Below are 72,089 nucleotides of genomic sequence, written 5' to 3' on the forward strand. Positions count from 1 at the left end.
CTCCTTGCGTCCGCTCACAACAACCACAGTCCCTACACATGACTATGTTTACCCTTCTCTATACGGTGACAAATTCCCAAGATAATCTTCTGATGAGCTACTCTGATAATCAAGAAACACTCACTGAAATACGAGACGCGAAAACTACGCTAGGTTTTCCCAGAAAAACTATTTAAAAGCTAAGCGCATCAAATAAGTACAAAAACGCTTTATACAAACAGTACTCGCTGCTGCTGGTGCTCTCGCTCTGGCTGTCACAAGACAACTCTAATAACACACGAGAATGCAGCTGGATAAATTTGTCAAAAGTCTGATATTTCTACATGTAAGACCCCGTCATTTTCAATGCACGAACTGGATAAGGTCCTAAAATGACAGTAACTGGTCGAGATATCGGTGGTTTTCGATGTTATCGGTCATCATTACCTGGAGTTATTCGCAGATGATGGTTAATTGTTTGCTTGTTCATTGGATTATAAATGCTCTCTCTCACTGTAATATCGAGCGAGTTAGTTTACACTCATAATGCCCGTTAACAGCCGAAATTATGACAACTTACTGACCATTTTTACGATAGTCTTTTCATTAGTCTTTTCTACCACTAATTCCTTTTTACGCAGAGTGATTACACTTAACTAAGTCAAACACATCAACACACATACCTTACACACATTTTTAAAAATTCTATTGAGCAGAAGCAGTTGTCAAGCAAATATAGATTTCGGTTTGTGCTTTAAGTTAATTTTGTTGTGTGTTAAATTTTTACTCATAACACAGTTCAAATCGAAATTAATGATAATTATTGCAAGCAGTTTCAATGATCTTGTCGTTAGACAATTGTCATATTGAGATCAAGTTCACGACTGTGTCAGCTGTTCTCACCGCCCCACGTCACGCAGAATCTGTGGACCAGTGGACGCAACATCGTCAAGACGTGAATTAATATTTCTCTCATGACGACTGATTGAAATTGGTTGTAATATTTACTATCCCCTCATAGATCTGAACGTATAATACGGTGTACCGTAGGCAAATGAGACTGACTGTTGTCTGGAGCAAAGCAATTCGGCAACGTGAACTTTCTTTGGCCGCTCTCTGCTGCCAGGCATGCGTAGTTCTCATCCCTCCACGTATCCGCCTCTAAGCGCGGAAGCACCGTCTTACACGACGCGAGCTATAGACGGGAGAGAAATAAACAAAATAATCGTTCCTACAAGAACAAGGCCAGAGAGTTTAGAAGAGCAGTTATTAATGTTTCATGGTGTTAGGTCCTTAACATCCCTCGATTTAAAGTCTTCATACTGGCAAATTTTATTACATGAAGAGAGTAGAAAATATACAGCTTTCATAAATGGCAGAAGGAGCTACCAGTTTAGGGTGCTACCTTTTGGATTAAACGTGGCCTCTCGTGTATTTATTGAAGCATTAGACAGAGTTCTTGGAACGGAAATGCTTAGCCAGATTACACTCTATGTTGACGACCTATTAATTGCGACCCAAACATGGAATGAACATGTAAGTGTTTTGGAAAAGGTTTTTCAAAAATTTGATGAATACGATGTCACAGTTAACTTAAAAAAGTCCGAATGCGGAAAAGACAAAGTAAAATTCTTAGAGCATATCATTTCACCAGTAGGAATTGTACCTGACCCCAGTAAACTGGATGCCATACGCAGTTTCCCAGCGCCCTACACAAAGAAACAATTAAGAGGTTTTCTGGGACTGGCCTCGTATTTTAGGAAATTTCTGCCACAACTATTGTTGAACGGTAGTTCACTATTAAACTTACTGCATAAAAACCATACTTGGTTGTGGACTAAAGAATGCGAAAATGATTTTCAGCAGATTAAGCAAGCGCTGATTAACGTACCTATTCTTAAACACCCAGATATGCAGTTGGAATTCTGTTTAAGCATCGATGCTTGTTATCAGGGGCTCGGAGCGTGTCTGTTTCAAATAATAACAAAGGATGGTAAAGAAGTAGTCAATATAATCAATGTTGCTAGCAGAACCCTCACAGAATGTGAAAGATCTTATTCTGTAACTGAGTTAGAAAATTAGCGGTAGTATGGGTGTCCAGCAAATTTAAATATTACCTTTGGGGAAACATACTAACGTTTACTGTGATCATCAAGCTTTGTCCTTTCTTCTTACGTGCAAGTTCTTTCATAACAGAACAGCGAGGCGGTGCATGTATGTTCAAGAGTTTGATTTTGAAATAGTGTACATAAAAGGGAAACAGAATGCTTTGGCAGATGCACTATCACGGCTACCACAAGGCCGCACCGATTTTCACAAGTTAGAAGAACAAACGTCTGATTTCAGGATACTTTCAATGAATAATGGAACTTTTAAATCATATTATATCAAAATGTGCGAAGACATGTAACGCTTGCAAGAAGAAGACCTGGGATGGAGCGAGGAAAAAATTTACAGTCTAGAACACACGAACATTTAGAGCAGTATTACATTATACACAATGCCGTAATTTTTCATAGCAGAGATCGACGAATGGATAAGTGATGTGTGTGCATACCTCAGTAATATGTGAACAACTTAATTCAACACACGCACTGCACATGGGGGCACTATGGCGCGGTAAAGTGTGCTGCCAAAATTTCTACGTATTGTTATTTTCCTAATACGAGGCGACGCATAGAGCAAGTTATCAGACCCTGTGCGGTTTGTCAAGAGGTCAAACTTCAGAATAGGACATGTCTTAACGACTACACCTAACAAAACCAATGCAACGAAGAGATCTTGTGCCTATTGTCGCCGCAGCACCTTACCCTCAAGCCCGCTGTGGGGTCAAAGACGAGTACATCGTAACCCTGTATGACGCTTTTAGTAACTATCTTCAGCTATACGCAGTCAAAACAGTTAGGCGTATTCTAAAAGACTACATACCACGCATTAGGAAACCCCGTGCAGTACTAACTGATAATACATCAAATTTTACAAGTGACCAACTGAAATCATTTTTGAAATCACAACACATACGTCATAATTTAGCATCCAAATTCCATATGGAAGCAAGTCCAGTGGCCCGACGCTTTCGTGAATTTAATAGATTTATCCCGACATATGTATCACAGAACTAAAAGAAATTGTTAGACTACCTGGGTTCGTTTCAGCATATAGTAAATCACCTACCACACCCATCAACAGGGTACACACCGGCCGAACTTATGTTTGAGAAAGTGGAACTAAATAAATGGGCAAACCCGAAACCAAAATTATGGCACAAAGTAAAGCCTTAGATGAGAAAGTACGACAAGTGCCAATAACATTGGAAAAGCAAGCTCAAATAAGGAAAGGAATTTACGAGAAGAAATTAAAAAACGTCACAGAATTCCAGACTGGACAGGAAGTGCTACTAAGAACTCACCCAAAATCACTGAATTATGAGCATTGAATAAAAACTGGCAATTGTTATACGCTGGTCCATATATCATTGTTGACAAGCCAAATCCATGGTGCTACTTCAGAGGAAATATAAAAAATGGTAAAATAAAAGGCATGTATCCACAGGAAGATTTGCGGAAATTTGTTAAATGAAAATTCAAGTCTCTTTCTTTGCCGGCCGGAGTGGCCGTGCGGTTCTAGGCGCTACGGTCTGGAGCCTAGCGACCGTTACGGTCGCAGGTTCGAATCCTGCCTCGGGCACGGATGTGTGTGATGTCCTTAGGTTAGTTAGGTTTAATTGGTTCTAACTTCTAGGCGACTGATGACCTCAAAAGTTAAGTCGCATAGTGCTCAGAGCCATTTGAACCATTTTTTCTCTTTATTTCCCTGTCTGTTTTATCAATAAAACACATGAAGGTAGGATATTTGTCGCCCTTTGACGAATAAACTGACCGGCGCTCGGTTCCTCTCTAGCTGTGGGGTACAATACTTATATTTCCGGTACCCTCTCCCTCTTCTACTGTTCCGTTTAGCCAATAAAGAATGTTCAATTTTCATCTACTATCTAACATGCAAAGAATGACATGCAACCTAGTGAACAAAAATTTTCCTTGCGTTTCGATATTGTACTTTTTAAGACTGAAATATCTATAGAAGCAAAGGAAACCTCGTGATATTTCTTAAGAAAACACAGAGTATACAAGAAGAAGTAAAACAAGTATACATAATACTGAGCAAGTGAAAAGCATACGATGACTTAGTCATACTACATCGTACACAAAAACTTGAATAAAGAGTGATGGAAAAGTAAGGAATTCACAGCGCACGAGATTTAAGCGAGAGCCAAGAGCGGTGAAACGTATTTAGACGTGCAGCTACACTTAAAGCTGAGCGTACAGTAGCAACTACATGCGAAGCGGCTAACAGTTGATTGTAGGGGTAGAGCACGAAGAACACAAAGTCAAGGTCAGTGTCTCCTTTAAGGACATCCGGTTACAGCCGAGATGTGCAAAGACACACCGCGCACCAAGATGAAAACCATTTTGGAATTTAAGCGAATCGGCATCCACGGTGCACAGCCAACTGGACAAAACGGAAGAGAAACAAAATGGAGTACCTATCAGCTGTTTACTATAACGTAAATCAGCCACACAAACAAAACGAATAGAGACATTTGAGTGTACCATCAGGTTAAGCAAACGTAGTTTTACGAAAAGAAGCGCATCGAAGCAAGTAAACTATGAGGAGTGTAGAATACACTAAATTTGTGAACTTAACATGGGCTATTGAATGTATATTGATAGAAATACGTATAAGGATTCAAAGTAGAAGGAAATTAGGGAAATGAGCTATCCGACTATATACAACATTATCAAGACAAGTTTGAAAGAGAAATAATAACATGTACACTTAAAAGAATGCGATTAGCACTGAACGTAAGAAGATACAGAACGCGAGTAAGTGACGATGAGAAAGGTAGAATGAAATATACACATAAAAAATGTGTGTTACTGCGACGTAAACTATAAAATATCATACAATATTTAGCGAGAAGAGCAATTGTGTACTTATAGAACTACAGTTCTTTACAGGCAACATCAGAAGTACTGAGCTTAAAGTACAGGGAGAATGTATACCAACAAATATGCTATTACAGCAAAATGAAACTGTAAACATGAATCGTACAACCCGCAGGAGATAAGCTAAGTAAATACGAAAACAAATCAATACGCACACAATCTAATTACATGAACTTCAACAAAATAATTTAGGTAAGTACTGTATATTTGAAAAGCAATATGGAGAAGTAAATAATATTTCACTGTTGGATAATACTTGGAAGTAGGTATTAACTAGTAGGTATTAATTAGTATTAGTTAGTTAATCTACTTTTGTGGTGACATATCAGAAATGGAGTGAAACTAGGAAGAGAATGAAAGTGTATTAGAGTAATTTGAGTTTATTTATATTTGTGGGAAGAAATAAATAGGGCGGTGGTGTCACTGTGAGGACCCCACAGGTAATATATGGATATAAATGGAGATTTATGTGCATGATTTTTAATGAATAATTATATGGGTACATGGTGATAAATATGAAGATGAGTATTACAATGGTACCTAGGAAATGGCCTCGAAAGCGATGTAAGAAAGAACAGTTTATATACAGTTTTAAGTCTTAGAATGAATGATTGTATGAGTGTGGAAGCGAAGTATGATGATACGTGTACAGTAAATAATTGTGAAAACGAATATCTTGAAGAAGTAGTGAAGAGTAAAGAAGAGACAGTGAAGTCAGTAGTACAAAGGTACATCGTACATTTAACGTACACAACAGCACAGTAATTTGCTACACATACATCAGAATGAAAAACGACTTAATGTGAAAAATATTTCCTTAGCGACTAATTGTTACAGCTTGAGCAACCGTAAGGTGAATATAAATAAAAATATGATATACAATTAGCACTAGGGATGAATACAAAATGCAGTGAAACAATATTTTCTACACTGAGTTCTTGACACACGCAGAAGCGAAAGTAGTACATTTAGCATAAGCATAAGCATTTAGCATAAGCATAAGCTTAGCGGGAATGAATTATGAATGGAATTACACATGACAAAAATACAGTGAAGTTACCGGTCACACGTTACGAAGGTATACATGTATATGTCATCGCACCAATAAGGCAGATATACAGCTTGTAATATGTGTCCATGAATGTAAAATATTACGACGATTAAGAAGCAGTGATGAAGTCAGGTTTGTCAAGGGATAAAATATTCCCAATACTCACTAACAAAGGAGCACTTACAAATATTGTACGCAGTATGAAGATTTATCAAACGCAAAGGACAGAATAAGTACACTAACGACGCACTGCAAGTAGCAATCCTAGAAACAGCTTGATCTCTGAAGCAGACCCTAGCAAATCGTCTTTTTACCATGTAGTGACTAGTTCTGGAACGTATTTTCCATATGTAGTTGTGAAGGTAAAAATGCGCAAGAGGTCGGTCCTGCAAGACAAGAAAGGATATGCAAATATTCAAAACAAATGCTAGATTCCTTCTAATTTACATATTAGTGTGTAAGATGGTGCATTTCATGGAGTCCATGCATGAAATGTGAATTGTACATTTATTTGTCAACTTTGTTATTGTCACTGTCTATGTCTATCTAAAATGTGTGTATTATTGTCAATTTTATGTGGTATTTTATTCTTGAAAGAGAACCATTTATGTACGTATGTGAAACGCAACGCGACGGACGAGTAAAATACTCGCACGTGGGAAGTGATACAAAAATAGTAAGGCCTGATAATAGTGAAAATAACGGCTGAGCTGTGATAAGAGTAAACGCTACCTCCTAGCGAAGTGATTACACTGAATGTGACGCGTGTGCGACAGAGAAATCAGAGGAAATCCATATAACCACTAATTGATGTTTGAGAACCGCCGAACTACAATGCACAACGGAAGACGATGCCAAATCCTGTAATGCGGCCCTACCTTGAATTTCACTGGCAGAAAACTTCTTCCAGGTGCTAGATGAGGTACTGGTGTTCTTCGGGTTGAGCTTTGGAGCTGAATCCGTCGTATCCAGTCGCCGGACTGGAGAGCATGAACAATACTGCCTTCATATACCTGGACAGACATTACAACAGATTCGGGGGCAGTGCAACTGCTCACGTGGCACCTTTAGTCACTGCGCTAGCGATAAGTCCAGCGAACAATGAGATAGTGTGTGACGAAAGGACGCCTTCTCAGAATTGCTAATGAAGCGAAAGAAAATGAGAAAAAACTATTTTTAGAACAGGGTGGAAGGATAATTTAAGAAATTTAAAATTTTGTCCCATGTTTCACACCACACAGGTTAACAAATTTAAGGATAAATAACAAACTAAGACAGTAGCACAACATTGGCAGCCAATTATCTAATATAAATGTATGTGAATGTATTTATGTTTATGAATTTCCAATGGACAAAGAAATGAAGCTTTGTAAATATACTTTTAGTAGCATTAGGGTATTAAAACTCCATTGACTAGCACCAAGTGAGTAAACTATGAGCCCCAATGTAAATAAGGCTACTGTATACCGTCTCTCTAAATAAAGACTTATTTCCGACATTATACAGTAGGAGGGCCTTTGTGATGTACCTATTGCATGTCTTACTTTTATGTTTTCGTTTTCTTCAAAAGCAAAGAGAAAAGGTGTAGCGAGAGTCCAGCGTAGAGCCTGTGGCTACCGTCATGTATTTTTTATTTTCAAATGTTAGAAAACCGAAGATGTTCTTCCTGTTCCTCAGTAAGGGGAAGGACTCGCTCTCTGTTACTGAATAAAGGTAGCCATTTTGGTTGTGAGAAAAAGTAAAAAGTCTGTATTTGTGATGTGCATCGAAAAATGAATATAGTATTATTTTACTAATTGAAAGATTGTATGAGTCATTATTCCAAGCGGTACTGTAATACGTAAGAAGCCCACCTGTGTACTTCGGAGTTATTATGAAGATCCGATTGAAGCAGTAATGAGGGATGCGGTAAGATTTTGTAGATGGAAACAGCAATCGGACGTAGGACAATTAATTGGCATAGCTCAGTTTATTGTGATTGGCCAACACGCCCGAAAATTAATCTTATTATTTCCATATATTTAAACTTTATTTGTTTATTATACAACAATGTGTATGTTAAATACAAATGCCTTGTGTACTTTGTTTGCTTTTTTGAAATCAATACGCAGTTTAATTACATTTGATGTTTCTCATTTCCATTTTTCCAAATAATTTATTGAACATTTATATATATTTTGATACAAGTACGCCGTTTGTCTACCTAATGTGGCATATGATAAACATGACAAAGTTATTAAATTTTTCCCTGTTTCTAATAATGTAATCCCGTTCTCTGCAAACAAATTTCTCAGCTGTAGATGTAAGTCTTAACGTTGACGGCTGAGTGATTAATTGATGCGAAAGACTCTATACCAAAACATGTGTGTTCATGTTCCACAGAACTTCCAGAGAGTATTTTATTGGTGGATTCAGCGCAACATATTAGTTCATGCATATTCAGTTCTTTCGAGTTGCATCATCATTCAGACAACTTGTAGAAAAATGTAATATGTATCAGCTACTTTCAGTGTAAAACAAGTATTGACGTAAAATTAGTCTCATTGAATAGTTTTCTTTTAATCGATCCTTTACGAGTTTCCTATGCAATTTTCCTATCATGGCTTGCTCTGTTTAGAAGAAACAAAATATTTTTCTCAACAATGGTTATTGATCTTCAGTCCCGAGTGTGTAACCGATGGAGTGATCATCATGACACTTTCTCAATTTCCAGGCCACATGCCATGTGGATACACTGTGTGTGTCTTCAGTGCAGTAGTTTCCATTGCCCTCTATATCATGCATTGGTGGTTCTTCCCCCTTTTATGGGCGATTTCCCACTCCAAGGCAAGAGAGTGCCCTGGAACTCCGTCCGCTCATCCACCATGTTTGACAACGCCATTGGCAGAATGATGGTCAACTCTTATGCTGTAAGTCTATGATGTTTTTTTTTTTTTTCACTTGGCGGAGTTCAGACACGGGACTGTGGACGTGGTGATTACTAGCCAAAGATGCCACCCATTTTCTTGTATTGTTACAAACTGATACCCTTAGCAGCGAATCACAGTGACGTTTTAAAAAAATGAAGGGGTGAATGGACTCTAACTAGCGGCTTTGCGTCTACACTGTGCCTACTTTGCTTCGTTTTTCATCGGCCTTTTTTTATTTATTATTTTTATTTAACTGCTACATCAAGGATACCTAGCAAAAGAAACAAAAAAAAGCAGTACTAACCCCACGAGGCACCGCCAGTTGTGAGCCTACCAAACAAAAAAAAACTCCTGGCTCTTCAGGCGTTGCCAACCTAACTACACTAAACCTTCCTCCCGCCGAAGGAGACTAACTAAATAAGGGCAATCGTTGGAGCGCCAATCGTTAAGGCGGTAGGAGAAAATGATAGACAAGAAATCCCAATATCCATGAAACAAGGTTTTCCTTTCTTTCTTTTTGTGCGTTCGTTCATTTATATTATATCCGTTCCTTTGTCCTGTGCGTGTCGGTGCACCGTACTGTGGTTACGGATACGTCATAAAATGGAGACATGGAGCACACTCCAACTGCGGGATGGGAGTCAAGAAAGATACTGTGTAGAAATTCTGCGAAGCTTCGTCAGTAATGGGACGACAGGGTGAGCGTACTGTGTGACTCCTAGACCACAGCTGAACTCTCACATTCCTTACCCAGTCCGTTTCCTACCCGAACTTTTCGTTGATGAGTTGTTAAGCATAACTTTTACCTTTCCTTTCCTCTGACAGTATTGATAGGACAATACTAAAATAGGAGGAAGAACGTACAAATTCTTTCCAAGTAACGAATGACGTTGGGCCACCTCAGCACTTCAAGAAGGTAGATTCTTTTTCTGACGGGCAACCAATCCCTGTATCACGCACCGGTATGTTATACGAATTTTTAAGAGGACAAACAACTGTACACACGAAACTTCCTGGCAGATTAAAACTGTGTGCCGGACTGAGACTCGAACTCGGGACCTTTGCCTTTCGCGGGCAAGTGCTCTCAATTTTGCCTACCTTCCAAACTTGTCCGCGAAAGGCAAAGGTCCCGAGTTCGACTCTCGGTCTGGCACACAGTTTTAATCTGCCAGGAATTTTCACATCAGCGTACACTCCACTGCAGAATGAAAATCTCATTCTGGAACCGTACATATATCTGAAGAGGCTGGTGCGCCAAATTACTTCATATAGCAATGCCCCCTGTCTGCAAATATAGTTTTTCTGCTCGACGACAGTATGAACATAAAAGATCCTATATGAAAGACGTTCTGACACACGAGATAATCGGGGGTGATTTAGACGATTTACAAACACTATGTAAGAAAATAGTTAGGAGGCACATTATCTTTCGAATTATGGGAGGAATTCAGTGCATAAAGGGAGATGAAAGTCTAATAATCATGGGGGATTGGAATGCGTTTCTAGGGGAAGGCGTAGAAGAAAGCGTTACGGCAGATACTTGGAATCAGAGAGGAGAAGGACTAATTGAGTTCTGCAATAAATATCAGCTAGTAACACCGATTACGCTGTTCAAAATTCACAAGAGCAGGTGGTATACTTGGAAAAGGCCGGGAGGTACGGGAAGATTTCAGTTACATTACATAATGATCAGGCAAAGATTTCGAAAACAGATTTGAATTGTAAGGCGTACGCAGGAGCAGATCTAGACTCAGATCACAATTTATTATCGATGAATGGTGGGCTAAACTTTAAGAGGCTACTCAGGTAGAATCAATGTTCAAAGAAGTGAGACACGGAAATACAAAGGAATGAAGAGGTACGCTTGAAGTTCTCTGAAGCTATAAATACTACGATAATGAATAGCTCAATTGACGGTTCAATTGAAGAGGAAAGGACATCTCTAAAAAGGGCAATCACGGAAGCTGGAAAGATAAACATTGGTGCAAGGAAGTTTACTGCGAAGCAACCACAGGTGACAGAAGAAATACTTCAGTTGGAAGTAAAAAATGTTAAGGAAATTCAGCAATACAGAATTACAGTTCACTTAGGAAAGAAATGAAAAGTAAGCGCAGGTAAGCTAAGGTGAAATTGTTGCATGAAAAACGTAGAGAAATCAAAAAAGAGGCGATTGTCGGAAGAACTGACTCAGAGCATAGAAATTAAAAGCAAGGGGGGTGACATGAAGAGTGCATTAAGAATGCAACGGTAATTCCAATGTTAAATGCGGAGGAGAGAGCGAAAAGGCCAAAAGAGTACAATGAAGGCCTGTATGAGGAGTGAACTTGTCTGATGACGTGATGCAAGAAGAAACAGGAGTTGATAGGGGAGAGATAGGGATCCAGTATTACAGTCAGAAACTTTAAGAGCTTTTTGTGACTTAATATCAAATAAGGCAGAAGAGGTAGATAACATTCCGTTAAAATTTGTAAAATTATTGGGGGAAGTGGCAACAAAACGAGTATTCATGTTGGTGTACAGAATGTATGAGTCTAGCGATATACCGTAAGACTTTCGGAAAAAAAAATCATCCACACAATTTCGAAGAGAGCAAGACCCGACAAGTACGAGAATTATCGCACAGTTAGCTTTGCAGTTCAGGTATACAAGGTGCTGATAAGAACAATATGTGAGAAGAATGGAAAAGAAAATTGTGGACTTGTTAGATGACGACGAGTTTGGTGTAGGCAAAGGCCCCAGAGAGGTTGTTAGATTGTTACAGTTGACAATGTAAGCAAGACTTAAGAAAAATCAAGACACGTTCATAAGATTTGTCGACCTGGAAAAATCGTTCGACAGTGGCAAATAATGCGAGATATTCGAAATTCTGAGGGAGATTGGGCAAGCTACAGCGAAAGACGGATAATATACAACATCTACAAGAGCCAAGAGCGAACAAGAAGAGTGGATGCCCAAGAACGAAGTACTCGGATTAAAAAGGGGAATGAACAGTCTAATGAATGCAGAACGTCGATTGAGAGTAAATTGAAGAAAGATGAAAGTAATGAGAAGTAGCAGAAATTAGAATACCAGGAAACTCAAAATCACAAATAGATGAAGTTAAACAACTGATGACGGATGGGGCAAAGAGAACATAAAAAACAGACTAGCATTGGAAAGAGGTCATTCCTGGTCAAGAGAAGTCCACTGGTATCAAATGTAGGCCTTAATTTGAGGAAGAAATTTCTGAGGATGTACGTTTGGAGCACACCATTGTACGGTAGTGAAACGTAGACTGTGGGAAAACCAGAACAGAAGAGAATCTAAGCATGTGAAATGTGATGTTATGAAGGATTTCGAAAATTCGGTGGATCGATAAGGTAACCAATGCCAGTATCAAAGCCTTCCTTCAAAACACGGATTTCACTTTAATTGATTTAGGAATATCACATTAAACGTAAATTTGGATGACCGAATGGTGATTTCAACTCCGTTATTCCCGAATACGAACCAAGTGGCTAATCCAGGGCGCCACTTCACCCGGCGTTGCCAAATGAAGAGCGTCTGCTTACGTAATTGTTACCTGTTCTCTTTCTTTTATTCAGATAAGGTTCACTCTTTTCTCCCAGGACATTTCTACTTTGCCGGCGGGGGTGGCAGAACGGTTCTAGGCGCTACAGTCTGGAACCGCGCGACCGCTCCGGTCGCAGGTTCGAATCCTGCCTCGGGCATGAGTGAGTGTGATGTCCTTAGGTTAGCTAGGTTTAAGTAGTTCTAAGTTCTATGGGGACTGATGACCTCAGAAGTTAAGTCCCATAGTGCTCAGAGCCATTTGAACCATTTCTATTTTCTTACGTGTTTGAACTTGTAGGTATAACTCATCAGTTTCAATGCTAACCTTTAACTTTTGTTGCTATTGCTAGTAGATCCCTACAGCAACACAATATACTACTATGGCAGTTACGATAGCTTTCGATTTATTATTGTAGCTTGGAGCTGGAATGTCTTCGCTGCGCTAAGTCTTGTAGTTGCTGCGAGACTGCGCAGAAGGAAAAAGTTGGACTTGCGTAAAACAAGAGAACGCTGGATTAAGTTCGAGTGGACATACGAAACGCAAGCTGAAAGGAAATTCAAATGGGATACCGAATTTGGATTATTGTACACTGATGGAAGTGGAAGGTGTTACTCTGTGAAAACCTTGACCGAACGCCGCGAAACTGATGGTCCAGTGAAACTTCCTGGCAGATTAATACTGTGTGCCGGACCGAGGCTCGAACTCAAGACCTTTGCCTTTTGTGGAAAAGTGCTCTGCCACCTGAGCTACCCAAGCACGACTCTCGACCCGTCCTCACAGCTTGAATTCCGCCAGGACCTCGCCTCCTACTTCCACCTTTCACAGAAGATCTCCTGCGTACCTTGCAGAACTAGCACTCCTGGAAGAAAGGATACTGCGGAGACATGATATAGCCACAGCATGGGGGATGTTTCCAGAACGAAATTTTCACTCTGAAGCGGAGTGTCCAGTATTTCCATATCTGTTGCGTACACTGATTAAAATTTCATCGTTATGCCAGCCTATTTTCAGTACATAAGAAACAATTCCCACAGATGTAAAATGGTGTGCGTACATGATGGCTACTGCGTGTGTCTAACGTTACTGTAAGTTTTCGGATGGAGATTACAAAAGAGCATGCCCAGTTTATTGCCGTCTTTAGGGCTGTAAGAGAGATCAAATCATTGGCGTGAGGGGCACGGGATCATCATACTGACTGATCGCACAGACAGTTAGCTGCGGTGCAATGACTGCAGAAAGAGCGGTGACGAGATGGTCTCGTGAATACAATGTAACAAGTCAAGAAGGCACCAACACTGTGCTATGAATAGGTCGAAGGAATCTTCGACTTGTTCTGACGAATGAAAACTGTTGAAATCTGGGCAGAGGTTACAGTCTTGAGTGACAGTCCCAGTACGTTTCCACTCTCCAACGAGCTCTACCGCTTCATTAGCGATAGATCGGATTTGTTGAGCGATATTTGCATTTCACGATGGTATTAGCTCTTCTGCCCTGAGGTGAAAAACATTCGTCTATATCAAAATGATACGTACCTTCCTACAGTGGTGTGCTACATAATCGTTCAACTGACGCTGTTTTCACTACTTATAATAATCTTTAATAAATGGAACTGTATACTTCAATCAGTTGCATGAATAATCTAATGCAAATGAGTTCCCTTACTCCATACACATTAAGAAAAGTTCCGCATTTTCTACACGATAACTGGTTGCATTTGTAACCTTTATTGGCGTTGCTGCAATATCAGCTGCTAGGCCATTTTCAAAGATGTTCAGTCCAGAAGTACACCACAGAAATAAGTCACCGGGCATGACAGTTCAGTCTTTCGCTTCTTGTACTCGTTGTGCCAGGCAACCTCCGAATATCATCTCGAGAAATTTGATGTCGTGTCTGACACTGATGATGTGTCAGCTCAAGAAGGCTTCTCGCTGGAGGTTGTTATGGAAGTGCATATCTTCTCATCGACTTCCAGACACCAGGTGTATTACATCGTGTACACCTGAAATGTAAAACACCAAAGGAAGCAAACACTTAATTTCAGAGGTTACAGAAAAGCAAACGGCGGCAATAGCCGACCAAATATAGACGGAATCAACTAAGCCCGATGGGCAGAAACGGCAGACAAACAAATCATAAGCAAATTATTACACAGGCGGCTAGTTCAGATACAGCTGTTCGAGGAATTTACAAAATGATTTGGTGAACGGCACAAGACCAACCAAAACGTATAAAGAGACCCGTTTCAAAGCTTGCCTCTACTAAATGCGTTAAATAATAGCTAATCTGTCCTGTAACACACATGTATAAGCAGAACTAAACACTATTCTATTAAAGTATAAAACAGCAACGTATAAAACAAGTCTGACACGCACTGAAAGCACTAAACAGTATTCTAATTAAATACAGAATTCCAAAAAATTATACCAATTTGGTAAGCACTGTAACCATTAAGCAATATTCTTATAAAATACCAAAAGCGCCAATGAATTAAAAAAGGTTGCTGAGCTTTGAATAAGTAATATGACGCACAGGTAACTTAGAGAATGATCTGGCAAAAGGTGCGACCTGTTTACACAAATAACCAAACCGCATTAGTCAGTAATATGGCGAGTAGCAAACAAAATACAAATATAATCCACGTTCGCCACAAATCGCGAATGGATGTCCGGAAAATAGGCTAAGCACAGCCTAGTACCAAAATACAAATGAGCACGTTTGGCTCACAACAGTGAATAAGAGGAATGGCCACAAATAGAAGCTGGACGCAAAAGGAACCAGAATTTAGTGGCTCACACATTAGTTAAGAACAAAATTACTGCCCTTTACAAAATGCCTCACCATAGAGTCCACAATACGAGCACGCAAAGGTTCCCCGAGCAGGCTCGCTTCCTCCGACGATCGGAGAACTGACATTTCAATTCTAACCGGCGTGATGGCACCAGTAACATTCCGCAGGCAAAGCCGACGCCTTCTAGCTATGCTCTGCCCTACAGGGCTCTCAAACGTCCTCAGTCAATCTAGACCTCCAACTGCACATTCCGCTGCCACCAAGTCATTTTCCAATACGTTGCCGAGCACGCACCCATATCGACGATCGCCGCTGCTTATGCGCCCTTTTCCAGGTAGGCGTCCTTTGGCATCCCAGAAATGGGTCTGAGTAAAACACAGGACAGATACAATCGAATTTTTTTTAAAGAAATGGGTTCCATCATATGGATGACAGGACGTATCCAGTACTACTGCTGTGTCAAAGATCCCCAGAGAAAAGTCATCTTGAAGAAATATAGTGATTTTGGTTGAACATAAGAGCAATTTTAGGAGATTCCCTCGATAAAGAAATCGGAACATCCTGTTCAAAGTTCTGTTATGGACTTCAGTGTTCAAATAATTGTCATGTGCGGCTACGTGCCATGTTTACCGTACATTTAATTATGATACATACAAATTATTGCTACAGTAGAGTAAAAGTTGTTCAGCTTTTGGGAGCAACAAGATTACTTGCTCCCATTAGAGGCGTCCTGTTCCCGTTTCAGACGAAGATTACTTTTAATTTCACAGAATAAAATGACCTAATCCCGTTAAACAGATTTCGGATCTCATTACCATTCTGCAATAAAAATGTATGACATTTCTCGTCTTAGAACGTCTGATCTTGTTTTTGGAAAAACCTTTATGTTACATTTCATTAAGATTTTCACATTGATTACAGATAAATCAGTACGATACTTACATTGAAAATCTAGATGGCTGTAGTATCATGTCATTAAAATTAAATGTAATACATCTGTATGTGAAAAATTCAAGATGTTCGGCAGGTCAGTAAGAAAAATAACTGATGAAAGCTGTTTCGTACTGAAATAATATTATGAGTAGACTACTACGTGGTCTAATGACGAATGGTTACATCTAAAGAAAATGAGATGCCCTCACTCTATATTTTGTTTGCAAGATCTATCTATGACATGGCGAAGAGTTCATAACATTTGAAAATCAGTCAAACTAAAACGTCGTAAGAATTGTCGAGGCTATTCCTCGGCTACTTGTCCGTTGATAGCAAACTATAAATACTAATACAGAGGAGTGATTAAGGGACTATTAGGATATTGTTGTGCCTATACTGTACCTAAGAAAGTGAAGAGAAGCTATCTTAACTGCGCATTCTAAGGATGATTCTGACAACAAGGTTTAGTTTTAGCACATGTAGGTTTGATTTATATGTGAGCATAAACTTCAAAGTTTTGTTTATGCCCTAGTTATAATACACTATCCGTTTATAATGAAGGAGAACCAGACCTTTTGCTAAGAAGAGATTGCAGTGCGGTTGTGTGTTTATATACAGGAGGAAGGGCATAAGGTGAAAACTGTGGGTGACTTTCAAACGAATATAACACCAGTCTGAAGCATCATTTCACAATTCCAGGTTCAGTCTAGGATAACGAATGTGGGAATTTTAGTGATACTGGACTTTTTGCGCCCAAAACAAACTGCTGTTCCATTCCTTTACGTAAGTTCCGTGACGTAGCAGTGCGCGTGTAGGAGCGAAGTTTAAAGCCTGACATTTCGTCATTCTGCTTCTGCGTCTTACACATCGATCTGAGGTTTAGTGACTGGAGAATATTGAATACTGGCATAATTTCGTACCTGTAGAGAGATCTCATAAATCTAGCGCTGGAGAAGATAGACGATGGGAAGAGTTATAAGGAAGACTAACCCATCCACGAAGAAGATCGCCTACCTGTCGCTCGTTCTTGTAATTCGTCAATGTTATTCAGGGATCTGAGACTCAAATCAAGTAGGATTAACGGTCGAACGAAGATTCGAAGAAGAGCTGCGCGCTACGTTACGAGTCTTCTTCGTAAGTGCTAGATCGAAGAAGAATTGTCCAACAAGCTTCATTGGGAGGCGGTACTAGAACGACTCTGTATTCCCAGAGCCCACGAACCAAAACGAGTGAAGGCACGCATTACACCTTTCACCTCGTGCTTCAGAAACTGGGAACAAAGGTTTCTTTTATGTTTGAATGTGGACTCTCGAAATGTTGAGAATGAGAGTACTTGCGATATTTCTTCTCACGTATCATCTGTAAACGGAATAGGTAGGATAAAATATAATATTGGTACATCATGTGGAGTTCAGATGTGGATGTGCGACATGACAGAAGACACGCAAATCTTTCTGTAAAACGTGTTGGTTACTGTATTCAAATGTGACGAATCGTTAGTAACGTCGTTTGATTTCTCTGTCAGACATCTACAGAAAACGTCTACTGTACACAGATGTAAGCCTTTTAGTATTTGCGAGGGACGCGCATCTCTTTATCTCGTGAGTAGTCACGTGGAGATATGACTCGCGAAACTGTGACCTTCAGCCGCATATATAAGCAGCGTGCAGAATATATCGTACAGAGTTCCGCGGCAGCAACTGGGTCAGCAGCAGGCAAGTATTGCTCTGTCCTATTGCCATAGTTTGCAGTTTTCATTCTGTGACCGATCTCATTCCGTACACGCAAACTTCCTCTCGCTTGCAGTAAATAAACGACAGCACATAAATACCAATCAACTTAGAACAGGTGCGTAGTTTAAACATTAATTCACATTGTCAACTAACGAGTAACATGCGAAACTACACTGCTCTATCATACAGATATTATGGTTTGTCATCAAACGTCCCATTTTATCTGGTTCAGTTGTGATTACAGAGTAAAAATGCTTTTCTTAGCTGTTAGCGAGAATTAACGCACTCATGTTCACCGCTGAGGCATTGTAAGTAGCCGAATACCAGTACGCAGGATCAATATACTCGTAGTTCTTTTCGTACGGCGATATTTGCGGCACATATTCTGAAAAGCATTTTATTTTTATTAAAAGTCTGGAACTGTAGATCTAGCAAAACGTCATTTTTCTCTTCCGCCTTAAAAATATTTCTGAAAACAGACAAACTGACAGGGTGGTAGAAAGTCTGTTTGTCATGCGTCCTTGTGTTCATTATATCTAATGGGTACAATATTCTACTGAAACTGGCTACAAGAAATGATTAAGTTTGTGGTACAATGGCTCCGCCACACTCACCGATTCCATCCGTTTTCATTTGTAGCATATAAGTTGCTGCGTACTCGCAGAATAATTTCAGAAAGTTTCCTTCAGTGCAAAGCAGTTCGCCGTCGTAGAGATCGACTTTAAAGTTTGTCCAGCCCTCTTCTTGTTATTGTGCCTCGGGGGGGGGGGGGGGGTTTATATGCAAACTCACAATAGCTTACACTGTCGGTGTATATTTTCAGACGTGATTCCTGCACTGCTAGAATTAGCACATTGTTACCGTAAATAATTTGGAATATTAGTCGTGTGACTGCGTTTATGTAAGAACAGCTTGTTATGTTAGCCATTACGAACTGTTGATTCACAGTATTATTCTTTTACAAGTTTAATTGCTTATTTCAGTTTGTGGTGCATTAAAGCTATGCGTTCGTTATGCAATATTGTTCAAATATTTTCCTTCATCAGCTTAATAAAAACGCGAAAGAACTGTGAACTGTGAGGCGCATATGGTTTGTTCAGTCAACTATCTGAAAAGGTGTGAGAAATTATACGCTCGCCTGACTTAGATTCTGTCGGACCCGGACAACAAAATGGTATACTTCCTACCAATAGATCTAAATTCAGCTGAAAAAATGCTGGAGTTGTATTATCAAAGAGTCACATTCACACTGAGAGACCAATAGCGCAGTCGATGACCTCCCTCGAGATATGTTTGTGACTGTTTAGTGAAACCGATATTAAATCAGTACGTGTAGTTCAGAAATGGCGTAGCGCCACGTTCTCGAGATTGTCTTTGTTCTTTTTCCGATTAATTGAGAAATTGTAGTTAAACGATCGTGGTGAATGATGTTGTTGACGGTTATCACCTGTCTTGGCTGGTTCAAATGGCTCTGAGCACTATGGGACTTAACATCTGTGGTCATTAGTCCCCTAGAACTTAGAACTACTTAAACCTAACTAACCTAAGGTCATCACACACATCCATGCCCGAGGCAGGATGCGAACCTGCGACCGTAGCGGTCACGTGGTTCCAGACTGAAGCGCCTAGAACCGCATGGCCACACTGGCCGGCCTATCACCTGTCTTACTTGTAGAAACACACTACGGGCTAGTCAAAATTTAACAGGAATGTTGGATGTAGCGACAGTGGCTTAGAAAAATTAGTCATAGAATTTCTTATGAAATGTCGTCTATGCCCTTCTCGGGCTCTTAAACTTGTCGTTTCTGTACAATGGAAATTCTGTACGTGGTAAAATAACTTCGTCATCACACTGCCGTTCACGTAAAAAGCAACATTATAAAACTGCAGGCCAACATGCGCGTAGTTTATTGTCTAATTAGTCAAATAATTTGTTTTAAGAGATATAGTTTTTCTTTTTCTAATAGTTTTGTTAGTTTCTTAGATTGATTCTTGATTTCGAGGCACAGTGTATGTAAACTATGATTTTTGCCCTAAGTTATTCTGTCCTTTCTCAAAATTTCAGTAGTGAAATTTTTTATCGATTAAATATAGTAAAATTTAGTCCCAAGCTGATACTCTCTACTGAAATATCTCTCCCACACGTAGCTACGAACTTCGATCAGTTGATATATATACAATATTTCGAGTGAAGCAGATGTAATGTCGTTGTGTTTTTGCCTTACTTAGTTTTATCTGTAGCTGTCATTGTTACTTCTGTGACTGTACAACATTTGTTAGTTAGAAAATAAACCACCTTCAGTCACAAATCCTAGTTTTTATTTGACTACACGTTGCATCGCAAGCCTTGGGGACATATGTGATGGCATCCTATCTTTATGTGGCTCACAAGGATTTGCGCACGGTAAAAGACAGCGGTTTTATCTTGTACATTGTTGTCATGTGTGGTTTTGTTATCACAGCAGCACGTTCTCTATTTCTCTTTGTGACGAATCACACTATCTTGAGCTATATCGTGTCTCGTAAAAGACCAGTAAGGCCGTGAAAACTGTGTGATATCTTGCGCTAAACTTCTGCCCAAAGTTTGGACTAAAGTACGACGGTATTCACACGCAGAGATTTTACCCCCGCCCCGTTTCATGAGAAACTTTTAAATGAATGGAAGGCAGCAGACCTTGATCACACAGAAGGCTAGACACAAATAGGAAGAAAAACACACTTCCGTCAGCTTTGTCTAGCACTGCATCTCTTACTAGTTAGTGGCTTGTATAGAAATATTTTTTGAACTTAAAAAAAACAATTATGGATTTTTCTACCGTCAAATCGCTGTTTTTATACATTTTTATGATAAACATTATAAATATAGCGTAGAGGTCAATGTTAATGTAGCTACAAACTTTGATCAGTTGATAAAAAAATCCTCATGAAGTACACAGAGTATGTGTAACATCTTCTGTATTCTCACTGAAAATTTAACTGAACAAGTGTTATGGGAAAGCTTGCGTACATTCATACTATTAATGTTGGTGACAGATACAAGCATATACGCGAGAGAAGCAGCGTGCTGTGTGTGAAAGGAATGCGGCTAGTCCCTCTGCACATCCGTTTGCCTTGTTGCATAGAGTTAGAGCAGTTTTCCTTGGCACTGACTCAGCGCTTTGTCAGTCAAACATAGAAAAAAGCTTCTCTGGTAAACATGCATCCTATGCGAAGACCTGAGAACATTTCATCTGTGCTCTGAGGGGTGAAGAGAGAGTATGCAGTAAAAGGGATGCCAACAGTAACAAAGGAATTTAGTGGGAGTTTCTTCCCTGAAGAACTGATACATAGGTTACTTTCAACAGTGTGGCTTGCTTTGTTTGTGAACTACGAGGGTTGTTTTTTAAGTAAGGGCCGTTCGCGCGTATAGTCTCGTAGTTCGCGCGGACGCCGCAACAAGCCACCGCGCCACTTTCCGGCATCCTTCCCGTTCACACTGATGCAAGTTGCAGCTCTGTAGCTGACGTGTACGCATCGCTGTGCTACTTTATAATGTTTACGATTATTGAATCGCCCGCCGCGTGTGAGATACGGTCAGTGATACGTTTTTTGACCGCGAGAAGCCTATCAGCTGCAGAAATTCAACGTCAGTTAACAGAAGTTTATGGCTTGAATGCAATGAGTGAAGGTAAAGTGCGTCAATGGGTTAGAGAGTTTAAAAATGGCCGTCAAAACGTCCATGACGAAGAACGCCCAGGCTGGCCATCTGTGGTCACTGATGATTTGGTGGCTGCAGTCGAAACAAAGATTCGTGAGGACAGAAGATTCACAATTTCCACTCTTTCTTTGGAATTTCCACATGTTTCAAGATCGGTTTTGTACAAAATTGTGTCTGAAACCTAAACTTTAAGAAACTGTATTCTCGGTGGGTACCCAGACTCCTCACAGAGGACCACAAAGGGAAGAGATTTACCACTTCATTGGACATTTGATTCGTTACGAGGAAGAAGGGGATGACATATTGAGTCAAATTGTCACTGGAGATGAAACATGGGTATCCCATATCACTCCCGAAAGCAAGCGACAATCGATGGAATGGCGACACACAGCCTCACCCGTCAAGATCAAAGCCAAACAGACGCTGTCAAAGCGCAAGATTATGGCAACTGTGTTCTGGGACCGGCGCGGTGTTTTGCCAGTGGACTTTATGCCACGAGGAACGACAATCAACTCAGATGCCTACTGTGCAACTCTAAACAAGCTCCGCAGAGCAATTCAAAACAAAAGGCGTGGCATGCTGACAAAAGGAGTTTTGCTCCTGCACGATAACGCTAGGCCTCACACCTCTCAAAAGACCCGGGATTTGATTGATTCTTTTGGCTGGCAAGTTTTGGACCATGTACCATACAGCACCGACCTTGCTCCTAGCGATTTTCACCTTTTCCAGTACCTGAAACACCATCTTGGCGGGCAGCGCTTCAGTGACGACGATGAAGTGAAAGCGGCCGTGAACTCTTGGCTGTCGGAGCAGGCGGTCGAATTCTTTGAAGAGGGAATTAAAAACTTAGTTGTACGGTATGACAAGTGCTTAAATAAACAAGGCAACTATGTAGAAAAATAGTTAAAAGTGTGTAGAATCAGAAAATAAAAGTTTTTTTACAAAAGTATTTGTATCTTTTTAAAAAAATAAAAACGGCCCTTACTTAAAAAAATGAAAAATTAACCAAATGCTGACACAAAATTTAATCTACCTCATGATAAAGCCTTGTCATTATTTGGCGCAGCCTTTCACATGAACTAGTCAGAAAGGACTTTAAACAGCCATGCAGAAAACCATGGATGACAATGGCTCAATACGTCATGTGGAAAGAGAAGGAAAATGTTTTCATTTGCAAGAACAAGTAAAGATCCTACACTTGTAGCACATTACAAAACTTACTCAAAATTACTAAGAAAAGTCCTTAAAAATTAAGAAACTCACATATTATATCAGAAATAAGTTATTCTCATTATACGCTTAGAGCTATGTGGAATGTAATGAAATATGAGCCAGGCAACAGGCCCTGGAACAGAGCACCATCACTATTGAATTAAATGGAATGGCTATAAATGATGAGGCAGAGGTGGCAGATATGTTTAACAATCATTTCTTAAATGTAGTAGAAAATATAGGGATAAACAGCACAAGAGAAAACTTACAGCTGTTTAAAGAGAATGCAACTTTCGTAACATTCAATCATATGAATATCTCACTAACCTCACCTTCTGAAGTTATGAAAATAGCCACTCAAAAATAAAAGCTCATCTGTATTTGATGGAACCTTCATCAGGTTATTACAGATTTCTTCCCATATAATAAGTATTGTATTATCTTAAATATGCAATGCTTCACTAACCCAACACATTTTTTTTAGAGAGATTGAAATACGCCATTGTCAAACACCTCCATAACAAAAGTGATAGGAGAGATGTCAGTAACTACTGACCTATTACACTACTGAGATCCTTTTCCAAACGTTTTAAGGAGGTGGCGTATTCTAGAATAGTATTCCACCTAAGCAACAAAAATGTCTTCCGTAAATCACAGTTCGGATTTCACAAGAGTTGCTCCAACGAGAATGGCATTTACACAATCACTTACCAAATTTTGCTAGAATAGCACTGGTTGAAATGTTCTACGACCTATGTAGGGCATTTGGCTATGTGAATCAGAATATTCTACATAAATTGGGATTTTATAGGACTGATAGTATAGACAACCACTGGATAATGCCATAGCTAATGAAAAGAATACAGATAGCTGTACTTGGCAATTTAGTAAATGTAATCAGTAAACATTCTTCTAACAGTGGAGGAATCACATGTAGGGCTCCCCAAGCCTTAATCTGAGGTCCACTGAAGTCCCTAACATATGAAAATAGTCTTTTGTTTACTACAAAACAAACAGAACTAGTCCTTTTTGGGAATGACAGTAGTATTGTAATCGTAAGGAATGATAAACAGTGTCCTTAAAAGTACCATTCAATAGTTTTCTGTGAATGGTCTCACTCTCAATTTCGAAAGGATGCAACAAATTCAGTTTTGTACACCTAAAGGTACTACACCTATGATAAGTGTAACACATGGTGACGAAATAATAAATAAATCGAAACTTTCAAAATTTTGGCTGATTATATCAGTGAGAATTTGAACTGGAAAAAGCACTTCCTGGAACTCCTATAAGAACTTTGTTCAGCCGCATTTGCACTGAGATTCATTGGAAACCCTGGGAAGAGACAAATCTGTAAGTTGATGTACTTTGTGTATTTTCTTTCAGTGGTGTTATATGCAGTAACGTTCTGGGGTAACTTGTCTTTAAGAAAGAAAGTCTTCATCGCTCAAAAACATGCTGTGTGAATATTATGTGGTGCTTGCTCACGATCATTCTGTAGACATCTGTTTAAGGATTCAGGGTACTTATAAATGGTGGAAAAACCGAAATTTTTTATGACTTTATTTAATTCTATAGTCTTTCCTGATTACATTGATATTCATTATAGGGTTTCAAAGGAAAATTACTTATATAAACCAAATTTTAATGTTATGGTCGTGTATGCCACCACGCCCCCTTTATTTCTGTTACAAAAACCAGCATTATTTCGAAAAGAACTGTAAACCTTCTGTTTCCAGTGAATATACGTATGATACATTGTATATGTTGGTAACTTGCTCACGAAAGGCAAAGGACCCGAGTTCGAGTCACGACCCGGCACACAGTTTTCATCTGCCAGGAAGTTTCCATCAGATGAAATTCCACACTCGTAGAATTAAGGCAGGTTATTTAAACCAGTACCTCAGCGAAAGTCCTTTAGTATAATATTGTGGTGCTGATACCATTATCTATCTGTTCTCTATTTCATGGGCCACTAAATAACTGTGCAATAGTAACTTGTGAAAATACAAATTAGGTTCGTGGCAAGCTGGTGATGTTGGGGCAGCTGTGAAAGGAATAAGAAAAATAAGTAAAAGTCAAACATTTATTTAAGACTTACTGGCAAATATAAAACTGCCACAAGTGAACATTTAGACAAATGTACTGCTGTCCAACGTGTTTCGAAGGGCTGACTGGTAATTTACAAAACTGAATTTGGTTTCCATGGCGAAGAATATATAAATCTTCTGTCTGGATAGAAAAAATGGTCATCACATTAACATGTGACGTAAAGCAGATATTTTATCATACAGAATTTATGGACTATGGCTAAAAATTCATACTACTGAAACATGAATTAGTGATAAATGAAAGACACACATCTAAGCCTAGAGAAGCAGTTTTGCCGAAAAAATCAGAGTGTTCCTTATCCTGTGTTACATCCCATATGGCAGGTGTAACTATGTTGGAATACCTCACATTTTTCTACAATTCTGTTGTGGCAATGGAGATTCAATATACTACATTTTATCTGCGTCTGTTTCTACACAGTAACATGTGCTTAATTTCTCCACACTTTTTTCCACACATCTAACATTTTATGAGTGTTAGAACAGTTTAGTTTCTTTTTCTGAAGATATCAACTGCAAAAAGAAAGAATTTCCTAGGATCCAGTTTCAAATTTCTTCGTGATGTTTGTACCATATTATTTATGGTCAAACTTCAAATATTCAATAGGTCTAAAATAGAGAGGTGCCTGGGAGAGAGACACCCAACATTTTTCATTCATTCTGTTAGTTTTTCGTTTTTCATATTCTGCTATTGCATAAAATATAGAAGGCAATGTCAAGAGTAAAACTGTAAGGCTCATTGTTTTATCTTAGAAGTATAATAACTCTCATAGTGTATCAAGGGAAAAACACACTAATGTGGTCACATGTAAAATACATTTTAAGGATGCCGAATGCAAGCTAACAGAGTTCAAATGTTCAAATCTGTGTGAATTCCTAAGGGACCAAACTGCTTAGGTCATCGGCCCTAGACTTACACACTACTTAACCTAAAAAATTATCTTATGCTAAGAACAACACACACACACACACACACACACACATTCCCGAGGGAGGACTCGAACCTCCAGCGGAGGGACCGCACAGTCCGTGACATGGCGCCTCAAACCGCGCGGCCACTGCGCATGGCCAACTTGTAATGCAGTCACTGGAATACAGTTAACAGCCTATTTTACTGTTACTTTTACATTGTAGCAGTCGACTGCATGAACAACACAGCCAGGAAATAAATATTAACGTGTTATGATGAATATAATCCTGTTATACTAATGTTCTGTTTCCCCTTTTTATGTCTCTAGGAACCAAAATGGCTATTATCTTCGACTCATGGGTGACTGAGGCGTTGGCCCTTCTGTCAACGTTTTTTGCGATACTATATGTTACATTTAAAATCAATTACACTTACTGGAAGAAAAAAGGTCTGCCATATTTGGAGCCGTTTTTCCCGCTGGGAAATGGCTGGAACACAGCACTTATGAAAAAAAGCCCTGGTGAGGATCTGAGGGACATTTATTTCGAAGCAGAAGGCAAGGATGTCGTCGGTATTTACTCATTAAACAACCCTCTTCTCATTGTGAGGGATCCGGAGCTGATCAAAACGATCATAGTGAAGGATTTCAACTACTTTCCCGACCGGGGCATCTATGTAGACGAGGAGACAGATCACCTGACGGCGCACCTCTTCTTCCTCGGAGGAACCAAGTGGAAGGGTCTGCGACAGAAGCTGACGCCCACGTTCACATCGGGAAAAATGCGCGCCATGTTCGGCATAGTGCGCGACTGTGCGCAGATTCTGGCTGACGTCACACCTGCGGGCAGTGTTGTGGAAGTCCGTGAGCTGATTGCCCGCTACTCCACCGACGTCATTGCTTCCTGCGCCTTCGGCATCGACGTTGACAGCCAGCACAACCCCGAGGCGGAGTTCCGGCAATGGGGCAGGCGCTTCTTCAAGCCATCCCTGCGTACATACCTGACTCAGGCTCTGGGATTCTCGAATCCAAAACTACGCACACTTTTGCCTGTAGCCTTCACGCCAAAGGACATCACAGACTACTTCACAAAGGTCGTCAGGGACGCAGTCAAACACCGAGAGGAGACAGGGGTCATAAGAAAGGACTTCCTGCAGTTGATGATTCAGTTGAAGAACAATGGATACGTGGATGACAGCTTCTCAATCACTGGGCGGAAAAATTCTGAACGTAAGTCCTACTTCTTAGTGCACATGGTTTTTAAAAAAGTACTGAAACTTTAATTTAGGGAATTATCAAGTCTGTTGAAGAATACTATACATAACAAGTATTTATTAGTGTATACATTTTTTTTAAAAAATATTGAAATGTTAATTTAAGGAATTATCTAGGCTGTTAATCTTATATGTCTTTGTATTAAGATATTATTGTTCTGCTCTCATTTCCATCATACATCGCAAAGATCCCATTCAATGACATGAGATTTAATGCCCTTGATATTTTAACACATCATAACATACTGCAGTTCGATAATAAAATTGTAATGATTATCTCTCATAGTTTAGAACTTGGCAGTCAAATGAATTTAATCATATGTGTCTCTCTAACGTGTGTAATACTTTTGGATAACATCTGTTTCCGAAATCTATTAACCCACGACTAATTCCTACTGTAAGAGCGATGTTAATACCAATAGACAACCTTCATGTTATCAGCTACATCTTCACTGACACATCCATATGCTCTTCATTACGAATGTGTAGATTAACAAATAAATTACGTTGGCGATCTCCATAGAGAATCTTCAATGGTAGCAACTCTGTGGAACGTCTAGTCTTATCATGCACTGTATTGAGTCATCAGTGGCTGGCATCTTATTTTCCCTAGAGTGCTATTTTGGGAATGTTTAGGATGTGGGCATGGTCTGGTGGAGTATGGTAAGATGGGCTGACAGAGGCCACTCTTAGGTAGCAGAACCCTTTTACTAATTTATTTTAAGCTCGAGCCCTCATCTGTAAGTGGCTCGAAGATGGGCCTAGACACTTGGACTCTGCAGCAGTGAAGCACTGCAGTAGAATGCCAGTTGCTGCTAGGCTCGGTGCAGTCCCAACATGACACAACCTCAAACAGTGGCTGAGCAGCATCAGGGCTGATACCGCAGTCTCGTGTTGTTATGACGTTAGTGTCGTTGCTGAGCCATTCTCAGCTGAGGCTAGAGACAGGCACAGACATTTGGGGTGCAAACACAGACTGCCAGCTGACCTGTACCTCAGTGGTTAGGAGGGTCTCATGTGCGGCCCAGCAAGTGGCACTTTAGGCAGGCGGTCTTGTCAGTATGATGGTAGAGTGGCGGCAGAAAGCGGAGGCCAACAGTATGACAAAATTATGACAGGATGACTCATTACTTTGACACAAGCCAACCCAGGCCAGACAGCTGGTACTTATTCATGTAAGAAGGGGTTTGTTGTGGCGTCACGGCTGTAGAAGTCGTGTATTCTGAATGTCATACTCTCCCTGGTTACAGTAATCGTCTGGGTGCTGACTGGCAAGTGAATGGCAAATCCCAGAGAACACCATGGTGCAATGCTGGGTCAGTGTATTGCCGTAAGTGGCCTGCTTTATGGCATGAAGCCGATCTGTCTAGGTTTCTGTCTTTACACTCTTCCCTTTTCGAAAAGGTTTATTACTTCATCCATTCAATAGTGTTTCTTGCTCTCGTTCCATGCCATACCTGTAGGAAGGTTTTGAGGTTTAAAACAGGACATTACTACATATACATCTGCATGGATACTCTGCAAATTACAGAGGATTCGTCGAACTACCTTCACAATGACTCTCCATTATTCCAATTTCGAATAGCGCTCGGAAAAAACGAGCACCTATATATTTCCGTGCGTGCTATGATTTCCATTAGTTTATTATGATGATCGTTTCTCCCTGTGTAGGTCGGCGTCAACAAAATATTTTCGCAGTCGGAAGAGAACAATGGTGATGGAATTTCGTAAGAAGATTCAGTTGCAATGAAAAACGCATTTGATTTAATGTTTTCTATCCCAAATCCTGTATCATGTCTGTGACACTCTCTCCCCTGTTTCACGATAATACAAAACGTGCTGCTCTTCGTTGAACTTTCACGATGTACTCCGTTAATCCTATCTGGTAAGAATCGCAGATCGCTCAGCAGTACTCCAAAAGACGACCCACAAGCTTAGTGCAGACAGTCAGCTTAGTAGACCTGTTACACTTTCTAAGCGTTCTGCCAATAAAACGCAGTCATTGGTCTGTCTTCCCCACAACATTTTCTACGTGTTCTTTCCAATTTAAATTGTTCTTAATTGTAATTCCTAGATATTTAGTTGAATTTACGGTCTTTAGAATAAACTGACTTATCGTGTAACCGAGATTTAACGGATTCCTATTAGTACTCATGTGAATGACCTCACATTATTCATTATTTAGGGTCAATTGCCAATTTTCACACCATTCAGATATCTTCTCTAAATTGTTTTGCAGTTTGTTTTCAATCTTCTGATGAGTTTACTAGACGATAAACGACAGCATCATCTGCAAACAACCTAAGCCGGCTGCTCAGGTTTTCTTCTAAATCGTTGATACAGATAAGGACAGTGAGACTAAATCTCGTAATACGGAATTTTACACTACCATTATTAATGAATTAATGGTAAACTGCCATCACTAGCACTCATCAACTCGTCTACAGGTTAACGTATACATTATTGAGCTGGGCAAAATAGCAGGCAGTGCTTATTTTATGCACTATATTATGATGTTTTCAAAAGTTAATCCGAATAGTGCACTTGGTGGTGCACGCATATGAAGGTCAAGGCTTGTGGTGTCACTCTGTGGTGCATGTAGCAATTATCATCATTATTATTTGCGGCCCAAGACATGGCTCAAGCTCACAAAGTTGACGACAGCTCGGCGGCCTTTGTATCAAATATCAGAAATACAGCTCTTGTTATTTACTAAGATACATGTGCAGGTGGTTAGTACTGAGTTGTGTGTGGTTTGGTGTAATAGCTATTGAGTGACTGTTGTGGGCCAATACGTAGTTGGGTGTTATATTCATGGTTACGTCTAAAAGATATTTTGTCATCTTATGTTTAAATGCTGAAGTTCTCCCAGAATTTAGGTGAAGTGAGTTTTGGGCTGGAGGAGGGGTACCGTTGCGCAGATGTGGTGTTCCATTAAACAACTGCTTTATTTAAAATCTAAATACTTTTGATAACAGAGTACAAATACACTTTCAATAAAAAAAATACTGTGACCTACAGAGACACTTAAGCAGGACTTAAGCTCTTGGGCTAGTGCTTGATGTGATTACTATTCGTTCTTCAGCTCACCTTCCCAAAGAGTAACGTACTGGTACACTAGGATTTTGTCACATGCATAGGACACAAGCTCACGTAACAGGTGCCCATAGTCGATAGGTGTGGAACATGGAACACATCAGTCCTCTCACGTCTCCATAGTTTCTGTAGCTTCAGACCTATCGGATTAGAGTCAGGTGAAAGGCAACTCTTACTACTGGACCTCCTCGAACAAACCATTGCTAGTTAAACGTTTCTGTTATGTACTGTCGTATGAGGTGTAGGAAACTGGGTAGTGCCCAGAACGCTGTCTTCTACATGGTAAATGTTCTTGAATAGGGCAGGTAATTTGCCACGCAGAAATAGGTGATACACAGCAATTGTTATTATTCTGGTAAAGTGCACAGCCCTGCGAGCATGGTCAGACAGTCTTGCCGCTAACACACAGATACTAAATAGAATCTGATGCTTTGATTCCATAATAGATCAAGGATTTGCATCTGACCGTACTACTGTACATCAAACCCGTCTTATACACACATGTTACGAAAAGGAATGTATGTATGTATGTTGCACATCTCCTCCTAAACCGACGGACTGATTTCAACCAAACTTGGTACGCATATCACTTACCGTTTGTAAATCATCGGTGTGGTGATAATAACCACCTACCTATCAAATGGGATGATGTGGGATGGCGGTGAAAAAGCTGTGTACCCCACCAGTCGTGAATACCCATAATTTAATCGCTGACGACCCCCACAGAACGGGGAAAGGAAACAAGTTCATTGGTTTCTACATTTTCGTTGTTCATGCAGTGAAACTGCAGCATGAAGCATGACGTTTTAATTTATTTTGTCTTTCCTACTGACTGAATTCGCAACAAACTTTCTAGACCCTCTTCAAGTATACCACTGAATGTATGAGCACGATTATATCATAATACGAACCACAGTTCAGAAGATATGACGCAATAAACACTGAGTTGCATGAAAAACGACCGCATCATGCAACACGTTTAAATTTATTACATCATTGCTACTAATACTGTTTGAAACACTGAATGTACCTAGAAAAATCTCTCATTATACGACACATAAGTCAAGAGATATGGCGCCAGATACAGAGATACGTGAAAACCTGCTACAGTATGTATGACGTTTTAACTTATTACTTCTTTACTACAAACCCTGTTCACGACATATTTCGCAGACAGTAGCCGCATATACCACTGGATGCACCTGCAAAATTACATCATTCTACGACGCAAAGTTCAGGCTACAAGGTGCCTGAAAATGAAACTGAAGGGCGGAACTCGCTAGAGATACAGAAGAAAAATGTGTACAAATATATGTGAAGTTATCCTAAATCCTTGGAACGATTTAAACAAATTAGTAATAATCTAGAAGCTAGAGTTTAGAATCACCAGCCTCCTCTTGGGGTGAGCGTGATAATGTGGAGAAAGTGGGGGAGGAGAAGATTGACGGAGAGAGACAGAGGAGAAAATGACAGAAGAAAGGGAGAGGGTGATGGGATGGACAGGAAAGAGGAGGAGATGGACAGAGACAGGCGAGGAGGAGAAAGGCAGAGAGTGGGGGAAGAAGGAGATGAACAGAGAGGGGCAGAGGAGGAAATGGATAGAGAAAGGGAAGAGGCAGAGGACAGAGAGAGGGGAGAGGAGGAGATGGACAGAGACAGAAAAGAGGGGAAGATGGTCAGAGAGTGGGGAGTGGAGGAGGTGGACAGAGAGGGAGTGGAGTAGGTGGGCAGGAAAGTGACGAAGGAGGAGATCGGCAGAAAGGGGAAAGGAGGGAATCGACAAATATGAGATCGGAATAAATACTTAGCTGCGCAACGATGGGTACTCTGTTAGTCTACCAGTAAAATGCAATCTATGAACTGCAGGTGTTCAGCATTTCGCATCGGTATACATTGTCAGAATCCGGTCGTAACTTACATTAGCACAGTCTGAAGACTAGGCGTAGAGACAATCAACCGTGAGAAATAAGCTATCAACTTAGTTCTTGAAAGAAGTAAGATGGTTCGTATCTTAATAAGTACTTTTTTTGCCAGACATTCGCTCACAGGACTTTCTTTTAATTTACACTAACACTACCTCATATGAGAGTAAGAGACACACGGTCCTAAACATCCTGCAGAAATGAATGTATATCTTCTTTAAGACTGTGCTTTATTTTCTCCATCACGACATTGTGATAGGCTCAAAAAACTTAAAGAAACTACAGGAGACTACAGAAGACGTGGAAAAATGGTGTACAAAACGCAAGTTCGTAATCAACTCCGACAAGACGTAAATGATGGTATTCAGACCAGGTGGGCAAATCCCAAAAACGACAAGAATTGCACTACAAGGAAAGCAAATATCTATCACAAAAGATTACAAATATCTAGGGATAACACTCCAGCCGTCCGCAAAGTGCTTCACTGAACACACAACAGAGAAAGCGACACAAGCCATCAGAGCGATAAACGAAAGAAGTTCCGTCAGAACACTAAATCTAGACACAGCTATGGCACTCTTCAAATCAAAAATAATACCGATACTGGCTTATGGGATAGAAATCATATGGATAAACCTAAATGAAAAGAACTTAGAAACATTGGAAAGAGCAAAACCAACCTATATCAAAAGAGCATTGTGGATAGCAAAAACCACAAGATCAAGATTAGTCTACCTTCTCGCTCGAGAATCTTTCCTCATAGAGGATTTAAGGACAAGGTTCTTTCTTCCCAACATATCAGCATCGGAGAACCTACTAAGATCACTACTCAAGAAAAGAGGGGAAGTACCATGGGAATTCAATGGATCCGGGGCCATGATCGACCGCACTTGAACAGCAGCAAATTTTGAGATGAGACACGTACTTACAAGACTCGCAGTACACGGATTCCACCATGAAATTTGTGCAAATACAACATACCACAAGTGTACACTATGTGGACAGTCTTGTGAAAGATACCATATAGAAATATGCAACAAGAGGACCAGATCAATTAGAGACTATTCAATAAATGGTTCAAATGATAATCTGTCACAATACCTGCATTGAATGTAATCTACTACTAAGAATTATGCAGACACTCAATACATCCTTGTAATACACTCTCAAATGATTGTAATCGTATAACTACAATGGCTATTTTGCTGCAATAAATCGTTTAATTTATTTTCTCCGTAGTATGAATTTACTGGTAGTATGGGTTACAGTAAAGTTTTCTGCTATTGTTGTTGCTATTACAATTAGTTATAATATAAGAACATTTCGGAAGCACAACTTCCACTCACTTAAGCTTACAGGGTGGAAATGTTCAGATACTAACGTCCCTTGACTCCTAGTAGGAAGACAGTTCGTAATACTAAGAGTATTTGCTTTACGATGTATGTTACAGTTTCTTTACGAACACACTTTGTCCCTGGCAGAAAAGACCCTGACGACTAAGGAGGTGGCAGCGCAGGCGTGGGTGTTCTTCCTCGCTGGGTTCGAGACTTCCTCCACCACCGTAAGCTTCTGCCTCTACGAGCTCTCTAAACACCCGGACATCCAGAAGAAACTGCACGAAGAAATTGACGACATGCTGAAAAAGACCAACGGTGATGTGACGTACGAAGTTATTATGACCGAGATGCCATACTTGGAAAAGGTGGTGAACGGTACGTTATATGCTTTTGGTTATTACTGTTCATACATTATCACAGTTACAGTGGAGCTGTGAACACATTAAGGCCATTAACAGGGGAGAGCTTAAATTACGACGAGGGTGATCACAAAGTTTTCATTATCATTTCTAAATAAAGAATTACATAATATTTCTTTGTTTATTTTCTGGAACATGTCTGCAGCCCCGGTACACATGGGAAGCCCTACGCCACAGTGCCGCGATATTTCGCTTCTGTGTCTGTAGCAGCGTCCTGCCGTAGTCCTTGGATTTCAATGTGTAGCAGGACTCCAGACACGTAGCCACGTACAAACAAAACATTAAATATGTAATTTTATTTTTTCGAGCTGATAAGCTTCGAAAAAAATTAAGCCAAACACTCAGTAGTATTATCCAACTTTCTTGTTTACTTACTATGAGGTAATTCGGTACAGAATGATTAGTGACACCCATAAACAACATTGTTGCTTTTCATATTTATTTTCGTATATTTACAATGTAGTTATTATTAGTGCACTGGTGCAATGAAAACCTTACAACAGATAAGAACACAAACAGAAATAGAGGCGCCCACCAATCTACAAATTTTGACTTTGCCACCATCACGTCCCAACCGAAGAAGCTTGCTTACGTGTCTGAGATCCCGTCTCATCGCTGACTACCATTACCCGATTCTGTTATTTACTTTTTGATCACATACAACTATATACTACGTCCTGCGTACGTACACAAACGCAATCACACACACACACACACACACAAACACACACACACACACACAGAGAGAGAGACATGTCTTTCTGATTTGTTCATTAATGCAGATTGGACGTTTGTAACTTCTTTCCCACAAGGCACCTTACTTGCTCGTCAGCCACAGAGAATAACAAGGTTTGCTCTAACTGCACCTTAAAACCTTAAACATTTATTGGAACATTTTTGATAATTATTTGTTACAATTCCTAGAAGATTCATTACGCAGTTTTGTTTCTAGCTGTTATTAATCAACCGAGAGGAGACAGTTATTACTGTTTATGATGGGGATAATCGAGTTTACTTCAGTATTACGATTAAAAACTTATAGTTTTTATTCTTCATTTGAGTGGCCATAGTGTCCGTAGGTACTTTTTAATTCTTGAGGGTATTTTTGTTCTGTCGTTGCAACTACAAAATATATGCATTTTTGTAGTTGCAACGACAAAAGAAAAATACCCCCAAGAACTATAATTTTTAGTTGCTTGACTGCAACAGTGCATATAGATGATACAGGGAGAATATCAAAAGCCGTGAAGAGCTATTGACACCAGTTATACTTCTTCTTCCTAGATTAACGGTTTTCATTTTAGTTTCAAATGCGCTAATTGTTGTTGATGAGTATCATAGTCTGCAGCAACACTGCTTTCCACTGTCTAATAGCATTACAACCACCTAGGGCAGTGAATGGTCCGTCACCTTCCCACATTCCATCAGTTCCTCTACTCCTACATATATTTTCTCTCCTTCCTCGTCATTTGCTGGTGATATATGGAAACGTAAACTCCGTACACAGGCCTGTGGAGGGCGCATTATAATCTACCGACTCCTGCTCCATCCTCTGCCAATTGCATCACTGGATGCTGTATGCATAGGCTTAGGGTCAGCACACTGTTCTCCGGCCGTTGTCAATTTTCGTGACATGGAGGCGCTACTACTCCGCCAAGTAGTTCCTCAATTGGCATTACGAGGATGAGTGCGCTTCATTCCAGTCCTCCCACCAAGAAAAATTCTTTGGCGCTACCAGGAATCGAACCTGGGTCCTGCACATGGCATTCATTCACTTAGCTACAGAGGAGGACATCATCTTGTGATATGGACATTACAATCTGCAGTATAATGTTTTTTTTGGTCAGTCCTCAGAAGAATAATTCCACAACTGTGTTTCTCACAGTATCTGACTCTGTTATCTACCTTGGTGCTTATAGCAAAGGAAACACTGCTTTTACCACAGTGCTAGCCATAAGCCAGACTGTTTAGAAACTAGTGACCGACATACTTTCTCTTACTATTGTGGGATTATTACGATCACACATTTTCTATGATTTATTTTCAGTCTACAATTTAACTAAGATCGCTATGGGAAGATTTAAAACTTTATATGAAGCGCCACTGTGCAACAACTGCTAAGCCTTATACGTTAACATCTGCCCTTTTCTTTTTCAGAAACCCTTCGTATGTATCCGCCCGTTCCAGCTCTCAATCGCGAGGTGGTACAGGATTATAAACTGCCAGGACACGACTGCGTATTGGAGAAAGGAACTAAGGTGATCATTCCCATCATGGGACTCCATCACGACAGCAAGTTCTTTCGAAACCCTGAGGAATTCGACCCGGAGCACTTCTCTGAGGACCAGAAGGCATCCAGGCATCCTTACAGCTATCTACCCTTTGGCGAAGGGCCACGCATTTGCATTGGTGAGTCACTCAATCCTCACATTTTATAAACTTTTTACATAATCTGTATGAAAATATTTTCCCGTCTAGTGTAACCGACGCAGAACTATCGAGAAAAACGTTAATAACACAAGTATGCAGCACATTCATCGATAATTGTTCTAATGGATGGAGCTGGATGGCCAGTATGTTGGTTGGTGGAACTGTGTTGTTAGTTTCATGAGCAAACAGTTCACCACCCTTGGTGTGGAAACAGAGAACGATGGGAGGAATCCTGGTAGCCATCCGCCATGTCGACTTGAAAAAATCGTTGATGAAACATACATTTTATTAGTGAAAACACTACAACACTCGCAACGACACTCTGCCGTGGCAACACCCTCCAGAACGTCTGCTGAAGACAGCAGGATGGAAGTGCTCTTGTAAGCAGACGGCCTGCAGTCTCCTGCAATCTGTCGTGTTGCTCGCCTGGAGAAATGGTGACTCAGTGGGAACGCTGACGTGAGGTGGGTGTGGCTGCTTGTGTGTCGACTGGACGCTATCTCGCAGCTCAGGGCAGGACGTATCAAAACGTGCGGAATCCAACCGTGGATCCCGAAGAGGAAGACCCTGCGCCTGCAGACGGAAGCTTGCAGAGACAATATGCCCACGCAGGAGAAGTTGGTTGGTCGCTTGCACCATCCTGGTGTCGAACAGAGGTAGGGGGCTGGCAGCGACTGGAAGTGAGAACAGCGGTGGCCCAACGGCTGGAAGGCTCTAAGTCCACAACATGACTCAGAGCCAGCAGTAGGCCTGCAGTTAGTGGAGGCCCAGTCTCGTGGTGGTATCTTGTACATCCATATCAACCTGTAGACTGGTATGGACCTCTCCTCAGTGCTTGCGGCTGCCAGACTGTATGCATTCTATTCCAAAAGGAGGGGTATTTATACAAGTTGGTGCATATTTGTTTCTCAAAGGCGTCGATTCTCTTCCCTTAGCCCCAACAAAGCCTGCAGCTCGGTCTTGAAATACTCAAGCCACCGCACAGCTGTGGAGCTGTCTTTCTGCTGTGTCGTCGTCATTACGACGCTGGATCCTCACCTGGACCGCAATGTAGTAACTGCCTGGTGTCGAAAGTGGCAATTCTTGTTGTATCAGCAGATAACCCTGACATGAGTGGGTTTGGTCGGCTCTGGTTGGCCCGCTTCCACGGCCTCTTGCATTAGCTGTGCCAGCGTCATCGTTATATGTAGTAGTGTCAAAAAGCAGTGGCCCCACTCTGTGTTTAAAATACTCCTCAACCAATTGATAAACTGGTGCCTATTATGATTTTGCCAAAAAATCCAGAAACTTAATTACCTGAGGTTAATATACTTAGTTCAGTCGAGATGAACGTCAGATACTGGAATACTAAATCACACCAAATTTACAAACACTACTATTATTGCTGTTGTTATGCTCTTAAGTCCAAAGGCTCCTTTGATGTAGCTTTCCATGATGGTCTATAAGTACTGGTACCTACTTCCATTTGAACTGTATACTCTATCCGTGCCTTTTTCTCCCTCTATAAAACTCCTCCACCCCACGCACACACTTCCCTCCAGTACCAAATTGGTGATTCTTTAATGCTCCAAGTTGTGTTCTGTATAGCCATCTCTTCTTTTAGCCAGGTTGTGATATGAATTTATTTTTTCTCCGATGCGGTTCAGTGCCTCCTTATTAGCTATTTTATCTACTCATTAATTCTTCGGCATTCTTCTGTAACATCACATTTCAAAACGTTCTCTTCTCATCTGCTCTTGACTGTTTATCGTCCGTTTCACTTCCAAACAAATCTACAATTTGGAAAGAATTTCTCACATTTAAATGCGTATTTGATGTAAAAAAATTTAATTGCTTCAAAAATGCATTTGTTACTATTGCTAGTTGGTATCGTCAGTTACTTTTCTCTCCAAATAGTGAAACCCAGCTACTAATTTTAGTGCGTCGTTCCTTAATCTAATCCCTCACAGTCGCATGAACTAATTCGACTGTATTCTATTGTTCCTGTTCGTCTTATAACCTCTTTTCAAGACGTTATTTATTCCGTTCAGTACTCTTCCAAGCCCTTTGCCGTCTTCCAAAATTCAAAGCCTTCTGAAAAAGTAAACAGTTTTCGTTTCTTCTCTCTGAACTTTAGTCTCCTTTTTAAATTTTCCTTGGTTTCGTTCACAGCTTAGTCAACGCACAGAGTGAATAACGGATCGCAAGCCTGTCTCAATCACTTCGCAACTGCTATTATTTCCCGTCCTTCGACTCTCACAACTGTGTTTGGTTTCTGTACAAGTAGCAGATAACCTTTCGCTCCATATATTTTATACCTGATGCTATACTCATAGTTAAAGTGAATCAGCAACACGTTACCTGTCAGATACTGTCTGTAATCGGTAACAACACGTTAAAAATGGCATGACATAATATTGGTGAAATCCGTTCATAAATTCTCTTCCTACTATGCTAGGAATGTGCATAGACAAATAAAAATTTAGGCCACACTAGTATGTTTTGAAATGAGGCTACACTATTTCTTCAGTGGACAGAATTCTAATTTTTATTTATTACTGTGTCAGAATTTTATTTATTTCCAGAGGAAACCACGTCTGTATTCTTTCACAGATTTTAACATCTCAAAGGTTATCTGTAGATCTACATGCTGCTTTGTATCTCTGTGCTCATTCAGGAACGTGCATTGGCACTCAGTGAGTGACAATATATGATTCTCATTTAGGCTAAGATCCAGTACTGAATATTGAAGTGAAGATGATTATTTGGCATTCTTAAAGCAAGTCATGTAGTAATACAAATGTGATCGCATAATAAAAAACATAAATTCCTTTACTTTCCTTGTTTCCATTTATCAGTACTGCATAATATGTTTATTTATTTATTGATCCCTTTTTTAAGTTTGTTGTTAATCGTTTTAAATAATGCAAATATTTGCCATACTGTAGTACAAACACCGTAACAAAGGCATTACGCTGTTTTTATTTTGTTTTGATTTTATTCCTGTATACTAAGACAAATTTTAATACGAAAATGAGACTATTAACAAGTCAACTGGCATGAAATCTGCTAGAACTGACGAAGTTGAAACACAGACTACGTTGTGTCTCTCCACTCTACTGTCTGAAATAAACTCTTTGCTACGTTTGTTGTTTGCGCACTACCGAGTATATTTCTTTTTGGAGAATAGAAAGACCACAACTCCTTACCATTCACCTACAACAAAAAATTATGGAGATCGCTTTGAGTTGAGAAATAAGTTAAATCATGCTTGCCATACTCCTGGAGCGAAAACGGGCAGACTAAATGGTACATGTGATCTACATACAATACATTGCTCTATTCAGAAATATCTTGTTCACATTTGGTTGAGTTACGACGGTTAACCGATTTTGGCTCTATTGAGTTGTAATTGGAATTAAAAACACAGAAATCACAAATATGCAAAATTACTGTTAAACTGTTCAACAGTTATAAAAACATTAAAAAGGGCAATATGAAGAGAAAAATTAAAATGTGACTGGTATTTCGTTACGAAACTAATATGTACAGCACACTGGGTATATTTTTATATTTCTCTGTATCATGACCTTTTCAGTATCTTCATAACTACATTTAATAGTAGTTTCTGTCTTTTCTGGAGTTTTAGTTCTGATGATGAATGATTAGAGTCGTAACTGGTCACTGTTACAACTCTGACAAGTGTGATCAACAAGTTCATAACTAAAATAATTCATTCAATTGCAGTATTAAATCGAGTATTTTGCGAAATGTCGTCCTACAAACGACGGAATGGAAACTGACCAAGGAGTATATGACAAGTAGTTTCGTTTCAATTTTCAGCTCCTACGAGAGAATGGGCGCTATATGCCGGATATATAAATTTAAAAAAAGTTACTTCAGTATTTGTTTGTTTTTAAGTTTGATCCCTCTCAGTGATTGGTATGAATCAGCACTGGTTCAGTATAAGTAATTGTTTATAAATATGTTACACTCCTTTGTCGGATGAATTCCTTTCTGGGATGAATGAAATTACGTCTTTGATTCTTTCCCAAAGTTTACGACTGAAAGTTTCCCAGAATGAAAAATGTTCCTGTCATAGCACAGAAAAGCTGAATATGTCCTGGGCAGAGTCAGACTTGTAAAAGAAGGGAATTAGCTTTTTGGCTGACGTGGCAGTTTCAAAGACATTTGAAGCAAATATCTTGTCATACTCGCGCGTTTTTACTTAGTATTGTTAGTAACCATGTCATGTAATATGGAGTGCCGAGTAAAGTAACATGATACATGATGTCATGTGGTATAACATGACAAATTCATCGTGTCATCCAACATGACATTTGTCATGTCACACAGTATGATACAATGTATCATTAAAGTTTAGGATGCATGCATCCCCACTACGGGATACTTCCTATTGTAGATGCATCCTACTCTCTAGTAGGACATAAATTTGTGTCTGTTTGTTCTTACACCTCTCACCATACATGTAACAGGGGTAGGTTTTGGGAGAAATGTTCCCATTGGGGAAAAAATCAAACCCCTCCTCTTCCCCAGCTAGAAATCAAAAAAATATTTTAGCATCCCCCAGGAGCAAATCTATCGCCAGAAATGTTATACCCCTTGAAAAACTTCTTTAGCTATTACATGTATGCTCGTCAACCATATGATACTGTATACTGTTTATCATGGCTGGCGAATCTTCTCGATTTTGGGCGCATATCAGGGAAATAAATCGCAACTGCAGATATGCTAACATCTTTCAGCTAAGAGAGCTCACTGTGTTGGGTAATTAGGGTTAACTCATAAAAAAGCATGAATATATCAAGATGTTTTGACTTAAATGCCTCTGAAGCTGCCAGATAAATCGAAAAGCTAGTTCCCTTCTTTTAGATCCCTAACTCTGCCCTGGACACATTCGCCTTTTTTGGGCTGTGAAGGATCATTTTTCATTCTGGTTCCCAGCTTTTACTTTACCATAATTTTGACACTACACCGCCATAGCTTGGCAACGGATGTTGATTTTTGTTAACTCAAACGATGACTGATCCAGTACAGGTTTTTTTATCTTTCTAACGATGTTGCTTGAACAGGGCATTATTATTCTGGATCCTCTTCAGTCACCTGCATGGTATGGTTGATTTGCCCTATATAGCCTACTGTTACACCAGCATCACTACCACGACAAGGTCACATGCATGCAGGAAGCTTTTTGTTTCATTTTTTAGTTTCTTCAATGCTTTAGTTATTATTTTTATATACACGAGACTCTATATGCAAAGATAAGAAAACAACAATATAGACTTAATACAGTGCACAAAATAATAGCAAACATAAATACAATACCGAGCAAAATATTAAATACTGTGCGAAGTACATGATAATGTATTTAAGTAGTTTATATTATGTAAATAAATTTACGATACGACAAAATTACATAGACAAACTAACTTAAAAACTTACTTCATCTCAAGCTGAACGATTCGCACAACAAGTAATTAATTACTGAAAAGCATACTTCTTGTCATTATATCTTGTCTTAAAATTCTTGTCATTGTTTATTTAAAGTATGCAATGATAAAAATGAAAAATAAAGAACTGCCTTTAGAAAACCTCAGGTGAATAACTTTGGAACGAAGTAATGCAACAACCAATCCGAAATAAGGATGAGTATGATTGGCAGAAATTAACAGAACAACGAAACAACGTAAGCATGACCAAATACTATCAACTTCTCACTCCTGTAACAAAATAAACGAATTAAAGCTTGTTTTGTCCGAAATTATAATTTCTACAATATAGCATATTATTATTTGAAGGAAACGCTGTAAAAAATTTATGTTGATTAAAAATAAGCTGAAATTCTTTCTGACAATTATTTTTAGAGGAATTTCCGGGTTAGTTAAATTGTCTGCGTGGTCATCGATAAAACTTTAAATGCTCGATCAAGCAGTATAGCATTTCATACAGGGCTTGGTATAGTTTTGGTTTAGTGCATGAATTGATTTGCATATGGTGAACAAAATCTTTAAGTTATAAACAGAGACACAATAATCAACTGTAATAACTATTTTTTATCAAATCCGAATTCAGGCTTAAAATACAACGCGTTTCTGCGAAACACAGTTTCATCAAACGCCTCACTTTTCGCACATAAGACCCGAACGATGAAAGATTTTTGCAAACGGTTCTTATGATTACCATAAGAATATATTTGTTATTTTCATCTGTATCACTTTAAACTGACCCAACTCGTGGGATTTGTATAAAACCGGATTTTACGTGTATTTTACGTGCTACTTCTGACCGTTATGCCGTGGCACGATTAAAACTTTAACAAAACAATAGGACGACATTTAACTACCAGTGCTTGTCTACCTCCTTACAAAATTTGAACCGATTCGCACAAGTTTGGAACCTAGAAGAGACATGCGTAAAAAAAATTTCAAAAAACGTGTTAAGCGTGTTTTTTGCAAGTGAAATCCAAATGAAGCTATATTTTTAAAATTAAGTTTTCAATTTCATGGTAAGAAGGGATTTTTATTTATTTGATTCACTTTAAACCGTTTCCGCACATACCATTTACGTAAGAACGAGTTTTACAAGTTACATTTAGCTCGACATTAATCTATCGTACCTCTACAACGGATAAAAATTGTTAAATGCAAAAAGTTTGAGTTTGAATTTATCCATTTATCTGCATCCTTGAAAAGTTTGAACCGAGTCGTACAGGTTTAATGTATAGAAGTGGCGCACTTCAGGAACCTCCAAAACCTCGTTTTTTGGGCGTAAAAACAAAACGAAGCACGATTTTTTAAACGGTTAAGTCTTATCTAAGTCCGACACACCGGTGGACTTAATTAGAACTATCAGTCTCGCTCCAGCCGGGAGTTATTTAAGAGTGACCGTATCCGCACGTAATATCCGAACGAGGGTGACTGCTTTTGGATGTAAAATCCGAACGGTGCAATTAGCTGAGCATTGATTTCAACCCAACTAAAATCTTTTGAAAAGGGAATGAATCGATTCGCACAATTTACCTGGGCGCCAACTTGGGTTCATCTATAGCTACAGTAAGACAGGTGTTCGAATGGCTACACAAATGGATGCTGGTTCGAGCTTTCCATTCATACGTATTTGGTACAGTGCTTCCACGGTACAACACAGCATTATCAGTCACATCCACAATGAAGTGATGACACATTTATTTTGTTGCAGGCATGCGTTTCGGATTGATGCAAGTGAAGTTGGCACTGATACACCTGCTGTCAAAATTTGACTTTCTGCCCGCTGGAGACAAGCAGTCGAATCTACGCATGGCTCCCAACAACATCGTGCTGACACCAATCGGCGGAATCGACCTGAAGGTGGAGCGGAGACAAGTGGCTGCAAGTTGAACACCTTCAGTCGACAGCTTGTAGCACAATAGGATGCTCTACCTAAATTTAAATAGTGTGAAAGACTGTGTAATCAAGTGCTGACTTAATCTTGATGTATTACACTTAATGAACTTAAATGTGTTAGTTAACAGTGATTAATTCCACACGTTGGATTATGAGAAAAAGACTGAAATTAAATTTACTATGGAACTCAAAAGCAATAAAACTGTACTCATATACTTTCCTTTTACCTTTACTCAAGCAACCAAAAATCAGGATCAAGAAAACTGAATAAGCAACACTCCCTCACATTAAATATAGCTTCTGTAAACTTGTGGTACCAATGTTGTAGAATAAGTATGCATACTCCTAGACATGCGTCCACATGCTCAAAATACACTGACGTGTCCAACTCATCCAACTCGCATTAATTTCAGAAAAAATAACAACCCTAAACACGTTTACATCTGCTGTGAGTCTTAGATATCAGTTGGGTGTGGTGGCCAGTCAGGACAACGCACATGTATAGTATGTTCACGTGCACATCTTATAACGAAGGTTTTCAAGTCTCTTCACATGAGAGAAAAAGTATTTTTTTACTACTTGAAAAGTCAGAATCTACGAAACATGGTTACTGCAATTAATAAATGGGAGCACGTGTGGATACTCTTTTATAAATAATCATAAAAATTGTACGGAGAAATGTAGAGCAAACACTACATTTATATCTTGGCACCGTTCAGTGTCAATGTTGTCGTAGATTGAGCAATTATAATACTGCGACTAGCGCAATTTTCATTTAAAGAGGAAAATACATTGCTTTTCCAACTGAGAGCCTTATTTCATGTAGCAGTATTTTTCAGAAATTTCCGCTTTGGCTGTACATCACCATCACTTTCCGAGACTGAAATTTTCTCTCTGCAGTGGAGTGTACGTTAATATGAAACTTCCTCTCAGATTATAACTGTGCTCTGGACCGAGACTCGAAGTCGGGACCTTTACCGTTTTTTTTTAATTTCTTGAAAACTGACATAGAACTCGTAACTGACAGTAAAACAATAGCTACATGGAGAATCACGGTACACAGTGCTAAAGGCTGCGAGAGATAACAGCCGCTGGAGGTGGCATCTTGTATTTTTTTCTCCATCACTTTCTTGGTTATAAAGGAACCCATAAAAAAGGGATCTATTTGCCACCGCCATTTTGACCCTAAAAACAAAAATATATGCACCACATCAGGAATTGGCCCCTAAATATGCTTATCCCAACCGTTCTACCTTAACTAGGAAACGAAAAAAGGAAAGGTTGAAGACGGTAACAGATGTATGTAACAGGGATTTTTCTTTAAAATTTTCGCCCTGGTATCTGTGGAGTGAAACCCACGAACGCCGCCCGTAGCCGTGGAGAAATTCATGCAGTTCTACTGGAAACAAAGGGGAATCGTTTGATCACGAAAAAAATCAACAGTAATGAATCAGACAGCTGCTCATTGCAGGGACATTCCAGATGCAGGGTGGGCCATAGAAACGGCCACTATTTCGGATTAAGGACAATGTTGCAATGTCGTCCTTCATATAAATCCAAAAATCGATAATACTCTTTTCGCCGGTGCCAAAAAAATATAGAACTGCAAGGCCACGGAACCAGTTCACAGAATGAGTCTTCGTCTGTGAGTAATACACTTCACCCGAGAACGACATCGTTTGCGTTGTTATTCAGTCAGGAGGAGCACGTGTCAGGAACACCAAAATTCTCTGGACCAAGCGCCAGATGTCTACTGCTGGCCACAAACGAAACGATGATCGTCCGTACTTAGTAACCTGACTTTTTGGAGACGAGAATGATTCAGTTGCCTCCAGTTGACGGTGACATACCATGTGGAGCGTGCAGCAGTGCCAAGAAAAGGGGCATTTACCGCCCACCACATTCTGCGCCACGTGTAGTGTAGGTACTTTAGATCTATCGCATTGAGGGGGCGCGGGCCACTTGCTTCTCAGTGTAGACGGATTTCGTCGACAACATGTGCAAAACAGAAGCCAAAGAGGCAGAAAGATAGCTATGTTCCATAAAAAAAGAGTTTTATATGATAGAAAGGCTCTTGAGTGTCCGTCAACATCACCAGAGCAGCCAATGAGGCCAAGAATATGAACCAAGCACTAAGCTTTACAAGGCATGTCAGGCAATATTGCCACATCGTCGACTCTGAACCGATAGGAAGGGCATGAGCTCTGTCTGAAATATCGTGAAGACCCCCCCCCCCCTCCCTCGAGCCTGGGGAAGGATGAGAGACTCATAGCCGACATCGACGATCATTCCCTGACTATCAGAGCAAAACCCATCACAGCTAACATGTGTCGAGCCTGGATGTGTGGAATCGGAAGAGCTTGTGCTTCGTGAGGGATACACGACACTGTGTAGGTGTTGACATAGCACGTACGTTGCAGGACATCAACGGAGTCGAGGCGATGTTCAACGAGTCCAAACCTGATCCATTGTAACAGCCGTCTGCACTTGAGGGCCGAAGAGTGCCACAGGTCAGCAAAAAACCAATGCCAAGGCAACTTCAGGTATCGGTCACACCGAGTGAGCCGACGTTCTCCTCAGACAGGCCTGTACCAATATGCATAGATCGTGATTTACGTACATTGAGGCAGCTGCTCGACGTCTCGCCATATGTCGCCATCCATGCAAGAGACACACAGGTATTGTCGGCACTCGAAGGCAGAGGACCAAACCGTCCACATAGGCGGTGCAGGAAAATCGATGCCCCCCTAGCGACATCGCCATCAGTCGTTGTCATAGTCCATATAACAATGGTTTTAGGGCGAAGGCATACAGTACCACTGACAAAGGGAGCCCCTGACACACCAAATGGCTGACCAGGACCGGTTTTGTGAGCCCACCATTATACAGCGCCTGGGATGTAGGAGAAGTATGACCACGTCGACGATAGTTTCTGGATATCCCATATGAAGGAAGTACAGCCAGAAGGAAAGAATTATCAACCCTATTAAACAGCTGCACAAAGTCTAAGGATGCCAAAGCCATTGTCAAATGTTGAGCTCAAGCAGGGGCGATCAGTTCCCTGTGGAGGGAGAGCAGTGTCCGAATGTTGTACACTCCATCTAGTGACGCCTGATCATAGGACATGATATGATGGGGGGTCCTCTTAAGTCATGCTGTAAAAAGTCATGTCACTATTCATCAGGGTTGAGGGCGCGACGGTCTGTGATACGTCGACTCCAGTGGTGTTTGTGAATAGAGTCAATGAGGCCCTGTAGTAAGGGATTGGGGGTGGTTAGCATACAACGTAGCATAATGATCTTGAAAGGATGAGTCCAGTGCCACATTGGTTGTCGCATTGTCAGTCTTCATCGTCAGTGATGGTTCGAATCTGGGACTGGCCCCATCGTCGTTTGTCTGCTAGAATAGTATATTGACCGAGCTTCCAAAACCAAGTGCAGGCTCACACTATCGTCCCTTTAAGTTGGTGAAATGCGAGAGCTATGATCTGTGCTTTGGCGTGGCTCGCTATTACTCATCATTCAGGCGAAAAAGGCATCGTAGTGCAGTCCCTCAACACTTGGTAGTAAAAGTTCAGGAATTGCCTCCTCTAAGCTGCTGAATCTTTGCCATACACCACCATGGCCAGTCAGAAGGCAGGTTTTGTACAGGGCAGCCACCACGACAATGCAGATGGGTAATTGCCAGGGGGTGGTGACATGAATCCCAAATCACCTTCAAACTCTGCCGTCACTCGGGAGACGCCAATAGGGCAATATTCAGCTTCCAGATAACTTTTCCAAGCCACATTCTCTGGCAGTCCAATGTGACTGCGTGGACATACAAACATGGTCAGAAAAAGCGACAGGCCAATTTCAGCCAGTCGGCATCCTCCCATCAGCGAACTCTAGACCTGAAAGTGATCACAGCTACTGGAAGAATGTGAGGGTTAGCACGAACATATTTCCACATGTCCACAAGTTGGAGATAGTCGACTATCGTGGCAAGCTCTGCCCAATGCGAATACCATGGCAACTGATCGTTGTGGTAGAGGGTGGAATTAAAATCACCACGCAGCACCAGTGCGTCTTGTCGCCCCATGAAAAGAGGCAAGGCTGTCTCCGTAAAAAAGGCAGAGCGTTCGCTTCTCATCCTGAAGCAGCGTAGATGTTAATAATTCGGTCACCGAAGAATGTGAAAGCCATCCCTATGCATCTGGAGGACACTGGACATCGTCGACGGACATGCTTCATGGATGAGGACTGTCACACTACTATCCGTATCTGAGACGTGGGAAACGAAAGAGATATACCCTAACGAGTTAAGAAAACCATTGACATGCAGTTGTTGTAAGAGGGTCATGGCCAAGTGTGCTACAAAGTCGTATTGTAGAGCATCGCCAGTTTATGTGGGCACAGATAGCATTGACAATGATCGTAGCTAGGTAATATGTCGGTTCCAGCAATCTTTCTGTCGAGACATCGGGTTTTCCATTAGCATCCGACTGGTGGAGACCCTACAAGACATTCAAAGCCACAGTGGTCAGTATGATGAAGTAGGTGAGGGAAGGGGGGGAGGGGGAGGGTCACAACCGACGAAACGCGTCTACCTGCGGTTTTCCCAGGCTGTCCCAATTCCTCCGCCACGTTGTCCATCCAAGTTAGAAGCAGCACCAATGGATTGTCCAGTGGTGGAGTCATCAGGATGCCGCCGGATGTCGGCTACCTCCAGAGACATCTTGGGTACAGAGGGCGCAGGCAGTGGAAAGGAATGCGTCACAGGCTGCAGAGAACAAACCGTTGAGATAAGTGGGGACGGAGATCGATGCGACTTCCGATGTCAGTTCGCCGTCCTGCGCTGCCACCCTGATGAGACAATCGTCAGATTGCGTGAGACTGCGTGTTTAGTGCTTCATCAGTGACTTCTGCCTTCGAACGTGTTGTCCCATATCGGAGTGCGATTAGCTGTCATCAGACGCCGCTCCAACCGGAAGGAAAGTGGAGGTCAGTATGGCGCCTGAATCGACGTCCATCGCAACTGTAACGTGGCTTCTCGGGTTGTGGGAGGCGTCAAAGTGCGTCGTTTCCGCCGGAGGTGATGGAGAGGGAATCGTAAGACTAACCGATCTGTCAGTGTCCATCAATGACGGCAGGTGGGAAGGGAGCTGGGCCGATGCATCCGACACCTTTGCAGCACGGCGTAGGTGAGAGGGAGTGCTGTAGGTGTCACGGGTGGTGCGACATCTCCTACCGGCGTCTGAATCAGGCGTCTGCGGAAGCAATCCAACCAGACGTGGCCCTCCTGGCCACAATTCCGTAATTTCTCTGCTGACCGACGTACATTACGATCACCCGCATGCCGCCAACCAAACAGATAAGAAAGTACACGCTTTGCCAGTTCAAGATTTATCTGATGCATGCGATTTAAGACGTGGTACGTCTCAAAGATCTGCCATTTCTGTGTGACGTGACTGATGACGTTGCCGTAAGGTCGAAAGGCAGATGCGACCACATCAATTTGATTCCATAGTTTTAGATTTCCAGAAGGCTTTCGACACCGTTCCTCACAAGCGTCTTCTAACCAAACTGTGTGCCTACATAGTATCACCTCAGTTGTGCGACTGGGTTCGTGATTTCCTGTCAGAAAGGTCACAGTTCGTAGTAATAGACGGAAAGTCATCGAGAAAAGCAGAAGTAATATCCGACGTTCCCCAAGGACGTGTTATAGGCCCTCTATTGTTCCTGATCTATATTAACGACATAGGCACAATCTGAGTAGCCGTCTTAGATTGTTTGCAGATGATGCTGTCATTTACCGTCTTGTATAGTCATCAGATGATCAAAACGAATTTGCAAAATGATTTTGATAAGATATCTGTATGGTGCGAAAAGTGGCAATTGACCCTCAATAAGGAAAAGTGTGAAGTTATTCACATGAGCACTAAAAGAAATCAGATTACACGATAAGTCACACAAATCTGAAGGCTGTAAATTCAGCTAAATACACTCCTGGAAATGGAAAAAAGAACACATTGACACCGGTGTGTCAGACCCACCATACTTGCTCCGGACACTGCGAGAGGGCTGTACAAGCAATGATCACACGCACGGCACAGCGGACACACCAGGAACCGCGGTGTTGGCCGTCGAATGGCGCTAGCTGCGCAGCATTTGTGCACCGCCGCCGTCAGTGTCAGCCAGTTTGCCGTGGCATACGGAGCTCCATCGCAGTCTTTAACACTGGTAGCATGCCGCGACAGCGTGGACGTGAACCGTATGTGCAGTTGAAAAAAAAAAAAAAAAAAAAAAAAAAAAAAAAAAAAAAAAAAAAAAAAAGTCTTTAACACTGGTAGCATGCCGCGACAGCGTGGACGTGAACCGTATGTGCAGTTGACGGACTTTGAGCGAGGGCGTATAGTGGGCATGCGGGAGGCCGGGTGGACGTACCGCCGAATTGCTCAACACGTGGGGCGTGAGGTCTCCACAGTACATCGATGTTGTCGGCAGTGGTCGGCGGAAGGTGCACGTGCCCGTCGACCTGGGACCGGACCGCAGCGACGCACGGATGCACGCCAAGACCGTAGGATCCTACGCAGTGCCGTAGGGGACCGCACCGCCGCTTCCCAGCAAATTAGGGACACTGTTGCTCCTGGGGTATCGGCGAGGACCATTCGCAACCGTCTCCATGAAGCTGGGCTACGGTCCCGCACACCGTTAGGCCGTCTTCCGCTCACGCCCCAACATCGTGCAGCCCGCCTCCAGTGGTGTCGCGACAGGCGTGAATGGAGGGACGAATGGAGACGTGTCGTCTTCAGCGATGAGAGTCGCTTCTGCCTTGGTGCCAATGATGGTCGTATGCGTGATTGGCGCCGTGCAGGTGAGCGCCACAATCAGGACTGCATACGACCGAGGCACACAGGGCCAACACCCGGCATCATGGTGTGGGGAGCGATCTCCTACACTGGCCGTACACCACTGGTGATCGTCGAGGGGACACTGAATAGTGCACGGTACATCCAAACCGTCATCGAACCCATCGTTCTACCATTCCTAGACCGGCAAGGGAACTTGCTGTTCCAACAGGACAATGCACGTCCGCATGTATCCCGTGCCACCCAACGTGCTCTAGAAGGTGTAAGTCAACTACCCTGGCCAGCAAGATCTCCGGATCTGTCCCCCATTGAGCATGTTTGGGACTGGATGAAGCGTCGTCTCACGCGGTCTGCACGTCCAGCACGAACGCTGGTCCAACTGAGGCGCCAGGTGGAAATGGCATGGCAAGCCGTTCCACAGGACTACATCCAGCATCTCTACGATCGTCTCCATGGGAGAATAGCAGCCTGCATTGTTGCGAAAGGTGGATATACACTGTACTAGTGCCGACATTGTGCATGCTCTGCTGCCTGTGTCTATGTGCCTGTGGTTCTGTCAGTGTGATCATGTGATGTATCTGACCCCAGGAATGTGTCAATAAAGTTTCCCCTTCCTGGGACAATGAATTCACGGTGTTCTTATTTCAATTTCCAGGAGTGTACTTAAGGATTACAATTACAAATAACCTAAACTAGAACGATTACATAGATAATATTGTGGGCAGAGCAAACCAGAGACTGCGATCCATTGGCAGAACATTTAGAAGGTGCAACAGGTCTACTACAGACTGCTTACACCACGCTTGTCCATCCTATTCTGGAGTATTGCTGTGCGGTGTGGGATCCACATCAGGTGGGACTGACGGATGACATCGAAAAAGTACAAAGAAGGGCAGCTCGTTTTGTATTATCGCGAAATAGGGGAGATAGTGTCACAAACATGATACGTGGAGTGTCAATCATTAAAGCAAAGGCGTTTTTCGTTGCGACGGGACCTTCTCATGAAATTTCAATCACCAGTTTTCTCTTTCGATTGCGAAAACATTCTGTTGGCACCCACCCATAGGGAGAAATGATCATCACGATAAAATAAGAGAAATCAGGGCTCGCACAGAAAAATTTAAGTGCTCGTTTTTTCCGAGTGCCATTCGAGAGTGGAACGGTAGAGAGACAGCTTGAAGGTGGTTTATTGAGCCCTCTGCCAGGCACTTTATTGTGAATAGCAGAGTAATCACATAGGTGTAGATGTAGATCTTAGTGCACCTCAAAATGAAACTCGAAAACAAGCAGGGTGCGGATCCCGAACCCTGCGTGATCAAACGAAACTCTCCGACGTGGCAATCAGGGTGGTTGAATTTCAGTCCCTTAGTAAAACATCACACAACATCAATGCAAACTTCTTCAGTACATGACGGTATTCTTGATGGAGAAGTGAGTTCCTACAACATCTTGAGATACAAGATGAAGTTCGTCGCGAATAAACCGTCACACTTCGCGCGGTCGAGGCCATGCATGTTCCAACTGAAAGGTGATCTTCGTAGTCGCACAGGGTTAAGATAACTTCATTGCAGGTCAGAACATAAAGAAAGATAGCAACGTAGTAACGCGCGCTGACGTGTAAACAAAACCACGCACGCAGAGCGCTGCTCGGGGCGCCGAGCACGTCATCGTCATGTCGCGGCTGTGAGCCGTCTACCCTTTCTCGGGCAAGTGCTCTACCAGCTGAGCTATCCAAGCACAAATCACCACCCATCATCACAAATTTACTTCCACCAATATCTCATCTGCTACCTTTCAAACTTTACAGAAGCTCTCCTGCAGAACACCAAGATTAGCACTCCTCGAAGAAAGGATATTGCGGAGACATAGCTTAGCCACAGCGTGGGGGATGTTTCTGGAATGAAATTTTCGCTCTGCATCGAGGTGTGCGCGCATATGGCAAAGGTCTCGAGTTCGAGTCTCGGTCCGGTACACAGTTTTAATCTGCCAGGAAGTTTCAGAGTCCGACATAGATATACAGAGATGTCACAGATTTCCATTTCACTGATATTACTGCTCTGACAGTTGTTGTTATTAGTTTTTCCTGTGTTATACGTAGTTTTCGTTAAGATCAATATTACTCTAAGGTTTTTTTTATCAAGCTATATACAGGTATATATTGCAATGTCTCCTGTCTATTTTCTTTGTATTGTGTCTGAATGCTATGCAGATTTTTTGAAATCCTTTCCTACTTCAAGCCTAGTGTACATACTTGCTGCCTCTACACGCTACTCTGAAACAAAACACTTTCTGCACGTTTCTTGTTAGTGTAACGTTGTGTACATTAGTAGCATGAGAGCTTTTGCACTTCAGACAATCAAGCATGTGTTTTGCTCCATCTCCATAGCATGTAGAGGTCTAACGCTACGGGAATTTTATTTTACTATTGTGAATTTTCGCTATACAGAAATGACAAAGCTTATAAAAGAGGAAGTATACGGTCCCGGCGGAGGTTCGAGTCCTCCCTCGGGCATGGGTGTATGTGTTTGTCCTTAGGATAATTTAGGTTAAGTAGTGTGTAAGCTTGGGGACTGATGACCTTAGCAGTTCAGTCCTATAAGATTTCACACACTTTTTTTTTTTTTAACTAGATATTGAGCACTTGAGCACCAAGGAACTTCGAGTATATCTTGTTTTGTGGTTCTCCAGTTCCTATGTGTACATGACTAGTAGTCAGCAGCGACTCAGCAAAAAGGCTTAAATGATTATAAACCCAAGAATCATGCGTATCAGAGGAATTTCTGTAAAATATATTTTTACGTGAAAGTGAGCTTTTAAAATATCAGCGTAAATTCATCTATAAGTATGTCAGTAATGAATGACCAGGAAAGGATCCGTTAATGAGCACGTGCACTCCAAGGATCATAACAACGTATTGTGTTGTAACCACGGACCCAACGCGCTCCCTGACCGTGACATCGCTGGCCACAGTTCCTGTCGCGGCCGTCGGCGTCTCGGGGCGTTACCGCCGTCGGAAGAGGTCGCGCCATGGCTGAGTTCGGGTCCGCAGCGCCCTCTGCCTTTTCCATATAAGGAGGAGCGCTGGCCCCGAGACGGACAATTTATTGTCAATTGTCTATTGCTAGATTTTCGTGGAGTTTATAGCGGAGCCATTGCAGTGTGATATTTGCTATTGTATTCGACTAGGCTCAGTACACGGATTACTCTTGGATATTACTTGGACTTGTATTGCTGATGCACGTTTCGTCAGAAATAAAGATAAGTTATCTCTTCATTCTAGCTGGCGCTGTTCTTGTCATTAATTATTTTTCGGCCAACAGACACAGCTATCCCTGGTCACTACCCACGCTTTATACAATTTGTGGTGGCTGCCCCAAAAGTACAGCCGAGGACCTTGGGTTTGGGAGCCGTCACAAAATATTGACATGTATTCGTTCACGACACAGTATACTATAACATTACCCTCGGCCCCCAGTCTGAAACTGCACTACATCTGTGAAACGTAAGACTACCTCTGTAATGGTACATGTTGTTTTTTAACCTAGAAACATGACTCACTTCGCCGGCCGAGGTGGCCGAGCGGTTATAGGCGCTCCAGTCTGGAACCGCGCGACCGCTACGGTCGCAGGTTCGAATCCTGCCTCGGGCATGTATGTGTGTGATGTCCTTAGGTTAGTTAGGGTTAAGTAGTTCTAAGTTCTAGGGGACTGATGACCTCAGAAGTTAAGTCCCAAAGTGCTCAGAGCCATGACTCACTTCTCTCTACAGCAACGATGAGAGATGTTCGTGGACAAATATGATATTAATTAGTAGTGCAGGAAGAACGACACACTGCGCGCGAAGTTTTTGAATTTACTTATATGAAGGGCGAAGTGGGAGCACAGAGCATCAGTAAGACGTCATTACGAGCGAGTGTCTTTCCTTGTGACGAAAAAGTTGTTTACACTCTACAGTCGCGCTTTGGGGATGCTGTGGACTCTAGGGAAGAAGTGGCTTAATGACAACGGTGCAGCCCCAGAAAAAAAGAAGCTTAATCGCCTTCTTACTCTCATTCGATGAGTTATCGTGTCCAGACTGGTGACAAGCATGTTAAATGAGCTATCTGTTCAGTCTATGTTATAACAGTTTGTGAGAAATGTTAGATACAGAAGAGTTACTTAAGGAGTATTTACATGATTTTGTAGCTGGTGGACACAGATACAAGCTCTCTTACAGCCCTCGCCCATCTGAAGAAGGGAAAGACCTCACTCGGTACAGTCAGTGGTACTGCAATAAAATACGCTCGTGACGGTATTTTATCTGTAATTGGTACCCGAAGTATAGAACTAAACAAAATATAGTACTACGTGCGTTCTGAAATCTAATATGAAGTCTTCCTTGTAGCAGACCAAAACACAAAAGATTGGATCTCAAAACAGCGAACAAAAGCACACTCTAAGGGTAGAATGAATCATCGTATTGGTGGCTCTTACCGACCTCTGTAATGATCACTTCACTGTTCCTTTAGTACAGCCTGTCGTTATTGTTCTGTCAGCGGCTCACGCTACAGAGCATGGGCATATAGAGAGGCGTGCAGGACTGCTGTGCTTGTCCAGGAAACAGTCTCCTTTCCTATGCAAAACAAAGTGCTACAGAGCTCACGTTGTTTCCTTCGCCAGCATTCAAGAAACTGTAGATAAGAAGTGAATGTTCATCCAATATTCATACGATTCTTATTTAATTAGATTTAGTTAATCTTTACAAACACACAAATTTACCAAGTCTTGTGCCTTACTTTATCTACCTAATTTTAGTGTTCTATACCCTCACTATTTCGCTTATTACATTCTCTTCATAGTCCAAAATAGAGTTCACGTTTCAAGTACTCTTACATCAATAAGTATTACGCTTGTTTTACCAGCCCAATTCCTAATAGGCTATAATAAGAGACTACATACGTGACAGTAGTATGGTTGTGGATATTTTGGAGCAGTCTGCATCGTTTTCTGATTTTCGATGACATCACGATTCAACATTGCCAGATTTCTCTTCCCTCGCGTCACAACTGCAGTGTCATGTAAAGTCTGGGATGAACTGGCTACAACCAGGCCCCGGCTTTTGGACGTAGCAGGGAGATGCAAATACAGCTAGCCAGCGTATACATCACCTGTGCATACGATGAAGGTGCAGTACTAGCTTATTTGTTGAGCAGAGATTTAGAGATGTATTTATGATCATCATTTTTATGAATAGTTTCTGGGCTTCTTCAGTAGCCAAGATGGGGAGACTACGCAATGTACCAGCACCCAATCGCAGTAATTATTTGTTCCACGTATAGCTGGTGACTTCGCAGATCAAGGACCCTTCAAAAATGTCGTCCCGTTACAGGACGAATATTAGAAGAAAGGGCGGTGATTGGGGAACGAGTGGATGCCACTCGTTTAGGAAACAATGAGAATATCCCACTTGATGGCAAACAGCAATTCACCAGCATCATTGCCAGCCGCGGTGGCCGAGCGGTTCTAGACGCATCAGTCCGGATACCGCGCGACTGCTACGGTCGCAGGTTCGAATCCTGGCTGGGGCATGGATGTGTATGATGTCCTTAGGTCAGTTAGGTTTAAGTAGTTCTAAGTTCTCGGGGACTGATGACCTCAGATGTAAAGTCCCATAGTGCTCAGAGCCATTTGAACCATTTTTTGAACCAGCATCATTACAGAGCCCGGGTATAATGCTATTGTTGAAAACTCCTGTCGACAATTCCATTCGCTAAGGTCAAATAACGTCGACACACTGAACAGACGAATGGCGTTCAATAACTACTGCAACACTTTCTTTTCTCGCCCAATTTCGGTTGAAAAAATGCAGTGCGTTCCAAGTAGAGAGCTGTCGTTGAGTTTCCTTGCCAGAAAACTAGAGCAACGCAGATATTCACGGGTGCTCGCAGAATGTTGACGGAGACCTGGCAGTGAACAAAACCACGGTGAGTTGTTGGACAAGAGATTTGTCATCATCGCAACAAGGTCCTGGAAACATGTCGGATCTCCTGCATGCCAGCTGACCGGACACTGCTGTGACTCCTGCAGTGTTGGATCATGCGAACACGAGACTCAGAGGGCCATAGACACGGGTTCCCAGGTAGATGCCGTGTTTCTTGACTTCGGCAAGGCGTTCGATACAGTTCCCCACAGTCGTTTAATGAACAAAGTAAGAGCATATGGACTACAAACCAATTGTGTGATTAGGTTGAAGAGTTCCTAGATAACAGAACGCAGCATGTCATTCTCAATGAAGAGAAGTCTTCCGAAGTAAGAGTGCTTTCAGGTGTGCCTCAGGGGAGTGTCGTAAGACCGTTGCTATTCACAATATACATAAATGACCTTGTGGATAACATCGGAAGCTCACTGAGGCTTTTTGCGGATGATGCTGTGGTATATCGAGAGGTTGTAACAATGGAAAATTGTACTGAAACGGAGGAGGTTCTGCAACGAATTGACGCATGGTGCGTGGAATGGCAATGCGAATACATAGAAATAAAGATCTTTTATCATTTAGCTACAATATAGCAGGTCAGCAACTGTAAGCCGTTAATTCCTTAAATTATCTGGTAGTAGGCATTAGGAGTGATTTAAAATGGAATGATCATATAAAGCTGATCGTCGGTAAAACAGATGCCAGACTGAGATTCATTGGAAGAATCCTAAAGAAATGCAATCCGAAAACAAAGGAAGTAGGTTACAGTACGCTTGTTCGCCCACTGCTTGAATACCGCTCAGCAGTGTGGCATCCGTACCAGATAGGGTTGATAGAAGAGATAGAGAGGATCCAACGGAGAGCAGCGCGCTTCGTCACAGGATCATTTAGTAATCGCGAAAGCGTTACGGAGATGATAGATAAACTCCAGTGGAAGACTCTGCAGGAGAGACGCTTAGTAGCTCGGTACGGGCTTTTGTTAAAGTTTCGAGAATATACCTTCACCGAGGAGTTAAGCAGTATATTGCTCCCTCCTACGTATATCTCTCGAAGAGACCATGAGGATAAAATCAGAGAGATTAGAGCCCACAGAGAGGCGTACCGACAATCTTTCTTCCCACGAACATTAGAGACTGCAATAGAAGGGAGAACCGATAGAGGTACTCAGGATACCCTCCGACACACACCGTCAGGTGGCTTGCGGAGTATGGTTGTAGATGTAGAGAACACTATCATTCGGGGCAGATCGACAGATCAATCAAACACCTCGCTGCAGAACTCGACGTCTCTGTTGGTTGTGCTGACACACTCGTCCACCAGTTGGGGTTCTTACAGGTGTGTGCCCGCTGGGTTCCTCGCCACCTAACAGAAGACCATAAAGAGCGGCACAGCGGAACTGCTGGAGCGTTGCAAGGCTGATGGTGAGAATTTGTAGTCGAACATCGTCACAGGTGATGAAACATGCAGTCATCATTTCGAACTCGAAAGAAAACGGCACTCCATGGAGTAGTGCCACACCACCTCTCATCCGAAGGAAAAGTTCAAAGCCATGGCCTCAGCCGGTAAAGACATGGCGACGGTCTTGGTGGGACTCTGTAGGGGTTATTCTGTTCGAATTCCACCCTCACGATACAAAGATGAACTCTGAAGTGTATTGTGGTTCCATCAGGAATTGAAGAAACGATTTCAGCGTGTTCGTCGCCACAAAAACGCAAAACAAACTTCTCCTTCACCGTGACAGTCTAAAGCCTCAGACAAGTCTGCTCAGCCGAGAGAAACCCAAAAAATTTCGTTGGATTGTTCTTTTTCATTCACACTACAGCCCTGGTCTCGCCTCTTCCGACTTCCATTTGTTTTTCCCAAAGTACGCCACGGGAAACAGTTCCTAGATGACGGCGAGGTTACTGATACAGCAAGATGTTCTCTGCGACGTGGGCCGGTTGAGTGGTACCTTGCGGGAGAATAGGCCCTCCCAGGCCTAAGGCATTCGCATTGAACGTAAATTATATTGAAGAATAGGGTTTTATAGCCAAAAGAGTGGGGAATAATATAGCGTATTTGATTCCTATGTAAAATCAACCATCTTTCATAAAAAAATGCGTTGCACTACTTATTGAACGCCCTCGTACACAAAAGAGCTTGGATTGCACATAAGCTAGGTAGAATTGCATCAGACATACTTTTGGCATTCATGATCTGTCACCGTGCTTTGAAATGTTTCTAATGCATTACCATGTTAATTTTCAGGTCCAGATAACTCACTAATACAATATCTTTAAACTTTAGAATATTTCAGATGAGTTGATAACGTCACATGAAATTTAACAAATACCGTTTTCGCCGAGGTGAAATTTGAACCAAGCACTACTTCCGTAAGATTCGAAAAATACTTCTATCAGATGAATAAAATCTTCTCAGGCTTTCAGTAGCATCAAGTAGTAAAGTAAAGGAAAATTTATTCATCTTCTGAATTGTGCTGTCACAGTTATTAATAGTTTAAGGTGTGTGTATCTAAGAACCATCTCAACTGCTTTTACGAAATGGTTTAATTTTCACTATCACCCTCAGCTTACTGGTCTTACGTAATAGACTTCCATTAGAGAAGATAGTTACTGCAATAAGAACATTTAAGAAATATTTACATTACAATAACCTTAGGCACGTCTGAGTCTTGCAGCGATTTCTTAAATGTTCTTCCGTTGTAACGATATCTACATTTACTAATAAACCTTTCTGCTACGTTATAATGCAGGTAACCTGAGTACGTTCAATGAACACACATCAAAAAAAGTTTTGCATCACACCGGTTCCCAGAATTCCTCAAGATAGACGTTGACTGTGGATATTGTATCACAGACACAGTCCCTTTGACTGTTCAAAAATCTCACTAAACCCGCCCAAAGATGTAAACAACCATGCATCAGCAGCACCTATTACACTGAAGGGGTCCGACAGCCGATCAGTTCGAGTCATTCCACCAGGAAGGAGGTACACGGCTCGTGTTGTCTGTCGTTAAACCATGCCTAGACGATCAATCGCGTCCGCATTGTTAATTTGTGACAGAAAGGGCTCGCAACAACGGAAGTGTCCAGGCGACTCGGAGTGAACCAAAGCGATGTTGTTCGGACATGGAGGAGATACAGAGAGACAGGAACAGTCGATGACATGCCTCGCTCAGGCCGCCCATGTGCTACTACTGAAGTGGATGACCGCTACCTACGGATTATGGCTCGGAGGAACCCTGACACCAACACCACCATGTTGAATAATGCTTGCTTTTCGTGCAGCCACCGGTCGTCGCCTTATGACTCAAACTTTGCAAACACGACGACATGCAGCGCGATACAGATGGGCCCACCAACATGCCGAATGGACCGCTCAGGATTGGCACCACGTTCTCTTCGCGGATGAGTGTCGCATAAGCCTTGAACTAGACAATCGTCGGAGACGTGTTTGGAGGCAACCCGGTCAGGCTGAACGCCTTAGACACACTGTCCAGCGAGTGCAGCAAGGTGGAGGTTCCCTGCTGTTTTGGGGTGGCACTATGTGGGGCCGACGTACGCCGCTGGCGGTCATGGAAAGTGCCGTAACGGCTGTACAAAACGTCAATGCCATCCTCCGGTCGATAGTGCAACCGTATCGGCAGCGTATTGGCGAGACATTCGTCTTCATGGACGACAATTCGCGCCCCATCGTGCGCATCTTCTGAGTGACTTCCTTCAGGATAACGAGCGCTCGACTAGAGTGACCAGCGTGTTCTCCAGACATCAGTCCCATTGAACATACCTGGGATGGATTAAAAAGGGCTGTTTATGGACGACGTGACACACCAATCACACTTCGCCAAATCGCCGTTGAGGAGTGGGACAATCTGGACCAACAGTGCGTTGATGAACGTCTGGAACGAATACAGGCATGCACAATGCAAGAGGACGTGCTACTGGATACTAGAGGTACCGGTGAATACAGCAATTTGGACCACCATCTCTGAAGGTCTAGCTGTATGATGGTATAACATACAATTTGTGGTTTTCTTGAGCAATAAAAAGGGCGGAAATGATGTTTATGTTGATCTCTATTCCAATTTTCTGTACAGGTTCAGGAACTTTCGAAACCGAGGTGATGCAAAACTTTTTTCATGTGTATATATAACAGGCAGTGGAAACCAAAACATATCTTAACAGTTTCTGAAGCGGTGTTTTATATACAACGTAAAGTTGTTATATACCCACTAGCTTGCTTGCGAGTTCTCCTGGCCATTGAAAAGCAGTAAACGACTGTCAGTTACGGCTTGGCCATGGCCGAGGAACACTCGACCAAACGCTCGTGCATATACAACCATTGGAAGCGGCGGCAGTCCGAAAAAATTTTATCGGCGTAAATCACCAGCCAATCACACTTTCAGACTCTCCTATTAGCTGCTGTCTGCATAGCAAACCCTTTTGTACTGTCGCTTCCCGTGGAATCACTCGACAGCCGAACGTGTCTCTCCACTAATCGGGATCTGACCCTCTGTGGTGTATTTGGTTAAATAAAGCGAAGACTGTTACCTTTGTCTTTCTACTGACAGAAAAGATTTTCCATTTGGCGTTATCTGGGTTTATATGAGTGGTCGCTTTATCTTCTGGTAACGACATTTTCACAATCGTAGCAATGGGCATGATAAAGACACGTAAACTCTAAGAAATCTGCTTTATCATCTTTAGTTCCTGAATCGGTTTTCCCCCATCGACCACTGAACATTGACGATTCCCCACAGCGTAGTCGTCTGAGCAGTTCACAGAGCACTGCAATAGAGAGGAGTTAATAGTTCGTGAGCTGCTTCTGCACGTGCTCTAAATGGAAGCTACATTTCCTCAAAGTCGATATCACTCTGGTCCTAGCAGAAACTGAGGTTTTCAGGTATGGGGAAGGAACTTGAAACTGAGTGATTATTTTTATCATTTAAACATTGGCCTACAGAATTTTCTCTGACAAAGACAACTATTCGTTTATTACCCACAATTTACAAGCCCAACGCAATCTGACTGCTATACAGTGACAACATGACTTCCAATAATTATCACAAAAGAATGGCCCTGAATTGCAAGAAATCCTAACAATAATATAAGTCCAAAAATATGAAATTAAAGAAATATGAAACTACATCCAGCTCTGTTAAATGCCTAAACTCATCTCAGTCACGAACCCCATTTTTTTATGAGCCACTTACCTCACAGAAAATATTCATCACAGGAACTATGGCAATTACAGCAAGCAGCAACAACAGCCAGCTAAATAAAAAGAGTCTAACTACTACAGACTCTAACTACTAGGAGGCATACGGTTAGCAAAAGAAAGATTTTGTTGAAGAGCAAACAATGTACGAGGGTTGGACCTTAAATAGCGGGAACTATTTATTCACAGCCGATACAAAAGAGTTACACGTTTGCACCTGTTACTGTCCTTCAAAGTAGTCACCACCATTGTGTAGAACCCGTTGCCAGCGATGTGAAAGGCGCAGTGTACCATTAGCAGAGCCTATTCTGTTGACGGTGCGAATGGAGCGGTCTACAGCCTGTCGAATCTCTGGAACAGTTCTGAAGCGAATGCCACGAAGTGGCTCCTTCATCTTCGGAATCAAATCAAAGTCACAAGGACTTAAGTCTGGGGAGTATGGTGGATGGAACAGTACTTCCCAGTCCCATCGACCGAACAGAGCGGCCACAGCTTGCGCTGTATGCGCCCGCGCATTGTCGTGCAAACTGATGGGTGGGCTGCACAGAAACTGTCGCCGCTTCTTTCGCAAAGCTGGTCGCAGGTGATGCACCAAAAGTGAACAGTAATACTTGTAACGTCGCCTCTCACATATAGTAGCGGAGTATTGACTGTGAGATCGCGTAATAACTCGGGTCGGAGTTAAGCGCATTTCTGGCTGCTTTGCATGTCAAATGGAGTGTATGAACTGTGAAATGAGAACAGTGATCTGGTTAGTTACGTAAATTTGGGCTAATGGCAGGATTTTTTTAAAAAAGCTAAAGGAAATAAAAAGACTCGCATCAGAATTTTGACCTTTTATTAAAGAAATAAAGCAACCGCCCTCCACCCGAAAATTGTTATAAGATATTACAGGATAGCTGGCTACTAGAGTTTACGCGGACTTTGCAGCAGTAAATACTGACACGGTTTTCATCAACGCTGCTTTTTAGGCGTCTGAACAGTACCTACGTATGCAGAGAAACGGGCTGGTGAAATGATGCCGTGCTGAGGTAGGTGGAACTTTTGCAGTGAACAGTACGACGAAAGACAGTAACGCAATTAAAAAATTATTATCCGCCCCGCCTTCCTGACTGAATGTACAGAGTGATTATAATTAATTTTAAACTTCCAAAACGCTGTAGAAATAATACCACTGGTCAGAATGGCGTCAAATTGCAACGGAATATTATCGGAGAAGGGGGAAAACGTATGGCAGAGGAAAAAAAAATAGTGTGAAAATTGATCAATAGATGGTGCTGTATGTGTCACAATACGTAAATGAAACATCTGTCATGCGAACGACCCATTGAAGTTGGTATAAACACGCCGGGTACACTGTTTTCCCTCCCTTCGCGTCTGCGACGTTTGCCGTGACTGTCTCAATGCAGGATCGCGCTCTGCTTGTAAAGCTGTATTACAAGAATTATGATTGTGCACACGTCGCTCTGCAGAAGTTCCGGACACTGAAACGTTTTAAAAAAAGGCGTTGGTCCGATTACTGCCGTGGGTCTGGAGAAAATGATTCGGAAATTCGAAAAGACGGGTTCTTTTGGTGCGCAACCTGGTAGAGGGAGGAAAGGAATTGATTCGACGTCAGTGGAAGCAGTATCCACAGCAGTGCAAGAGGCGGCGAGTGGCGGTGTGTAAACGTGTGGTGCACGGAGAATTGCCCGCACATTGGACATACTCGTGAGCACAGTGCGTAAAATCCTACGATGCATCCTTCTTTGCTATCCATTCAAAATTACCCATGTGCACGAGTTGCTTCCTGTTGACCTGCCAGCAAGAGAGACCTTAACTTCAGAATTTCCTGCTCGCACGGAAGTGGAGAATGATCGGCTGTGGAAGATTTTGTGAACAGACGAAGACCACTTCCATCTGAGAGGGTATGTCAATACTCAGAATTGTCGAATAGGGGCAACGGAAAATCCACACGAAGATCAACAAGTACCACTACATCCTGAAAAGGTCAGTGTGTAGTGCGAGTTTACGGCACGATTTATCATAGGACCATATTTTTTCGAAGAGATAGGTGCTTCTGGTCCTGTTACCTGTGCCTTCACTGGTACTCGCTATGAGTGTCTTTTGCGCAACCACGTCATTCCAGCTCTCCAGCAGCGTCGATGTGTGGGTGGGATCATTTTCATGCAAGATGGTGCACCTCTGCACATTGCAAATCCAGTTAAGCAGCTGCTGAAACGCTATTTCGAGAATGCTAGAATTATCAGCCGCCATTTCCCTACAGCCTGGCCGTTCCGATCACCTGATATTAATCCTTGTCACTTCTGGCTGTGGGGCTATATGAAAGATGCTGTGTTCAGTGTTCCGATTGCAAATGTAAGCTGCATTGAAGGCACGCATTGCGCAACACATCCTGAAGGTGACCCCGGAAACACTTCGATCAGTTGTGGAACATGCTGTTTCTCAATTTCAACTTGTTGCAGAAAACAGTGGACAGCATATTGAACATATTTTGCGCCAGTCACAAGGAAATTAACAATCCGATTTGATTTTGATTGATGCTTTATATGCGGTTTATGGCCTCAGGGCAATCAAAAAGTGATGTGACTGATGCTGTTTATGCGGTTTTTGGCCTCAGGACAACTAAAAACAGATGTGATTGGTGCATTTTATGCAGTTTCTGGTCTCAGGACATTTAAAAACCGATTTCTCACATCCGATGTCATATGACTTTGCCGTGGTGGATGGGCTAATGTAACTGACAGTATCACACCTGTACACCCGTGCACACTGAGTAGTACAGTTTGTTTAACGTCACACGTACACCCGAGGCATTGTTATTTGATTCGTCATTTGCAGTCGACCAATATTAAATTATGATGCTTACAGTGCCATCTATTGCTACATTTTGTAACTATTTATTTTTCTTCTGCCACACGTTTTCCGGCCAACGGCCTTGCCGCAGAGGTAACACCGGTTCCCGTCAGATCACCGAAGTTAAGCGCTGTCGGGCTGGGCTAGCACTTGGATGGGTGACCATCCGATCTGCCGAGCGCTGTTGGCAAGCGGGGTGCACTCAGCCCTTCTGAGGCAAACTGAGGAGCTATTTGATTGAGAAGTAGCGGCTCCGATCTCGGAATCTGAGATACGGCGGGGAGAGCGGTGTGCTGACCACGTGCCCCTCCATATCCGCATCCAGTGACACCGGTAAGTTGAGGATGACACGGCGGCCGGTCGGTGCCTTTTGGCCTTCATTACCTGTGCGGGAGGAGTTTAGTTTAGTTTTATACGTCTTCCCCCTTCTCCGATAATATTACGTTGAAATTTGTCGTCATTCTGACCAGTGGTATTGTTTATACAGCGGTTTGAAAGTTTAACTTTAATTATAATTACACTGTAGTTTAAGAATCACTAACAGAACTACAGGAGCTTAGCGTTTTACACTGGGTTCGTGTTAAAATATTTTAAATGTTACGTGCCTGGCACTACCTTAGAAAAATCATTTTAAAGTCGCAACGAACTGATGTAAATATGCATATCAGTACAGAAGGGGCAGAACTCGGGTACTGCTGAGCCAGAAAGAGTAGTGTAATCACAACATGGCGGGGTTTCCGACAGAAAAATAGCTGCCAACAACTTGGTATTTCGGAGCACAGAACTTAAAACGGCTCACCCGCTACAAACGACGCCGTCTGTAACAGCAGATGCTGTGTGATGCCACGGGACAAGACAGAGCCACAGCCAGCACAGTCGTAACTGGCCACGGACAGCGGCTTCCACTGCGGACGCTGACAACCCCAGCTCCGCTACGCCAACGTGTCCTCGCCGTGCCGACCCACTCAGTGGTGTCGCCCCTCAGCGTCGCACCAAACCAACGCTGCTTCGCACTGCCCTGGGGCAGACTGCTCGCTGCGACCGCCGTAGCCGTACCACGCCCGGTACGCGAGAGTAATGCCCTCCCCCGAACTTCCTCGTAACTCCCTCCATCCTCGCTGGAAACCGACCTGTCAGCCCGTCTTAGCCCGCTCCTTTTAAAATTCACGTGGTCAACCACGCCAAAGCCAATCAAGCTAAGGCGAAAAGCCGGCACACGGCTGGCGCCAGTGATAAAGAGTAGGCACCATTGCTCAAATTGTCTCCCAGTAAAAACCAACGTATTAACACTCAGTTCTGTCATTACAGTAGCTTCGCGATACGTATGTGAGAAGTTTTAATATGTTGTCCCACAATACTTGGAAGAAGCGGTATTGATCGTGACAGGGCCAAATATCTCACGAAATAAGCGTCAAGCGAAAAAACTACAAAGACGAAACTTGTCTATCTTGAAGGGGGAAACCATATGACGCTATGGTTGCCCCGCTAGATGGCGCCGCCATAGGTCAAACGGATATGAAATGCGTTTTTTTTTTAAATAGGAACCCCCATTTTTATTACATATTCGCGTAGTATGTAAAGAAATATGAATGTTTTAGTTGGACCTTTTTTTCGCTTTGTGATAGATGGCGCTGTAATAGTCACAAACATATGGCTCACAATTTTAGACGAACAGTTGGTAAGAGGTAGGTTTTTTAAATTAAATTCCGAACGTAGGTACGTTTGATCATTTTATTTCGGTTGTTCCAATGTGATACATGTACCTTTGTGAACTTATCATTTCTGAAAACGCATGCTGTTACAGGGTGATTACCTGTAAATACAACATTAGTGCAATAAATGCTCAAAGTGATGTCCATCAACCTCAATGCATTTGGCAATACGTGTAACGACATTCCTCTCAACAGCGGGTAGTTCGCCTTCCGTAATGTTCCACATGCATTGACAATGCGCTGATGCATGTTGTCAGGCGCTGTCGGTGGATCACGATAACAAATGTCCTTCAACTTTCCCCACAGAAGGAAATCCGGGGACATCAGATCCGGTGAACGTGCGGGCCATGGTATGGTGCTTCGACGACCAATCCACCTGTCATGCAATATGCTATTCAATACATCTGCAACCGCATACGAGCTATGTGCCGGACATCCATCATGTTGGAAGTACATCGCCATTCTGTCATGCAGTGAAACATCTTGTAGTAACATCGGTAGAACATTACGTAGGAGATCAGAATACATTGCACCATTTAGATTGCCATCGATAAAATGGAGGCCAATTATCCGTCCTCCCATAATACCGCACCATACATTAACCTGCCAAGGTCGCTAATGTTCCACGTGTCGCAGCCATCGTGAATTTTTTGTTGCCCAATAGTGCATATTGTGGTGTCACCGCCAGACACCACACTTGCTAGGTGGTAGCTTTAAATCGGCCGCGGTCCATTAGTACATGTCGGACCCGCGTGTCGCCACTGTCAGTGATCGCAGACCGAGCGCCACCACACGGCAGGTCTCGAGAGACTTACTAGCACTCGCCCCAGTTGTACGGACGACTTAGCTAGCGATGCAACACTGACGTAGCCTCGTATATTTGCAGAGAAGATAGTTAGAATAGCCTTCAGCTAAGTCAATGGCTACGACCCAGCAAGGCGCCATAGCAATTGATAGTCATCGTATGAAGCACGTCTCATCAAGAACGATGTATACAAACGATGGATTAAAGATAAGTATTCCAGCAGCTACGTACTTTTCTCTACATCATTCATTACGTATCCTGTTTCAGACCTCACGCCATCCTGCGTGAGCTTATAGCGTGCATTTCGGCCTTCTCTAGCAATATAACAAGTGGCGACGAGGATGGGATCACGTTGCCATTAATGTCCAAGTCTACAAAAAGTTTATTGTCCTGCTGACGACAAGAGAGACCGTCTCGTGCAATTTGAACAGACACTGGTACAGAATCACTTGCTAATTGACGTGATTTCCGGCGACGTCGACGCACACTTTTTGTGGGACGCACCCAGTCACTTTGAGAGAGAGTGTCACTGGGCCGAGGGGAATTAACTACACGAATGTCCATGGGCGAAGGTTCACGAGCCTGAGTATTCTTGATTCGATTCCGATTCCGGCGCGAAGCAAAGGGCCTGGAATCGTTGTGAGTGTCCGATCTGAGCTTTTTCTGGCAAACACTCTGAACATGTCCTTTTCTATTACAGAAAAAGCAAATAGCTTGGCGTGACGGGCAATTCTCACGCGAATGTCTGGTAGCACACCGCGGGCATGATTTGAGCACTGCATTTGCTTGCTGCCGCGGGACACGTGGTTGCGCGGACGTGTGCGAGGGCTGTTTACCGTTTCGTGCAGCTCGCCCGGCGGGCCGGTTAACGTGACACACAGCTGGCGAAGTTTCAAACAATTCCTGAGCAAAGTCAAGTGTGTCTTACCTATCCAATATGTCGATAACTTGATGAAGGGAGGGATTGACTAGTTTCGAAATTTGCTCCCATATACGAACATCAGAAACGTTCTGTGCAATTGTATCACGCACCAAAGTATCTGAATAAGGGAGTCCACATTCACACTCGAAAGCACAATCCCTTGTAAGGCCTTGCAAAGTTGCAACCCACTTCCGATTTGATTGACTGGCCGTACGTTTTGTACGAAAGAACGTATACCGTTTTGCAACCACATTGACTGATTCTTTGAAATATGCGTCTAAAGCAGACAAAATTTCTTCATAGGACAGAGTTGCTACGTCGCGTCGGGGAAATAATTTCACTATCACACGGTACGTTTGCACCCCTACACATGATAATGATCAGTCCAGAGTCGTGGTCCCACGTTCGTTACAGTCTTCTGTCTTATGGCTTCTCCACCAAGGACATTGGGGTATAGTGCGAAGGAAACAGCTTGCTCGGCAGCACTGTACTTGGTTCGGAATCGATGCTGCGATTACGAAAATGTGCTCTTCTTGCATGACGTGTGTCGAACAACACTCTGCACCACCGCGGAAATTCTTTGCATGGCCAAAAGCCACTTCCCCTTGGCAACGCGTACACATCGATTTTGCTGGTCCATTCTGGAATGATCGATGGTTGGTTGTTGTTGATTCTTTCAGTAATTTTCCTTTTGTTGTCCAGATGTCTTCCACGACGTCATCTGCCACCATCTAAGCGTTGTCTGCTATCTTTTGCATTGAAGGTCTTCCACAGACTATTGTTTCCGACAATGGCCCACAATTCATGTCCGCAGAATTTCAGTGATTCTGCAAGGCCAATGGTATTCAACATCTGACGTCCGCGCTGTTTTCGCCTCAGTAAAACGGTGCTGCTGAACGATTGGTCCGGACTTTCAAGTCACAGATGTTGAAGTTGAAAGAGTCGCATTCTCGGGAGGACACGTTGTTGCTCTTTTTGTCTTCGTATCGCTCTCAGCCCCGAGATGGTCGCTCGCCGGCTGAGTTGCTCCACGGTCGTCCTCATCGAACCTTGATGTCTTTGCTGCATCCGCCGCATCAGGTTCCTGTGCAGCGGCAGACTCCTGTTTTTGCTCCAGGCGACGTTGTATTCTATCGCAACTATCGAGGTTCACGGCGTTGGCTCGCAGGGCGCATTCTTCGCTGCCTCGGCCGCGTGATGTATTTGGTTTTGGGGGCCTCTGGTGAGGTGCGTCGGCATCTCAATCAGCTGCGCCTCTGTCGTCGCACGGGTTCTGCCGCTCCCCGTCTGCTTTCAGCGACGGTGCCGTCCGGTCAGCGCCCAGGGGACCCATCTACTGGCTCGCCTCATCCCCAGGTATTACCGACGCTGCCTTCCATTTTGCCCCATGGCGACGCGCCGTCGCTGCCGCCGCCGCCGCCGCCTGTTCTCCCGCCGACGCCTCCTGCAGTGGACGCGTCGCTGCAGCCGCCAAGCGCCTCCCTGGGTCACGCGCCGCCGATCGCTTCCCGTGACCAGCAGTCCTCCGCCATGGAACTCTTGCCCGCTCCGTGACATGGCGTCTTCGCGCGTCGGGTACCCCGACGCGAAGGAGGTCGCCCCTTCGGCCCCTCCTGTCTCTTTATGGGCGCATACACCGCATGTTGGCGTGCACCCTGGACTAGGTTTTCAGGCGTTTCCTAGCTCCCCTCGGACCGAATGGCCGGGTGCGGGTGGCACAGCCTCGCCTGTTGTTCGGCTCCCCACCTCATCACAGACGCCAACATGGGGTCCTCCCCACGGCGGGCGGAAGCCTTATAACACGACCGTTCGCCGATTTGCGGGGGAGGAATGTGGTGTCACCGCCAGACACCACACTTGCTAGGTGGTAGCTTTAAATCGGCCGCGGTCCATTAGTACATGTCGGACCCGCGTGTCGCCACTGTCAGTGATCGCAGACCGAGCGCCACCACACGGCAGGTCCCGAGAGACTTACTAGCACTCGCCCCAGTTGTACGGACGACTTAGCTAGTGATGCAACACTGACGTAGCCTCGTTTATTTGCAGAGAAGATAGTTAGAATAGCCTTCAGCTAAGTCAATGGCTACGACCCAGCAAGGCGCCATAGCAATTGATAGTTATCGTATGAAGCATGTCTCATCAAGAACGATGTATACAAATGATGGATTAAAGTTAAGTATTCTAGAAGCTTCGTACTTTTCTCTATAGCATTCATTACGTATCCTGTTTCAGACCTCACGCCATCCTGCGTGAGCTTATAGCGTGCATTTCGGCCTCCTCTAGCAATATAACACATATTATGCCGGCGTACGTTACCGCTGTTGGTGAATGACTCTTCGTCGCTAAATAGAACGCGTGCAAAAAATCTGTCATCGTCCCGTAATTTCTCTTGTGCCCAGTGGCAGATCTGTACTTGAGGTTCAAAGTCGTCGCCATGCAATTCTTGGTGCATAGAAATATGGTACGGGTGCAATCGATGTTGATGTAGCATTCTCAACACCGACGTTTTTGTGATTCCCGCTTCTCGCGTAATTTGTCTGCTACTGAAGTGCGGATTAGCCGCGACAGCAGCTGAAACACTTACTTGGGCATCATCATTTGTTGCAGGTCGTGGTAGACGTTTCACATGTGGCTGAACACTTCCTGTTTCCTTAAATAACGTAACTATCCGGCGAATGGTCCGCACACTTGGATGATGTCGCTCTGGATACCGAGCAGCATACATAGCACACGCCCGTTGGGCAGTTTGATCACAATAGCCATACATCAACACGATATCGACCTTTTCCGCAATTGATAAACGGTCCATTTTAACACGGGTAATGTATCACGAACCAAATACCGTCCGCACTGGCGGAATGTTACGTGACACCACGTACTTATACGTTTGTGTCTATTACAGCTCCATCTATCACAAAGCGAAAAAAGTGGTCCAACTATAACATTCATATTTCTTTACGTACTACACGAATAGGTAATAAAATGGGGGTTCCTATTTTTAAAAACGCAGTTGATATCCGTTTGACCTACGGCAGCGCCATCTAGCGAGCCAACCATAGCGCCATCTGGTTTCCCCCTTCAAGCTAGACAAATTTCGTTCTTTGTAGTTTTTTCGTTCGACGCTTATTTCGTGAGATATTTGGCCCGGTCACGATCAATGGACCACCCTGTAGAGCTCCTCTCTCAACTTCCCTTTTGTCAGACTTACCCGCCATTTTCTCAGAAATCTCCTCTTCTTCGATGTACACCATTTGAATCCATCTGATTTCGACTAGTAAGAGAAGTCCCCTGCCAAGTCACAGATGCCTGATAATTCTCTCAAAATCCCATAATGTTCTGACAGCAGTGTTCCATTAGTTACAAGACTGTCTAGTCTTCCAAACATGAATGATGAGGCAGAGAGCTATCGCAACGAGACAAATAGCATACCAACGTACAAAGGGAAATTCTCAACCAAGCAGAGTATCCGTGGACTGCACAAAGAAACCAGAAGCATAACACCTACAATTTACTGATATCGAATGACTATAAAAATCCCCCTGTACGTATCCTAATCTCCTTTGTTGTATTCCTAAGATTACTACACTAGGAATACGACATTGCAAGGATGTCAGAGTATTACCGCTGTCCACGATTAGTTACAGTTTCCCTGGTTCCCAGTGCTTCCATGTCGATTTTTCTCGTATTCCTGTCACACACTCGTTCCCATGTGCAATAATTTTCCTGCACGCCGGCCGAAGTGGCCGTGCGGTTAAAGGCGCTGCAGTCTGGAACCGCAAGACCGCTACGGTCGCAGGTTCGAATCCTGCCTCGGGCATGGATGTTTTTGACGTCCTTAGGTTAGTTAGGTTTAACTAGTTCTAAGTTCTAGGGGACTAATGACCTCAGCAGTTGAGTCCCATAGTGCTCAGAGCCATTTCCTGCACGAATCAGATGTGTAAGTACTCTCTCGTTCTCCCACAATTCCCTCAGTTTATACGTGCTTCCCCTAATTTTACCGATGTTATGTCACTCCTGCACACGCGGTCATGACGT

General features: G+C 42.4%; 1 protein-coding gene and 1 pseudogene across 1 annotated transcript; both read left to right on the forward strand.

Annotated features, from left to right (window-relative positions):
- The first annotated feature begins 17,897 nt into the window (after positions 1-17,897).
- Positions 17,898-43,955, forward strand: LOC124615575 (cytochrome P450 6k1-like). Its single transcript, XM_047143559.1, has 5 exons — positions 17,898-17,934; positions 26,211-27,110; positions 33,654-33,884; positions 36,086-36,337; positions 43,556-43,955. The coding sequence occupies exons 2-5, from the start codon at positions 26,219-26,221 to the stop codon at positions 43,732-43,734; spliced, it is 1,554 nt and encodes a 517-aa protein (XP_046999515.1). The 5' UTR covers positions 17,898-17,934; positions 26,211-26,218; the 3' UTR covers positions 43,735-43,955.
- Positions 43,956-64,687: 20,732 nt separating this feature from the next.
- LOC124616952 lies at positions 64,688-64,805 on the forward strand (annotated as a pseudogene).
- Positions 64,806-72,089: the final 7,284 nt, after the last annotated feature.

This window comes from Schistocerca americana, chromosome 5 (assembly GCF_021461395.2).
Source record: "Schistocerca americana isolate TAMUIC-IGC-003095 chromosome 5, iqSchAmer2.1, whole genome shotgun sequence".
NCBI classification, from domain to species: Eukaryota; Metazoa; Arthropoda; class Insecta; order Orthoptera; family Acrididae; genus Schistocerca; species Schistocerca americana.

Bases quoted from the DNA above. Each gene is read 5' to 3' on its own strand.
- LOC124615575 (XM_047143559.1), top strand. From the start codon at position 26,219: ATGGCTATTATCTTCGACTCATGGGTGACTGAGGCGTTGGCCCTTCTG. The intron at 27,111-33,653 runs GTAAGTCCTACT...TGTCCCTGGCAG, and splicing joins TGGGCGGAAAAATTCTGAAC to AAAAGACCCTGACGACTAAG. The intron at 36,338-43,555 runs GTGAGTCACTCA...ATTTTGTTGCAG, and splicing joins AGGGCCACGCATTTGCATTG to GCATGCGTTTCGGATTGATG.